At 45.3% G+C, this 71,772-nt stretch overlaps 1 protein-coding gene and 1 long non-coding RNA gene across 3 annotated transcripts; one reads left to right on the top strand and one right to left on the bottom strand.

Annotated features, from left to right (window-relative positions):
• Window positions 1-16,557: 16,557 nt before the first annotated feature.
• Window positions 16,558-22,967, bottom strand: MYCN (MYCN proto-oncogene, bHLH transcription factor). Of its 2 annotated transcripts, none has more exons than XM_077311031.1 (3): window positions 22,772-22,967; window positions 20,219-21,125; window positions 16,558-18,113 (listed from the first exon to the last, which is right to left on the bottom strand). In XM_077311031.1, exons 2-3 carry the CDS (start codon window positions 21,024-21,026, stop codon window positions 17,512-17,514), a joined length of 1,410 nt encoding a protein of 469 aa, XP_077167146.1. In that variant the 5' UTR covers window positions 21,027-21,125; window positions 22,772-22,967; the 3' UTR covers window positions 16,558-17,511. The 2 variants fall into 2 exon arrangements, with proteins under 2 accessions (XP_077167146.1, XP_077167155.1); XM_077311040.1 differs by lacking the exon at window positions 22,772-22,967 and adding an exon at window positions 21,337-22,132.
• Window positions 22,968-24,291: 1,324 nt separating this feature from the next.
• On the top strand, window positions 24,292-57,104 carry LOC143824125 (uncharacterized). The gene is made up of 3 exons (XR_013226702.1): window positions 24,292-24,429; window positions 29,621-29,878; window positions 57,012-57,104. It is a non-coding gene; the product is annotated as an uncharacterized LOC143824125 (long non-coding RNA).
• The last annotated feature ends 14,668 nt before the right edge of the window (window positions 57,105-71,772 follow it).

The following is a 71,772-nucleotide window of genomic DNA, read 5'->3' as shown; positions in this document are numbered from 1 at the left end:
CTCAGCCTCACCCACCTCACAGGGAGTCTGTTGTGGGGAGAGGAAAGGGAAGGCGACTGTAAACCGCTTTGAGACTCCTTTGGATAGAGAAAAGCGGCATATAAGAAGCAACTCTTCTTCTTCTTCTTCTTCTTCTTCTTCTTCTTCTTCTTGTACCTCACAGGGTGTCTGTTGTGGGGAGAAGAAAGGGAAGGCAACTGTAAGCCGCTTTGAGACTCCTTTGGGTAGAGAAAAGCAGTATATAAGAAGCAACTCTTCATCTTCAGTAATATCAGGGCTCTTTCAGCCTCACCTCCCTCACAGGGAGTCTGTTGTGCAGAGAGGAAAGGGAAGGCAAATGTAAGCCGTTTTGAGACTCCTTTGGATAGAGAAAAGCAGCATATAAGAAGCAATTCTTCTTCTTCTTCTTCTTCTTCTTCTTCTTCTTCTTCTTCTTCTTCTTGTACCTCACAGGGTGTCTGTTGTGGGGAGAGGAAAGGGAAGGCGATTGTAAGCCGCTTTGAGACTCCGTCGGGTAGAGAAAAGTGGCATATAAGAACCAACTCTTCTTCTTTCCTCCCATTGGCCACCACTCTTTCCTTCTGGGGCAACATTCCGGGGTGCCACAGAAAGAGCAGGACAAATGTAGGGGTGTGCTTATGCACCTCCAGACATGGGTGTGGCATGACTGGCACTCAACTACACAGGGGAGGGTCTGGAAATGTTTCCAGGTTGTGGCCCCCGGATTGGAGAAGGTGGGAGGAGAGACAACCCCTTTCTGGCATTGGGCTGAGAGGGCTCACAGAGGGGTGTGCTTGGGGCTGGAGAGGAACAGGAAGTTGGGATGTGGAAAGTCACCCTCTGAATGACTACTGTCAGGGTCCTCCTCTCCAGAGAGTGTTAGCAATTGCTGGTGTCCCTGGACAGTGCTGGTAACAACTCTTTCGCCTCTGGGAAGAGCTCCAAGAACAGATCAGGGGCAGGAGGCTTCAAGAGCTCTGGTGGTGCCTTGCCACTAAGGCCACACTCCAGTGGGCTGGCGGGATGGGTTTGGTGCCTATGAGTAGAGGCCTGTAGTTTGCAGGAGGTAGAGAACTTCTCTCTCCCCACCACAATGAGTACCGTTCATACCCACTTTCACACTCATGGCACACAGAAGTGTTCACATTCAGGAGGGGTCAGAGGGTATAAATCCGGAAGACCTTTTCTGGCATTCCATAACTTGGACCCGGTGACCCTCCCCTCCGCAGTGCTGGCCACCTCGGGCTACCATGATTGACAGTGCACCAGAGCATGCAACCTTACAACCCCCTTTGGGTTGCCACTGCAGCACCACCGCTGCTGTGGCGACGGTTGCAACCTTGGCGATCCAAAGGGGGCTGTGCTATCAGGTACACTGAGAACCACTGGGCTAACAGATGCTGATCCCATCCTCTCCCATGCCACTTCCTGATTGTTTATACCTTGCTTTTCTCCCAGATAGGGACCTAAAGTGGCCTACAGTATTCTCGTTGTCTTCTCATAACATCTGTGTGAGGTAGGTCTGTGTGAGGTAGGCTAGTGAGGTAGGCTAGTCTGTGTGAGGTAGGCTAGTAACTAGCCCAAGGTCACCCAGCAAGCTTCTATGGCATAAGTGGGGATTTGAACTGGGGTCTCCCAGATCCTAGGCTGTCACTTTAACCAATATACCAGGCTAACTCTGTTTACATAGTGGTGGCAAGTTCTGGCCTATCTCCCAGCCTCACACCTTTTCATTTGACCTACCTTGATGGGCTGTAGTAAGGTTTCAGGATGATAAACATTGTTGCCAAGATCTAAGTGGAGCTAGGAATTCTGTCCGACTGATCTCCAGACAACCAAGATCAGTTCCCCTTAGTGCCACCAATCTCCAGGTGGTGGCTGGACATCTCCTGGACTTACAGCTGGTCTTCAGCTAATGGAGATCAGTTCCTGATAGGGTTGTCTATGGTGGCTGGAGACTTTGAGGAATTTCACCTCATTGCCAGGTGACGGAGATAAATTCCCCTGATGAAAATTACTGCCTTGGAACTGGGACTCTGTGGCATCATATCCACTGAGATCTTGTGCCTCCCCGAACCGTGCTCTCCCCACGCCCCACTCCCCAAATCTCCAGAAATTTCCAAACCCAGAGTCGGCACTCCTAAGTCCTCTGAGAGAAATGCCAGTTTCAGAGAATGGACCACATTTGTTTATTTGTTTAGTTGGTTGGTTGATTAGGTAGTGATTTGTATACTGCCCCTCTCAGTGGTGCTAACTTGGAGCAATTTACACATAAAATTCAATGAACTAACAGAATAAACAATCAAATTAAAATACATCTCTGCCGAGTTTTCTCCCTCCACAAACTCACCCTGCCCCTGCTACTGATATTGCCTCATGGTATTGGAATATAGAAGTTTACTGCTTCTGATCATGGAGGTTCTCGTAGCCACTGATGGACCTAAGGTAAAGGTATCCCCTGTGCAAGCACCGGGTCATGTCTGACCCTTGGGGTGACGCCCTCCAGCGTTTTCATGGCAGACTCAATACGGGGTGGTTTGCCAGTGCCTTCCCCAGTCATTACCGTTTCCCCCCCAGCAAGCTGGGTACTCATTTTACCGACCTCGGAAGGATGGAAGGCTGAGTCAACCTTGAGCCGGCTGCTGGGATTGAACTCCCAGCCTCATTGGCAGAGCTTTCAGACTGCATGTCTGCTGCCTTACCACTCTGCGCCACAAGAGGCTCAGTCACTGATGGACCTATCTTCCATTAATTTATTAAATCTTCTTTTAAAGCCATTCATGCTCATGGACTACACTACATCCTGCAGTGACTAGGTTTAACTGAGCTTATTTTCAATGGCTGTGGTGCAACCCTGATATGATCCCTGCAGCTTCCATGACCCCTAATTTCCAGTTAACAGAATTATGACATTCAGATTCTCTAACCTGAAAAGGCTAAATAAATCAAAATGGTGGATGTTGGTTTTAATTGATGTAACATTTTCAAAATGAAATCAGAGCAAATGAAAATTATTTGTCTTTTTTATTTTAAATTAATTTCATTTTAAGAAAATATCAGTATGATTAGTTAGAAGAAGAGTCGGTTCTCATATGCCGCTTTTCTCTACTGGAAGGAGTCTCAAAGCGGCTTACTTTAGGCCTTCCCTTTCCTCTTCCCACAACAGACACCCTGTGAGGTGGGTGAGGCTGAGAGAGCCCTGATATTCCGGTTCTGTCAGAACAGCTTTATCAGCGCCATGGCGAGCCCAAGGTCACCCTGCTGGCTGTATGTGGGGGAGTGCAGAATCGAACTCAGCTCGCCAGATTAGAACTCCGCACATCCTAACCACTACACCAAACTAGCTTATTGTGCTAAACAAACCAACAGAACAAAACAAAACAACCATGAATGATCCGAATGCCAGAGGATGAAGCACTGTAGTTTTGATTGCTATTGGTGGGGAACGTAAAGTTGACAACAGTATTTTAAATGAAAAATAGTTCATGAAACACAAGCCATTCCTAACTGTATAACAGTGAGTTATTGCTATTTTTGAAATGTTTTGGGCTACAAAGATCCACAACACAACTGAACCACAGTGAGAACTGAGTGATGCTAGATTGCTTCGGTGAACTTTCTCGACATGAGTCACTGCTTTAAATAGGATTCTGAGCTTTAAATAGCCGTGGGACTGACATTTCTCATGCATCCAACACTCTTTAAAAAAAAATCAATGCATGTAACATAGCAGGAATTATTCTAAGTATCACACATATTGGGCGGGTGGACATCACAGGCTGCTGAGACTGTTAACAGCTTGTTTATTTATATCCTTTAAAAATCCCCGCAGACAAAATGCCCAGAAATCACGCACATAGCAGGGCTGCATAACTCAAGATCCAGGTTAGACATTCACCCAAGGAAAACTCTGCCCACTAAAGCTTGTTCTGCTTGGGCTTTGTTTAAATACTTTTGGAGACCCATTTTCTTATAAGATGGAAAGAAGCCTCGGTGTTTCCTCAGTGCCTCAGACTTGTATTCGACATTATAACTGGTATTTCTTTCAGTACAAAATAAACGTCTCTACATGCCTAGCACTGAAAAGCAAAAATAGATTCATCCTGTGCTGAGGGTCAACATGGAAAACCCAACTCTTATGATGATTTATTTAATTTATACCAAGATTTTTACCTCCTAAAGGAATCTCCCATCTTGGTACCAGCTGAACCATATTCTATTTTTCTCTTCAATGGGGACTTTTCCATTGTAATCTCACAATGCTTGGCAGAGTTTGAGTATGCAGAGAAGACGCAGCACCAGGTAGCTTAAAGAATAAAATGGTTTTTATTAGGAAGATAAACAACTGTGGGGAGAGAGAGAGAGAGAGAGAGAAAGAGAGAGAGAGAGAGAGAGAGAGAGAGAGAGAGAGAGACTTAACTATCTAGGTAGCTGTTGTCTGTAGTAATTCTTTTGTTGCTCAAGTGCTGTTCTGGAGGCAAACAGGGAGGAAGTGTCCTCCAAAATGCAGGAAGTCTCCTATTGAGCTAATCAGGACACCAGAGGAGATAATTTGAAAATCATCAGGAAGGTCCTATCCTGCCTATCTTTGGTTGAGGCTGGGGTCAGGAACAACTGGGGCCCCTCCTCTGGGTAACGCTTTAACATCATGCGAACCCTATCCTGTGGTGATTGACTGAGGATGGGGGGGGGGGGTAGATGGGGATTATGCTGCCTTCTTAGGTCTGCTTTTAAGGTGGAGTTGATCAGTTTTATTTGGGATTTTATTTGCTTTTATGTAACCTGTCACCAGTCTATGGAAAGTGGTGGGATAAAAATCTAATAAATAAACTAACAAATAAATAAACTATACAAAAGACATATCTCCTCCAATTTCCTCTGTAGGAAATGGGTTTAATGATCCATAATGATCCGTAATGGGTTTAAACTTCAAGTACAACGATATAGGCTAGATATCAGGAAAAAAAATTTCACAGAGTAGTTCAGCAATGGAATAGGCTGCCTAAGGAGGTGGTGAGCTCCCCCTCACTGGCAGTCTTCAAGCAAAAGTTGGATACACACTTTTCTTGGATGCTTTAGGATGGTTAGAGCGGATGCTGCATAGGGCAGGGGGTTGGACTAGATGGCCTGTATGGTCCCTTCCAACTCCTTGATTCTATGATTTGATTCTATGATTCTATACTCTTTATATTATGCTCAGCTATGCATCCTGGAGCTCTTGCATATTCCAATAACAACCACCACCCTGCTGATAGTGACTGACCCCAGGTCACCCAGGAGGCTCCCATGCCAGAATGGGGAAGTGAAGTTGGATTTTCCAGATCTTAGTTCGACATGCTAATCCAGGCTTTCTCAAGCAGGGTTTTCTGAAACCCTGGGGTTTCTTGATGGCCCTGAAAGGGCTTTCCAAATGGGTAGGAGTTCATTATTATTTAATATATATATTTTTTAAATTTGTTAAACATTGATCAGGTGATATGACTATATATGGTCATGTTGATGCCCCCATGGCTTATGATGAGCCTGGAGGGGGTGGCAAGGAGAGGGCCACTTGGGTGGGCATGTACACAGCTCTGCTTCCCAACCATATTCTGCACGATCATACCACTTCTGGAGTTTCTCAAAGCCTGAAGGATTTTTCAAGGATTTCTCATTGGTAAAAAAGCTGAGAACTTCCCCATGCTGAATTTCAGTACATTTGCTCTATGGTTTGCCTTTTAAGCCATGCCTTGAGATTCATATGCTGACTTCAGATAATATAGGTGAAACGTTTGTTAACAAATGATGGAACATAATGAAAGATTAAAAGTAGACTGTTGCTTTTCTAGAAACATTAATATGACAGCGGTCTGAATTTTTCTATTATGGATCAAAACAAATCCATTGAAAAGTTTGAAGAAAGCCAGAAAGCAAATGTGGTTTAACATACGGCACATTATTTGGAGTTAGGGTGAAGGAACAAGGAGACCTGAGAAGCATGTCAGTGGCTGCAAAGGTAATCTTTTCATAGCTCACTGCTCATAGCTACTTGATCTCTGCATGCACTGCCCACCAAACATTTGGCTGAAAACCCACTCCAAAGCATCAAATAAATGAGCCATACTTTGCATAACATTAACTTTAAAGTAGCTGTCCCTCTTGTTTTTGTAATGCAACCCCAGAATGGTCTGTCTTTTACAGTGCAGCTTTCACACTTCAAAATTACCACCGCTGTAGTCCACTTTCCTATAATCCTTTGGCTCCTATTATACCATAAACACCTCATTGTGAAAGATTCAAATGAGTAGCCGTGTTGGTCCGAAGTAGCACAATAAAATCAGAATCCAGTAGCACCTTTGTTGGTCTTAAAGGTGCTACTGGACTCTGATTTTATTGTACCTCATTGGCCCATTATGCACGGAGTGGAAGGTCCGCATTCGGGGTGGAATGGCTTTGGCTAAAATCACCAATTATGCACGCTGCAGGCGGCAACCGGGCGCAGAGTCAACGTATGCCGCCAAAAAAGCTGCGTTAGCGAGATGCGGAAGAAAGTGGAGCTTCCCGGGACCAGGGCGCAACCAGAAGCGGCTCCAGAGTAGCCGCGTGCATAATCGGTTACTCTGGGTTTTGCTGCCGTTGCGTTCTGTCCCGTGCATAAGCAGTTTGCTTCGCTTCTTCCTCCTCTGCGTTCTCCATGCCGCAGTTTCAGCGGCCGTGCATAATAGGCCATTGTGAAGTCTCTGCACAAGATGTAATAGGATGAAATCTCTGGACAATGGGGAGAATTCCTATCAGATGTCATGAGGCAACAGGTAATAGCAGTTCACTGCCACAAGATATTGTGACAACCTATAACTTAAGAATTGTTCACAGGTCACAGCAAATACAGTCTGATTTTTCTTTCCCTGTGCATCGAGTAATCCTCACATTACATTTAATACATGTCCGGGCAAATGTGTGCTTTATCCAAGTACTAGTCCCCAGATTCATTTGCAAAGTGAGACCGTGTTGCTTCTTTCTTACAAACTGGTGCATATGCACTTTGTAAGCACATTTACTGTAACACGTGAGCAAGGCCTTTGTTGTTTTTTTAATTCATGGATCACACTGCAAATGGGAACTTCCACATGCAGAGGTATTGTGCATCTGAATCTCAAAGAGAAGGGATAAAAAGCAGAAAACCTTCGGACCCTGTCTTGAGTGCCTAGATGTGTCTGCCAGAAACAAACTAGATGGACCTTAATATCGTTCTGTGAGGATGTTATTATGTTTTTATGGCATAATAGATAACAAAGATTTGGGCTGGAATGAACTGGTTAGATCAGACCAACCTTTCTCAACTCCCAGTTTCCCAAATGGGTGGGTGTAAATTATTTTAAATATATATTTTAAAATTTGTCAATACATTTATCGACAACCCCCCCCCCCAAATGACCACTGATGGGCCTGGAGGAGGCGGGAAAGGGGAAAGGCCTTCGGTCTATGCTTCTGCACGCTCTCGCAACTCCTGGTGTTTCTCAAAGCCTGAAGAATGTTTTGAGGTTTCTTAATGTTAAAAAGGTTGAAAAGGGCCGGATCAGACATTCAGGGATCTGGCATCTGCTTTTGCCCTGTCCAAGTTAGATATTTAAGCTGCCCCCTAGCCATGAAGCCACATAGACTTTTGCAAAATTTCTTTTTCTTTTGCTGCTACTTAAGAATAACAGCAGGGAATGGGGATTGCCTGAAGGGGCTTTCCCACCATAAAGGGAGACATAGCAACCCTAATTAGGATCCAAAGCACCTTCCATTGTTATGTTTTCCACCATTTTATCCTTGCAACAGCCCCATGAGGGAGATTAGGCTGAGAGTGTGTGACAGGCCCAAGGTAACTCAGCAAATTTCCAGGCCAGAGTTAGGATTGTCAAAACCAGGATAGGAAATTCCTGGAAATTTGGGGGTGGAGTCTGGGGAAGGCAGGGTTGGGGTGAGCTGGAACGTCAGTGGGGTATAATGCCAAAGTCCATGCTCCAAAGCAACCATTTTCTCCACAGGAACTGGAGATCTACTTTGGAAATCAACTGTAATTCTGGGAGGCCTCCAGACCCCACTTAGAGGTAGGGTTCCCTGGTTTGGGAAATACCTGGAGACTTCGGGGGTGGAGCCAAAAGTGGGTGGGATCTGGGGGGGGGACCTCAGTAGAAGATAATGCTATAAAGTCCACCCTCCAAAGTAGTCATTTTCTCCAGGAGAACTGATCCCTGTAGCCTGGAGATGAGCTATAATTCCAGGGGATCGCCAACCTTAGCGCAACTCCAAGCAGAATGAGGATTTAAGTCTATGTCTCCTAGATTATCTAACCAGTAAACCACAATGATTTTTTTTTTTACTTTTGGGACTTACTTCATAGTAGACTTCTTAGGATGGCAACCTAACTCCCACAGCTGTCTGAAATCTAGCATTTTACCACCTACTAGTTTTCAAGACTTGTAAACTCTTTCAAACTGAACCAGGAAGTATATATTTAGCATACTTTAACCCAGGGGTAGTCAAACTGCGGCCCTCCAGATGTCCATGGACTACAATTCCCAGGAGCCCCTGCCAGCATTCGCTGGCAGGGGCTCCTGGGAATTGTAGTCCATGGACATCTGGAGGGCCGCAGTTTGACTACCCGTGCTTTAACCTGTAGGGATACATCAAGTTGACTTTCTGGGCCTATTTCACTCATGACACAGGGAAGCAGTAACTTAAGCCGAGGGTGATTGTAGTGAAGCAGATTGCTACTATAAGAAAAGCAGAGTAAGGCCTACCAGAATCTTCCACGCATTGCCTGTCTGGGTCCAACCAGTGGACGAAAAGTAGGTTTGCTTTCATCACTGGTGACATCTTTTACGTGGTCCAATGGCTAGAGAGGAGATATATAGGGAAGTCGACAGGTAGAAACAAGGGGGCATTTTTTGCTCTGCTGTCTTACGTATACTGTGGAAATGTGATTTACAATCTATATTAGGGAGGTACTCGGGTCTGACATCAGAAAATAAGATGAAGAAACCCTTAAATGATGAGAAACCCCAAATTATTGCCTGTATTGCCAAATCCTGTGCTGCTGCCTTCAAATTATGTAGTACCTTTAAAAGGCAATGCGCTTTTTAGAATTTTAGGAGGCTATCTCATTGCCTGTTGCCAGCCTCTGGTCACCCTGGTGTATTTCAGCCCCAAGTGCCTCATCTTGCTCAGTTGCCTCAACCACTAATCTTTTTTACCGCCTTGCTCTCTCCCCTGTCCCCCAGGCCTTTTTAAAAGACAATATCTTTTGGCAGCTGGGATTTCCTCGAGCTGTGATCCAAATGTGAAATGTCCGGTTGGGAGACCTTTCTCTTTGTTGTGTCTGCCTGAGCAAGGTGTTTTTCTAAGGCACGTGAGGCCTGATTTGGGTCATGTATGTTTTAAAACAGAATGCAGCCCCCCCCCCCACTCCATCCCCGAATCACACAATTCACACCTGACAGGCACTCTGTGTGTTGTGTATTGGGACTGGCTGATGCTCAAAAGGGTTGTCATTTGGAACAAATCACATTTCTGTTCCATCTTATTCCAGAAACGTGATCCTGTTCAAAAGTAGCAAGATGGCAAAACTCCGCGATAAGGTTCAACGATGCCTGGTATTGTAATACACATGATATTATGCCCCGTCGCACGGCTCTGTTGTCTAAACAGAAACCAGGTTCGTACTTAGGGCGTTTCTGTTGCATCCCACCCGGCTGCATGCTCACATTCACACGTCAGGTCCCCTGAAAAAGGACATGCCAAATTCTTCAAGCATTTCAATCTGATGCCAACCGCAGAAGCAAAAGGCAAAAACTGTTCCTCAGGTCCTCACCCTAAGTTGCAGGCGAGGAAGTCAAAAGGAAAGGGACAATATCTTTATTTGGGACCCGGGGCAATTGTATCACTATAGCAAAGCCAACTGAGAAAGCAAAAATCTTCCCCTTAACTAGAGACTTTTCGTGCGCAGTGTAAAATAGGATATCTCCACGAGAAGATGACTAGGCGGGAGGAGGAGATGGGGGGGGGGTTGCTCTGACAATAAAAACAATCAAATGGTACTAGAAGAGCAGAAGGCTCAGCATGTGATTTGCCTAATCAGTGTAAAATACAAATGATTGATAAGGTCCTAGGGGAGAGGAAAGATCTGCCAACAAATTATCTGGTGACGGTGTGACTAGAGGAAGAACAGAATGATGTAAAATGAAAATGTAGCCTGATTTATAGAAACAGTTAGGCCTGATTGAAGCTTAATCTATCACGTGTGGCTTCAAGAGGCCCCGCAACTGCTAGCTTGTAATGTAGGAGGACCTGTTGGTTTGTACAATTGCTGTGAGGTAGGAATAGGGCCGAGAACCCGCTCAAATAGAACCTTGGAATTCCGGGGAGATGGAAGCCCTCAGAGCTAAGGTTACCAGTTCTGCATTGTGTAATACCTGGAGATGGTTGTTTGGTGTGTGTGTGTGTGGGAGGAGGGACCCCAGAATACAATGCCATATTGTCCACCCTTCAAAGCAGCCATTTTTTCCCAGGGGAACTGATCTCTATTGCCCAGTTGTAATAGTGGGAGATCGCAACCCTCGTCAGATGAGAGACTCAAGACCTGTTTCAGGTTCTAGTCCTGAACTGGAATTAGCTTGCAAAGGGGACAGCATGTTCTAAGTGGGACGTTGATAGACCAGAATGTGTAGAGATTACACACTCAGAAGCCTCCATGAGACCCAGAGACGTTGTCACATGAGTTTTAGCATAGCCTTACAGATATTGACATCTTTCAGGTTCATATTTCATTGATGGGTACACAATTTTGTTTCTGTGTTGGGGGAAAAACAGTTTAGTTATACCTGGGAACCAATTATTAAATATCTGCAGTTAAACGTTAAAAAATATCAATTCAGAAGAAATAAAATCTATATTACATTATAGATCTTTATGTATCTTTGATCTGAGAACTCAAAAAATGGCGGGTGTCCTTGGATTGCTGGGAGACCTAGTTTCAGACGGGAGTTGTAAAAGGTTGCAGTAGTCCAATTAGATTCAAGTCAGATACTAATGTATCTGACAGTGGAAGCTTTAACTCTCAAAAGCTTATGTTCTGAAATTCCCATTGATCTCTAAAGTTCTACTGGTCTCGAATCTATTTAATAATAATATGAGGGTAATTCCAGATGGATATCTGTACTAGTCCATAGTAGCAAAATAAACAGATGTCCTGTGGTGCCTTAAAGAATAACAAAATTATTCCGTCATCAGTTTGGGCGAATTCACTATACCTCTACTACTGTTATCGACATATTTCATGCTGAACTAAATTTTACATGTTGTCTTTCTAACAAGAGTTGGGGGTTGCCTCACATAGATTCTGGGTGAACTGGTGACTCCTTGCATTGGATTATGTTTTGAACCCGATAGATTTATGCTACAATTAATCTGATGAAATGAGTTCTGAAAATGAATGCTGGAAAAAAAAATTGTTAGCCATTGGACAGGACAGTAGAACTGCATTCTGACTGCTAAAGAAGCAGCTCAAGCTGCTATCAAATTTAATCTGGACAGCTGAAAACCGATGTTGGGAGCCTTTGGGGTATACATAGAATGTCTTCCTGAGAGCCAGTGTGGCGGTGTGGTTAAGAGTGGCGGCCTCTATTCAGAGGACTAAGTTTGATTCCCTCTTCTTCCTCCTCCACATGCAACCCGCCAGGTGACCTTGGGCCAGTCACAGTTCTCTCAGGGTTCTCTCAGCCTCACCTACCTCACATGGTGTCTGTTGCGGGGAGAAGAAGGGTCAGCTATTGTAAGCTGCTTCGAGACACCTTTAGGTATTAAAAATGGAGTAAAAAACATTTCTTCTTCTCAGATATAAATAAATAAATGTCTATTTGAAGAGGACAATCTTGGCAGAGAAATAAAAGCCTCATTTTACCTTTGGTACAAGTTGGCCTTGGAGGGCAATTCAGACCATCATGCAAAGCCGCAATGAGGGACAAAACCACAACTATTTAGCTGAAAGAACTCTCTTCTTTGCAGACTTGGTTCTCCAGTAGCAGAAAACATAATACAAATGAATTCTTAGGCTTAGGAGGAGGGATGCCATTCCCTAGGTGGGACCTGGGGATCCCCTTGAATGACAGCATCTCCAGACTAAAGAGATGAGTTCCCTTGGAGAAAATGGCTGCTTTGGATGGTGGACTCCATAGCATCATATTTCACTGAGGGGTCCCTCTCACCCCCAATCCAGCCCACTCCTGGTTCTGTTCCCAAAATATCCAGGTATTTCCCAACCCAGAGCTGGCAACCTGCTTAGCGCTATCATTGTGGTGTTTCCACCATCTATTTACTGAACAGAAAGGCATCCATGAAGGAACTAGAAAAGATTCTTCAGTGTAGAGATTGTTGCTGGTGACCAAGATCAAGTTAATTTATGATACAGTATTCCATATTTAGGCACGAAAATTGGATAATGAAGAAAGCTGACAGGAAGATACTGCATTCATTTGAAATGTGGTAGTGGAGGAGAGTTTTAGAGATACTACAGGCTGCCCAAAAGACAAAAAAGCAGGTTCTAGATTAAATCAAGCCTGAGCGCTACCTAGAAGAGCCTTTCTCAATCTTTTTACCATTGAGAAACTGCTGAAACATTCTTCAGGCTTTGAGAAACCCCAGAAGTGGCGCAATCGTGCAGAATACGGTTGGGAAGCAAAGCTGTGGACACGCCCAATCAAGACCCCTTGTTTTCCTACAACCTCCAGGCCCATCATTGGCCATTTGGGGAGAGGGCAGGTTGACGTGACCATATATGGCCATATCACAGATACATTTTTAACAAATTTTGAAACTATATCAAAAATTAACTCCCACTCAATTGATAAAACCCTTCCATGGCCATCAAGAAACCCCAGAATTTCACAAAACCCTGGTTGAGAAAGCCTACCTAGATGCTGGAATGCCTAACTGAGGCTATTGTACTTTGGTCACATTATGAGAAGACAGGACTCACTGGAAAAAACAATCATGCTAGGAAAAGTTAAAGGCAGCAGGAAAAGGAAAAGGCACAACAGGAGATTGACTCAATTAAGGGACTCAATTTGTTTGTAAGAGCTTTTTGTTTTGGAGGACATTATTTCACAAGTCGCCATAAGTCAGAAACAACTTGAGGACATTTCACGCACACACACACCCATCCCAAACAATCATTTGTAATTTGAGTTGTTTCACTAAACCAGGGATCAAGGGGGAAAAGCTATTTTTGAAATGGATTTTAATACCAATCAATCAATATTTATTTACGGTCATTCCGACCAAAATTAAAATACAAGCAATTAAAAACTAAGTAAAACAAGAAATACAAAAAAACGTTCACTTGTCATCATTATGCTAATAGAAGCGATGCCATTAAACGCTGAAAGGGTTTGCAATGCTTAGATTCTGGGACATGGCAAGCCTTTGGAGGAAGGCCCTCTAAAATTGTGGAGGGACAAACAAATCAGTCACAATTTTCCATGCCCACCTAACACACGCACACACCCTCCATCAAACACAAAGCTTTCTGGTTTGAAGATTGGTCTCCTGTCTTATTTTTGCTTGGTTGGTTGCAAAGTCTTCAGTTTTCAATTTGGCATGCCATCATTTTATCCTAGGCTTTCTCAGCTTTTTTACTGTTGAGAAACCCCCGAAACACTCTTCAGGCTTCGAGAAACCTCAGAAGTGGTGCAACCATGCAGAATACGGTTGGAGAACATAGCTGTGTACATGCCCATTTGGGACCCCTCCCCTTTCCACCCCTTCCAGGCCGTCATTGGCTGTTTTGGGAGTGAATGAGTGGGCCAGCATGACCATATATGGTTGTTATCACTGATAAATGTGTAACACATGTATAAAAAATATATTAAAAATGATTTCACTCCCACCCATTCAGGGCAGTCAAGAAACCCTGCTTGAGAAAGCTTGTTCTATTGCTTCAGAACACATTTACTTACCTGAATCCATTAAGGATTACTCCGGTTAATGGGCAGGTTGTAAGGTTTTTCTGGTTGTAAGTTAAGATACAGCAATATGAAAGAACAGGTGCTTGCTTGGTGAGAGGATGTTTCTCATCATGGTGTTTAGAGGCTTTTCAATCCGAAGCAACAACCGGCTTTGCTGTTTCAGCCCAGAGCTTGCCTAAAAATCCCCCCCCCCAAATCATCCCGGTATAACCAAAGATCATCACAGAATACGCCAAATCAAACTCAACAAAGCAATGCACACGCAGATAGATGTCTTGCCGATCAATATAGCCACACTTGTTACAGACAAGTTAAGGAGACTTGCTACAATCAGACCGCACCAACGCTGCACTTAAGCACCACCTTCAATAACCATCTATTTCAGAGGATTTCTGCTACAAGATGCGATGTCTTCAGTTCAGGAACTTGGCCCTAATTTTCTCAGATTTGAGCTGTCCCTTTGGTGATAGAGGTCACAGATCCCATGAAACTACTTGAGAAATCAAGCTTTATACGATGGGCGGTCCAAGAGGCAATCAGTTACATCCTCAGTAACAATAAAATCAGAGTCCAGTAGCACCTTTAAGACCAACAAAGATTTATTCAAGGCGTGAGCTTTCGAGTGCAAGCACCCTTCGTCACCCTTGCACTCGAAAGCTCACGCCTTGAATACATCTTTGTTGGTTTTAAAGGTGCTACTGGACTCTGATTTTATTGTGCTGCTTCAGACCAACATGGCTACTCATTTGAATCTATCCTCAGTAACATTTTGTCCCTTGCGGTTCATAGGTGATGGACCGGCAAATCCATTGTATTCTCAGGGTTAACATACCTACAACTCAACAGAACAAAATCAGAGACCAGTGGCACTTTTAAGACCAACAAAGATTTATTCAAGGCGTGAGCTTTTGAGTGCAAGCACTCTAGATTTATTCAAGGCGTGAGCTTTCAAGTGAAAGCTCACGACTTGAATAAATCTTTTGTTGATCTTAAAGGTGCCACTGGACTCTGATGTTGTTTTGTTGTGCTGCTTCAGACCAACACGGCTACCCACTTGAATATACCTCCAACTCCTTAGCTTGTTCTGGGGCTTGACTCTATTATCCCTCAGAACATAGATCTAATGCAGTGAGGTTAAGGGTAGTTTCGATTCTGGAAAGGAGACCACAATTTCTTTCCTCAGTACCTCAGTAACACCAGGATTTCTGACGTTTTTGTACCCAAAGTACTAGCGCAAATAGCCAAAAGAACTGTACTTGAGCAAAGAGACAGATTGGTGTAGTGTTTTAAGAAACAGAGGCTTCTAATCTGGAAAGTCAGGTTTGATTCCCCTCTCCACATGCAGCCAGCTTGGTGGCCTGCAGCTCATCACGGAACTGATAAAAGAGCTAAAAGACCAAACTGTAGCATCAGGGCTCTCTCAGCCTCACCTACCTCACAGGGTCTCTGTTGTGGGGAAAGGGAAGGCGATGGTAAGCCGTTTGAGACTCCTGGTAGAGAAAGCTGCATATAAATACCAGCTTTTCTTCTTCTGTAGGCCTACAATTCCTAGCAGAATTACGCTCTTACAAGGGTGTAACTGAGATGGCATTGCTACCTGTGCACATGCGAGAGCTTTGGACTGGGGTTTTCTCAGAAATTTTGCAAGTAATGCATGGAAAACCCTTCTACATTGGAAATATATATATATTTTAAAGCAGTGTTTGATGTAACATGGGTCGGCTGTTCAAAGAAAGTCCAAAACGCAGCTGACCGTGTCAGAACTTTGGCATACCTAACTCACTTTTCCCATCACAACTCAGGGCAGCAGTTTAACCTTAAGGGTTAATGTGTCTATTCTGCGCTTGTATTCCTAGAACTTTCACTGCAATCAATGGGCCCTTTATTATGTGTAAGGATAAATGAATGTAAATTCCGCACCCTTGCTGCAGTTTATAGAACGGCTGGTTCTATAAATCTAATAATAATGAATCAAAAAAATTAACATTCACTCTGTGGTCCTGAACAGTGGCCTCGGAAAGGTGTAATTATGCTCAGGATTCCCCTGGCAGTCCTTTTTTTGAACTGACAGTGTGGAACAATGGCTAGAACGCCGGACACAGGAAACTCAAGTCCCAACTCGGGCACGAAACTCAGGATGGTATTTGTGACATTTTTAGTTTAATATGCACTGGACTGTTGTGACATTCTGAAGTCATGCTTGAGCAAAGTATGTGACATTCTGAAGTAGGGTTGGATACTTATGTTCAGAGCCTGTTCCCAAACTAAACTGCGTAAGGTGCACAGCACAGCACAACCTGAGTTATCAGGCTGAGCACTACCAGAAGCCAAGACTGTACACATAGAACTTTGTGCTATTATTGTACTACAGAAGTCATTCATATCCTGGATTCCCCATATCTGGATTTCCACAAGCCAGTTGTGAATGACTGCTGGAGTTCAAGGACAGCGCCATCTGCAACCATGTACAGAACGTGCCAAGATATCATGGGATGTGATCTCTGCTACCAGCCAGGCCACAGAAAATAATGTCAAGAAACGTCTATGAAGAAACCCCCAGCAAGTTGCACATCATTTAATTGCTATTTATTTAATAAACATGAGGTATTTCAAAGTGCTATAAAGATGCAGCACTAAATGTACATCACTGGAAGAAATTAAACACAGAACTTTTGCAATTACCCAGTTCTATGCAACAAACATTAACAAATACATTAACTGGAAGAAACAGGGGAGGGGAGGGGGGGGGAAAAGGCATATATAGTAAATTTCTTTACAAAAGTTTTCTTAGTTCAAAAAAGTGATAAAGTAATATCTACTCAAAACTTTCCACAACCATTTTCATACGAAAATATAAGTATCAAATTTAGTTATGTATCAGCATCATACTAAAGTATACAGGCAGTGTAAGAATTAGTACAGTACATAACAGAGATTAACAATATATTTGTATACAAAACCATGCTCCTCAAACATTGAGGTATTACAGTACTTAGGTGTGAACTTCCAGTCTAATATTGGTAGCAAAAGTAACCTCTCGTAGCCCAAGACAATGTACAAAAGGCAATTGTTTATATGGTATTTACAGAGGTGGGCTTTCCCCCTCCCCACAAGGGCAGAAAATCGATTTTGCTCCATAACACCTGGTAAAATGTAAGCACCATTAAAAAAAAAAAAGGAATTCATGTTTCCAAACTCAACTGGATGTCATAAGCAGCTCCCAAACGCTCACAATATTTAAGAACAGCTAGTAGTTCTAAAAAGAAGAACAAGCGTATTCATTCCATCATGGTTTGGCAAGTCTATTCCATCTCCATACGAGACTATCCGTTTGCTCCCCATCCAAATTGTAAAGAGTTTCATCACTGACTTCAAAGACTGGAATTTGAAAAGAAAAACCAACATTCTTAACGTCAAAAACACAACTTTCTTTAAGGAATCAAAAATGTGCAAAGTGGCAGTGGCTGTCCCGATCAGACAATTAAAAAACAAAAACCTTTAAAAAAAAAAAGAAGAAGAAGAATTAGCAAGTCCGTTGCATGTGTTCTAGTTTTTTTATCAACTGCTGTTGCCGGACGTGAAGTTTTTCCTTTTCTAGCAGTAACTTGTGCTCGTCAGCCTGTAAGGAATGAACGTACTCGGTGGCTTTTTTCAAGATGACAACTTTTGCCGCTTTCTCGTTTTTCACCAGTTCTGGCACATGGTCCCTTAACGTGAGGAAACTTGACCTCAGGTCATTACGTCGCTGGCGTTCCAGGATGTTGTGGTTACGTCGACGCTCGCTGTCTTCCGAGTCTGAATTTCGAGGACTCGAGCTCTTCGGCTTTGGCTGGGGTGTGGGTTTTACTGTACGGGGTGCTTCGCTTTTAAGCTTTTTCTGTGGCGGTGCATCTTCGTTTTCCATGTAGGGAGAAGGCGCAGCATAGTTGTGTTGCTGATGAATGGGAGCGCAACGCTTAAGAATCACGTCGTTTGGCTGAGTTCGCAGAGAGGCCAAGGGGCTCATGGTTTTGGAGCGCACCGTGATAGTCAGGGTAGTAACAGGTTTGTTGGAAGAGGAACGCCTCTTTTCCACTGTCACCACGTCTATTTCTTCTTCCTCCTCTTCTTCTTCCTCCTCGTCATCTTTTGAAAGGGGGGAGGGGGGGAGAGAGAGAGAAAAAACAACCAGCCATTATTCTCTGAGGAAAACATACCAGAAGGCTCTCAAGCATTTAGCATTAATTAGCATATATGTATGCTAAATAAAGGCGATTCCCAGGGCAAATACCAATGTATAAATATTTAAATGTTCAAAACATGCAGCGCCAGCAGGAAAACACCATTTAAAAAGGGGAAAGGCCAAGGCTATATAGCCCAGCCCCAGCAGACAACTTTTAATAAGGGTTTGTCATATAAAATAGTGCAAAAAAGGGGACATTCGGCTATGAAAAAAAAAAAAAAATCAAGTCACAGCCCACATTCTCGACAGGAGGGAACAGTAAAAAGAATCACCTAATTTGCATTGGGAACCACCTTTTACTCAATTTAAATTCAAAGACCTAAAAAAAAAAAAAAACAAGACCCACACATGGGCAAGGCAATGCACATGCAAAACACACATACACCCATTATGGAACTTTTTTCATTTTTCTTTTTTTTTTTTAAGGCCCACAGAAGTGAACAATTGTTGGATTTGTTCTAATGGAGAATGCAAGGCTTTTCCAGTTGGTAGGTCCCTTTAAGCCCCGAGTTTTGGTTTCCTGCCAAGGAGACAGCTGTTGTGAGGGAGTTCTCCCGCCCTCGAAGCTGTCAACTGGCGGACCTGAACAGAGCTCAGAAGTGAGGCTGATCGTCAAGTTTATGATGACCGTGGGGGTATGGATCCATTCATTTACAGGAGAGAAAACCATTTTTTTCCTGTCATTTGGCTTCTGTAGACCTTTTACAGCCCTCAAAAGACTGGCATGCTGCACTATGCTCTCCTGAAACTGGTGTTCTGCATGATTATTTGATTCCTGTGTCCAGTGCCTTTGAATAAGGAGCAAAACCAGTCTGCTCACCCCCACTAAATAATAAATAATTCCAATAAAAGGCCTGTTTACATCCCCCCCTTTTTTTTTTCTTGGACATATGCAGCCCCTTTTTAGGCCAAACCATAGAATAAACTCTATTGTGACATTTAGGATTAGGGGAAACCAGAGTTCTCTTCCAGGTAACCCTTCACCACTACTTTAATTCCCCTAAAACTCAGGAAGCCCCCCACAGTGTGTATATATGTGTGTGGGAGGGGGGGGGGGCTCTGCCAAATAAACTTTCTGAGAGGGTAGTGGGCGTAACAAAGGCAAGCACACTGCCACCTACTGGTCATCCTTTGTAACAAGCCCCACAGGGATGCCAGCTTTAATAAAGCTCAGTTACTGTTTGAATAGCCAAGGAACACGGTAGTTGGTAGTTCCTTCTTTGTTAAAGCTTTTAAAAGGGCAAGATCCACAGCTCCCCCCCCCCTCCCAAAGACAACATAGTGTGCCATGTTTGCTATCATGAAGAACTCCTGGGTCAAGTATTGCTGGGATATATCCCAGCTCAGCCTCTCAGAAGGCAAATGATAGAAAAACACAACTGTAAGAGATTTCGAGTGATTTCTCCAATCCCTCCACCCCCATCTGCACTTCTGCCCCTTATAACCTGGCTCATCCTATGTCAGAGGGCTCCACAAAGGCCGTGGGCATCGACTTCCCCTCAGGCTTCTGCTTTAAACAAAGGGTGCAATCCTAGACAGAATTGAAATTTCTTGTTCTACATCCAGAAAGATCAGTGGGCTTAGTTGGGGGTAATTCTGTTTAGGATCGGAGAGTCACGAAAATAAGACCCAGGATAAATTTCACCAATCATTGTATCACATTGAGGCATGGGGCGCAGGGGGAGAGACAGTAAATGACCTACTTTAATTCAATGACAGGGAGACGAGGGTTAAAAGCCTGACAGAGAGGATACCCCTTGTTTGCTAGCTGTGCCCACTGACCAAAATATAAGCACCTCCTCTTATGCCCCTCATCATCATGGGGGTGCTGCGTATTCTATGAGAACAGCTCAAGGCAGAACAACCCATCAGCACATGCACCAGGCTCACAAATGGCACGGCTTCCAGCTGATGTCTGCGTAAACCCATGCCATTGTAACTTGGGGGTGTGGCAAAGAGTGCCCCCTCCCCCGTACATGACCGCAACCCACAGAAAGAGGCTATTTACCAGAATCGCTCAGAGTGTCGTCCCCCGAACTGCTGTTAGCCCGGCTGTCACTGGCCATGCTGGGGTGGCGCCCACTTCGGGCAGGGGGGCCCGCCGCCCCTTGCACGGCCCCACCGTTGCTGCTGGTCACGTTCACCCGGATGCTGGCCACTCCCCCTGCAGCTGAGGCCGGAGCAGCAGCCCCCGGCTCCCTCTTGTTCACGGGGAAAGGGAAAACCACGGCCGGGTCGACATACTCTGAGACGGCGTTGCTCAGCTCTCCCCGGCCGCTGCTGTCATTCGCTGCGCTGGCACAGGGGGTGGCCGAGGCGGTGGCGGCCGAACCAGCCGTAGCGGGAGCTGCAGCCGCCCCTCCCTTGCTCTGCAGCTTCTCGTGGACTGCCCTTTCCAGTTTCTCCCGGGCCGAGAAGCCACTCCACATACAGTCCTGGATAATGATGGCGTTGAGGTTGCTGCTCTCCCCCAAGCCGGTGTCGAAGGAGTCCCCTCCGTCCGCGCTGCCCCACAGGTCAGCTTCCGGGGGCAGCAGCAGCAGTTCGGAAGCCCAGTCCAGAGAGTCGCTGGCCCGGAACCCCCCTAGAGCCACCGCTCCCCATGCTAGGGGGATCCCTCCCGGAGGGTTCTCCTGCAGACCCGCTGGACTCGGAGACAGGGGAGGCGTCGGCAGGAGCTCAAACTTTTTCCAAATGTCCTCCCCCGGGGGAGCAGAATCCGGACCGCACAAGTAAAAATCGTCTTCGTCCGGATAGAAGCAAGGCTGCAAGGAGTCGAATTCGAGGTCTGGGTTTTTACTGACCATCCCGGGCATCTCTGCCGATGTCGTCCTCCTCCGTTCAGGCTTCCTGGATTTCAGAGGCAAATTCTGTTTGGCTTTCTACAGGGACGCGCGCCCCTTTTCCAGCAGGATCTGAAAAGCAGAGGCGGCATAAAATAAACAAATCAGATTAGCAGCTCCGATCTGTGCCCACCTCCTTTGTTTGTTTTCTTTCCTTCTTTCTTTTTAAAGCAAAACCTCCTGAAATTTGCGCCCCGGGGGCGAAGTGGCCCGGCTCCTCCAAGAGCAACTCAGGGGAAAAAAAACCCGCACCCCGATTCAAACAAGCGTCTGGGTTCTCCACCTTCTGCGGCAAGCAAATCAGAAGCGTCCTGGGTGTGTTGGTGGCGCCTGTGAATGGACAATCGGCAAGGCCGGCCAGCCCACGCCTTCCACCGCCCTAGAAAGAATGTCCACACAGATGTCTCAAGCTGCAGTGGCTTCTAATGGAGAATGCAAAAGGGGTGTGTGTCTGTGTGTGGGGGGGGGAGATTAAAAGCCCTCCGGGTAGGGCAGGAAAGTAAGAGGAAGTTTCTCCCCTCTTTTGTCATCTGCTGCGGAGGGAAAAGGAGGACGGGCGGATGTGGAGGCAGGCAGGCAGGCGGGGAGCGAGGGGGGCGAGGCTCTCCCTTGCAAGGCGCCCCTGCCATTCATTCCCCGTTCCCGCTTCCAGCAGCCCACACGCCGCACCGAGAAGCGAGCAAGCGGCTCCGAGCCGGCAGCGTTAGGCAAGGCGGCAAAATGCAACACCCACAAACACGCACATACACGCAGCCTCCACGGCCCGGACTGCACGTGAGGAAGGGGCGCCCGCCCTGGAAGCGCAGATGCCGGGGAGAGGGCGAGGCGGGCTGGGTGGTCGCCTGCTAATGCTGCAGCTGCTGCTGCTGCGTCCTCGCCCTGCCATTTTGGGCCTCCTCGTCCTCCCCCCGAGGGTCGCCTCGGGATCCCGCTGCGGGGACGCCCAGAAGCGGGCTCGGGATTGCGCCGGCGGCCGTCCTCCCGCCTCCCCCCGGCCGGAAGGTGGCCCGAGGGGAAGGCAGAGAGAGGAGGAGGAGGAGGGCGGCTGCCCGGCCCAACTCACGCCGCCGCGGCCCCGATCCGCCAGCCCCCCCCCCGGTGGTGGCGCTGTTGGTGGCCATCCTTCCCCCCCCTCCTCCGCCTGCCTTCCCTCGAGTAAACCCGGAGCTCCGCCGCGGCGGCCACCTCGGCCGGCGCACGCAGGTCGGCCGGCGCCGGGCGAAGGGGGACCGGCGCTTCTCGTGACAAGCGGCGGCAGGCGAGGCGGCCGGCGACGGCTCCCCCGCGCCCGCCCAGCTGCTCTCGCTCTCTCCCGCGCCCCCCCTCCGCCATTGTACGCCGCTGATTCTCGCTCGCCTCCGTTTTCCCCCCCGAAGCATCTGCAAGGGCACCGAACAAAAGCGCGCAAGCGACCCCCGCGGGGACTTCGGCGGCGGCGGGGCTGCGGTGGCGGCCGGCTCTTTCTCTCTCTCTCCCTCCCTCCCTGCTCGTTGCTTTATTGCATGCTTGGCTTCCGATGAATGAAAAGCCCCAGCCGACCTTGCCAGCCGCAGCAGCCGCGGTCGCTGCAATGCCCACGCCGGCCCGGGCGCCGTGCACTCGCGGGCACCGAGGCAACCCCTGCCTCCCGCCCGCCCGCCGCCCCCTTTCCCCCTCGCGGTCGCGGGGTGCTTCTCTGCCCCCTCCCACCCCCGGCCTCGACGCTTGTGCCTGCTTACCTCCCGGCGGCGGCGGCGGCGGGCGGGAGAGGGGAGCCCCGAAGCAGCTGGTGGAGGAGCCCTTGCAAGAGCGCCCGCAAGCCCGGTCGGCCCCCCCGCCGCGCGCCCGGCTGAGCCGTCCGCATGCACTCGCCGCTTGCAGACAGATGACTGTCACGGAGCGGGCTTTGAAGCCCTTCTATATTATTAACTACCCGGAAAAAAAAAAAAAAGTCCTGACACACCCGGGGAGGGGAAGGGGCGAGGGGGGGGGAAGCGAGCGGAGGATTTAACCCCGCCCCCTGATTTCCATAAAGCAGGGGAGGGGCCAGACATTTGGCGCCAAAATCCCCCTCCTCTTTCTCTCTGCTCCCCCCCCTCCCCACCCCACTGCTCCTCTTTATTCTTTGCAAGGGGAGGCCAATGCGAGCGGCCGCGCGGCGCCCCCGCTGGGTTTTGGCTTCGCCGCCACCGGCTGATCTGGGAGTGGGTCGCGCACTTTGCACGAGAGGACGCGGCGGCGGCGGCCGGGGGGGCTCGGCCTTGGCGGGATGCAAGGCGTTTGGATCCTCATCTTTTCTCCTTCCCCCCTCCCATTCCATGCCTTTTTACTCTCGAGTAAAAAGCGGCGCTCAACCTGCCGAGGCGCGCTCTCCCGTTCCTGCGAGCCGGCTGCGTTTGAAGGGTGGCGTTGGCGCGGGCAAAACGCGCCCCTTTCCCGGGGATCGCCCTTCTTCTGGGTGCGGGGGGGGGGAAGAGAGAGAAAGTAAACGATTTCCACGCTTTGCAAAGGGAAGAGCCGGGATGTCCTTCCTAAAGATCGTGCTTGGTGGCGGGGAGGAAAGAATCCCCGGAGGGGTTTGCCCAGCGCTAATGCGCAAATCATGCACGAGCCTAGGATTGCGCGCATTTGGGGGGGGGGTAAAGCGCTTGAAGGACAAGATCCCCCCCCCCAAAAAAGGGGCTTGCAGATCGCAAGGGAAAATAAATACAGCGCTCTCCAGGCGTGTGCGCCTTTCTTCCTCAACCCCTCCGCCCCCTTTCCTCTGCCGACGCTGTATAAATAATGCACGACGGTGGCGGGACTTGAAAGCTCTGCAATCGGCGACCCCTTGCGGCCGCGAGAGGAAAACCAGGATCCTCAGAGCGAAAACGGGAGAAATAATCCGGGGGGGGGGGCATCCCGTCAAGCCATTGCGCTCCCGCCCGCCCAAAGCCCGCAGCAGCCTCCCGCGTTAGAGCCTGAGACTATTTCTCTCCCAATCCCACACGATAAATTCCGGTAGTCCGGATCCGACTTCTTCAGTTGCTCCACACATAGCTGCTTTAAGACGCCCCTAGATTCCTGGTGATTCGAATTCGTGATGCAGCTGGAGCTTGCTTGATGCCTCCCTCCAATTTGGGAGGCTAGGGTTGCCAGGTCTAGGTTGGGAAATACCTGGAGATTTTAAGTATGGAGCCGGAGGAGGGTGGGGTTTGGGGATGGGAGGGGCTTCAGTGGGGAAGAGTGGAGTAGAGTCCTTCCAAAGCGGCCATTTTATCCAGGGGACCTGATAACTCTGGTTTGGGAAGCATTTATAATCCTAGGAGATCTCCAGTGATCCCCTGTCAATCAAGCAATGAGGGGAGGGGGCAGTTTACATCATTCTCCGGTTTTATCATCTCAGCAACCTTGTGAGGTAGGTTTGGCCGAGGGGGGATGATTCGCTGACCTTTCATGGCGGACTGGGGATTCGAACCCGGGTCTCCCAGATGCTACCCTGAGCCATGACAGCAAGGGATAGGCTAGGGCAGGGTGCTCTTTGCAACCGCTCGCTCTTTAGCTGAACAAATCCCCCTTGGGATCTGGGGTGTGAGACAAAACAGGAGCTCCAGGCTGTGTGTGGCCGTTAGGTGTGAAGACCAACACATGGTTGAGAGCATTGGGTGTGTAGGCTGCTGGTGACAATGACTTCTGCCCATTTGCCTGGTGTCCTGGTTGAGTTTCCTTGTGTGTCCCCCGCCTCTCTGCCACCCCATAGGAGTCTCTGCCTCTTCATGCGCTGGTTTCTTCTTTGCTCTGGACTGAGACGTAAAATCAGGCCGGTGGTTAATAACCTTTAGAAATACATGGCGTTTGTTTCCCTTGCTGTAGCTTTGAACATGTTTTGCTCCTCCCACACACCAAGTTTTCCTCATGAATCAGAAGCACCCGTGTCAAGTACTGTTTTGAAATTTGAGTCCCTCAGACTTGAATTCTAACCTACCTGCAGAAACCAAAAACAGTCCTAAAGCCCATCTTGGCCCTGATCACAAAGGAGTTTGAATAGTCATGTGCTGGTCCCAGGAAAGTGAATTAGGAGGGTTTTGTACAATTGGGGATTTGATATTATTTACCGGCAAAAAGACTGTCATTTGTGATGTGGTGAAGGCCTGGTTCAGGGAGAACTCTTATTTACAGAAACTTCCTCACCAGTTTTTATTTATTTATTTGTTTATTTATTTATTTATTTATTTAGATTTATAGATTTAGATTTATATATTATATATTTATATAATGCAGTGGTTTTCAATATGGGGTTGAAAAACCCTTTCATAGAGGTCATGGCAGGGCAAGCTGCTTGGCGGGGGGCGCCATCCACACAACAGCCTTGCGGGGTAGATCGAGATAGAGCGTTCGTCTGTCTGGAGCAGTGGAAAAGAGCGAGATCGGCATGGTGGGACAAGAGGCAGAACTGAACTGAGAAACTCCAGGGAAAAATAATAATTTATATGCAATCATGAACAATGGATCTTCAGCCATTGGTCAGTTTGGGTTTAATTTCTGTGAAAGAACGATTGCAGAATTTTATGGTTGGGGGTCACCACAAGATGAGAAACTATTAAAGGGTTGTGGCATTGAGAAGGTTGAGAACCACTGTTTTAATGGGTTGCGTTTTTGTGCTTGTGAAAAGTAGGAGCTGAGAATACAGCTCACACATACACACACACACACACACACACACACACCCACCATAGTATGCCACTACAGAGCTCCCATGGATCTCCAGGTTCCAGTTATTCTGGAATAATTTCTGATCTCCTGAGTACAAAATTCAGTTTCAGTAAGGGTTGCCAACCTCCAGGTAATAGCTGGAGATTTACAACTGATGTCCAGGTGAGTGATAACAGTTCACCTGGAAGAATGGCTGCTTTGGAAGGTACACTCTGGCAGCCTTTCTCAATTTTTTTTTACCTTTGAGAATATGGTTGGGAAGCATAGCTGTGTACATGCCCAGCCAGGGCCCCTCCCCTTCCTGCCCCTTCCAGGCCCAACCACCACGAAGGGGGGGAGGTCAATATAGAAAATTAACTTCCACCCATTTAAGAATTAATTAACCCCTATCCATTCCAGGGCTGAGAAACCCTGCTCCATAGTATTATGCCCCATTTAAGTATTTCTCTCCCCAAACACCACTCTCTTCAGGGTCTCCCACCCCTCCCCCAAATCTTCAGATATTTCCAAACTCAGACCTGGCAACCCTAGTTTCTGTAGAGAAAATAGCTGCTTCAGAGGATAGAACAGGGATTCGAACCTGAGTCTCCCAGGGTAGACTATGACATCCCAGCTCCACCCCAAAACTTTTAGGGATTTCTAACATGGAGTTGATAATCCTATTTATCCCCCGTTTTCTTTGATTGTGTGCCGACTGACCCTTTGAGAGCCCTGTTGGGACAGACAAAGATAGTTTCCAAGGTTCCCTCTTTTCCTGTGTCCTTGCTGATCCTGATCCTGGTATTATTTTGGCTGTGGCTAAAATACTGGCAGAAGTGGCTTCTATGGAAACAGGATTGTGTTTGTAAGATTGGTTATCAGATTGTTAAATAAAGCATTCACGTTATGTGCCTCACTGGAAGATGTTTCCTTGTTAATCCTCAATTCTTGGAATAGAATTGGTTAATAGAAAGGTGTTTGTTGGGAAATTGTGGTTTAACATCACTTTCAGGGGCTTGGTCAGAATATATTCCCAACATCAACTACTTCAGAATAAATTGAGCTCCGAACTTTTTCCAAGAATGATGGATGGGAAATCATGCTACCACTGGGCACTAGTCTTGATTATAATTCTACAAAAGTTCTTAGTCCTGGAAGAAAATTAAGAGCCCATCTACACTACATGTATTTATGTTATAACGCATATCATTTGTGCTATTTTGATGATCCAAAAGCCTCCTCTCCCAGTTACCTGGGGATGATTTTTACTCACCATAGGTAGCTACCTTATACGCCTATTACTCGCAGCTAGAAACCCCTATGTTCAGGTATTTCTTTTTTCTCTGAGATAATGAGGGAATCATTTCTTGGTTGCTTTTTGTAGTAACAAAACCAGGAACAATATCGCAAAAGAGACTTCTTTCAAATTTGAGGTGCATTATATGTATGTGGCTAAATTGTTGGGATCAAAAGATCTGCAGGAGAGGCACCTGGGACTATACTACAGGCTTCTACCCATCAGAAACAAAATATTTGCAGAAAAAATATAATTTTATTTACTAATCCAATCTACTGGACTCCAAATAATCTGGAAAAAAAACACATAGATGCACACACAAGCTTTCTTAAAAAGTAGAAATTGGTGGGGGGAATGTACCTGGGAGGACTGGGAAGAGGGAAGAAAAATATACAACCAGGAAGCTTGGGGAGGAGGGGGTGGCAAAGAAAGAGTGCAGAAAGTGTGCATGTATGCTGTTTCACAGGTTCACCAATGTGCAAGTATAATCGGGTAGGTGGTTGGGAATTATGGTCCTGCTTTCACTTATGCCATGCATGTAAACCTCGTTATTAATAATAAAAAAATATTACTGCAGTAATAATACATTCCAGAGAAGTAGCCCTGTTTTGCTGCAATTTTACACACGTAATCTGTTGCGTTTTAGCAGTAGTATGGTAGACCAGAGGCAAAGCTTGTTCAACCCAGGAATATAATGGGTGTTAGCACATACACCTGCACTGAGATCTTCCTGGATACTGCCCCCTCCCCTCGCTCCCTGCTCAATCTTGAGATCCAGTGTGGTGAAGTGGCTAAAGAGTAGCAGACTCTAATCTCAAGAGCTGGATTTGATTCCTGGCTTCCTCCATTTGCAGCCAGCTGGGTTGCCAATCTCCAGGTGAGGGCCTGGAGACCATCAGAAATAACTGATTAGGAAGGAGGGAAGGAAGGAAAGGGAGCGTGGGTAGGAAAAGGAAGGGAGAAGGAGGGAGAAACCAAGAGGATGAAAGAAGAAGGGAGAGGAAGGAGAAAGCAAGAATGAAAAAGAAAAGGAGGGGAAGGAGGGAGAAGGGAAGAAAAGAGGGAAAGGAAGAAAGGAAAAATAGAAAGGAGGGAGGGAGGATGAAAAAATTGAGAAAAGAATGAAAGAAAGAGAAGGGAGGAGGAAAGGAAGGCTTCAGTTCTGGAGAAAACAGCTGCTTTGGAGGGGCATTGGCCCTCCAACCCCCATCCGCATATAACAGTGTACAAATCAATGTCCCCACCTTCCTATCCAACCCCACATCTTCCAAAGGCCACACCTTGCCCCCCCCCCAACATCCTCCAAAGGCCAGGCTGGGAAGGCCATGGGGGGAGGGGCTGCCTCCTTCCTGCCCCCCTCCACATCTCCCAAAGACCAGGCTGGGTGGGGAAGTACATGAGGGAGTGGACTGCCTTTTTTCCACCCCCACCCACTCCATCTCCTAAAGGGCATCTGGGGCAGGGAAGGCCATGAGGGACTGGGCTGGCTCCTTCCCACCAGATTCAGATTTAGCTTATTAGTCGGCGATTGGCCATTTCCAGCAAATTGACTGTACAGTACAAAAGTCAGTTAAAATTAAGACATTAAACTGATAAAATCACAGGGAGTAATAAAAATAATAAAAAGTTCCTTCCCACCACCACAACCCCACAATCTCCCAAAGGCTTGGCCAGGCAGGGAAGTCCATGTGGGGCCTGCCTCCTTCCTGCCCCCTCCCCCCCATCCCCCAAAGGCCAGGTTGGGTGCGGAATGCCATGGAGGGAGTGGGTTGCATCTTTTCCACCCCTCCTCACATCTCCCAAAGGCCAAGCTGCTCAGCAAAGGCTGTGGGGGATGGGCTGCCTCCTTCCCACTCGCCCCATCTCCCAAAGGGCAGGCTGGGCGGGGAAGGCTGTGGGATGGGCTGCCTCTTTCCTAACATCTCACAAGGGACAGGCTGGGCAGGGATGGCCACTGCATCCTTCCAGCCCCTCTGAGGAGAGTTACGGTAGGGGAAAGCAAAGAGTGCTCTAATGGCCAGTTGCAAGGCAATGGGGAGGTGTTGTGAGGCCAGGTCCTGTTAGTGAGGACTTCTCGGAGGAAAAGCCTTGCCAGGAACACCCAACTTCATCCAAGCCTCAGTTGGATGAGAGCTTAGCCCAGCAAGATGTTCAACAGGCAGAGAGCTCTGACCAGCAGGAGGAAATGGAGCTGCAGACCAACAAGAGCTTAAGTTCCAAATTTGTTGCAGGAGCTCCTCATTCCTCTGCCCAGCCTCCAGGTGCAGCTCCCTTTTTGTCAGCCCGCTTGGTTCACCTTAGCCAAGAAAACAATGGCAGCTATGTGCTGGGAGAGAGCTCCAGTCTAAAATGCACCACAGCATGTTAGCAAGACAGTTACTGACTGCAAAAGATTGTGAGTCATTGCAGAGAGAGGACTGAGAGGCTGCTGAGAGCCTACATTAACTCGAGGGTGGGAGGCCTGGATTGTGGATACAACCTGTGACATAGTCATTCTGCTGATGCCATTGGACTGCCTGAACAAACCCTTGACTCACTGGACATTCATTGCATTGTCATTCTGTTTTTGAAATATTGATTATCTCTGCCTTCCTGTCAGCTCGCCTGTGCTTCCTTCCAGCAGAGAGCTGAAACCTGAAGCCAACACAGGATGCAGAAGAAGCAGGTGGCTTCCCTCCCTTGCCTGGGGGAGATGGAGGGTGGAAACAGGCTGAGGATGGGGCAACTTATCAGCAGCAGAGCCTTGCAGAGTGGCTGGCACCTCTTCCACCCAGCAAGCAGCAGGAAGAGGAAGAGGACAGATAAGCCTCCCGACTGGCCCTCGTTGGGAGAGTGCTCTCTCCCGGTTGGTTTCACATCCCCAGAGAGGCGCAACCAGGTATGGAGTTAGTTGTCTGCATGCAATTTGAACTTGATTGGCCCTCTCTGGGAGAGTGTTGGCTCTTGGTGAGAGAGTACTCTCTTCCTCTTTTTTGCCTGGGGGGGTGGGTACGGGATGTATACTTTTGTATGAATTGGCCCTGAACAAATGTCCAACACACCTATGATTACTTGTGCAATATTACACCCTTTATTGTGAATGCATTGGAATCAATCTACATTAGAGAGGCAGCCCCAGTTTGTAGACTTTACATAAGAATGTACAGCCACTCCTGTTCCTACAAAAATGGAAGAGCAGGTCGTAGATTCCTCTAGCATTCTTCTCCTTAGTTTGTAGAAGATTGCCAAGAAAAACCCTACATGCAGAATAAAATTCTGTTTTCTTCTCCAGTTATGGTTACCCATTCAGGGAAGTCTCTCAGCTCACAAAAGATTTTTCAAATCAGATAGATATAAAATCCTAGAGTTGGAAGGGGCCCTATAGGCCATCTAGTCCAACCCCCTGCTCTATGGAGTATCAGCCCAAAACATCCATGATAAGTATCGATCTAGCCACTGCTTGAAGATCACCAGTGAGGAGGAGCTCACCACCTCCCTAGGGAACCAATTCCAAAGCTGAAATACTATGAGCGTTTTTTCCCTAATATCTAGCCAGTAGTTTTCTACATGTAGTTTAAACCCATTACTGCAGGACTTATCTTCTGCTGCCAGCAGGAACTGCTCCTTGTCCTCTTCCAAGTGACAACATTTCATATACTTAAAGAGAGCAATCATGTCCCCTCTCAACCTCGTCTTCACCAGGCTGAACATTCCCAAATCCCTCAGCCTTTTCTTGTCACTCTCCTCTGCACCCCCTCAATTTTGCCACATCCTTTATAAAATGAGGCCTCCAGTACTCCAGGTGCTTTCTGACCAATGCATGCAGCACGTTGTTGTTGGATTCAAATGAGTAGCCGTGTTGGTCTGAAGTAGCACAATAAAATCAGAGTTCAGTAGCACCTTTAAGACCAACAAAGATTTATTCAAGGCGTGAGCTTTCGAGTCCAAGTCTGAGGAAGAGTGCTTGCACTCGAAAGCTCACACCTTGAATAAATCTTTGTTGGTCTTAAAGGTGCTACTGGACTCTGGTTTTGTTGTTGTTGTTGTTGTTGTCAGCTATTCAGTTATGTCCAACTCTTGGCGATCCCATGGCACAGCACATATACATATACAAATACTATATGTGTTGATATATTTATACATACAACCAAAACATGAAATGCTAATTTACATTTTGCTGTTGAATTTCCTCAAATACAAAATAACCTATAGAAACACAAGGGATTAATGATTAAAAGTTTCTCATCCCCAGGGGAGGCAAGGAGAACTTGAAAATACAACTTCCTTAAATGACATGTGAAAGTTTCAAGAGTTACTAATAAATTCCAATGGAACAATTGTTTGTTTTCAGGTGTCTACAATTTCTTCTAACACCTGGCTTGCTTGTTGTTGGAAGGAATGACCATAGCACACCAAGCGTTTACCTCCACATCACACATACCATGATTTAAACAGGCACAATATCAGGCAAGAGTTGGCTTTTGAACTCTGGTGCTGGAGAAGACTCTTGCGAGTCCCTTGGACTGCAAGGCGAACAAACCAGTCAGTCCTAGAGGAGATCAGCCCTGACTGCTCCATAGAAGGCCAGATCCTGAAGATGAAACTCAAATACTTTGGCCACCTCATGAGAAGGAAGGACTCCCTGGAGAGAGAAGAGCCTAATGCTGGGAGCGATTGAGGGCAAAAGAAGAAGGGGACGACAGAGAATGAGGTGGCTGGATTGAGTCACGGAAGCAGTAGGTGTAAACTTAAATGGACTCCGGGGAATGGTAGAGGACAGGAAGGCCTGGAGGATCATTGTCCATGAGGTCGCGATGGGTCAGACACGACTTCGCACCTAACAACAACAAAAGATATCGGGCATCATGTACGAAGCCCTTCATGGCCTTAGACCTTCATATCTGTGAGACTGTCTCTGCCACTATGCTCTGCCAGACAGCTGTGCTCATCTGAACGCAGCTTTCTGCAGATACCAAACTGCAAATAGGCAAAATCAACAACTGCCCATATATGTGCTTTCTCCATTGTGACCCCCACCTTCTAGAATGGCTTGCTTGAGCAGGTCAGGAAATTTCTCACTGTCCTGGCTTTCTGCAAGCTAGGCAAAACTGAATTATTCAAGAGGGGTTTTCTGCGCAGGCAATAGAGTATGATTCAGAATGTTACTTGGACAAATCATTAGGGACTTTGTACAGCAGGCTTTTTCAACCAGGGTTTTGTAAAATCTTGACGTATGTTGATGGCCCTGGAAGGGTTAATCAAAAGGGTGGGAGTTAATTAATTGTTAATATATTTTAAAAATGTGTTGAACATTTAGTAGGTGACATGACCATTTATGATCAAGTTGACCCATCACTTCCTTCCAAAATGGCCAATGATGGGCCTGGGGGGGATGGGCAGGGGAGGGCCCCCAGGTGGATGTGTACACAGTTATGCTTCCCTACTATGTCCTGTGAAGGCTGATTCTGTGAAGGTTCCCGGGGTTACAGTGGACAAGCAATAGGGATGTGAGTGTCCTGCATAGTGCAGGGGGTTGGACTAGATGACCCATGAGGTCCCTTCCAACTCTGTGATTCTATGATTCTATATTCTGCACGATCACACCACTTCTGGGGTTTCTCGAAACCTGAAGAATATTTCAGGGGGTTCTCAGTGGTTAAAAAGTTGAGAAAAGCTGGTGTATAGTTTGCTGTAAGTTGGTTCCTACTATGTAATTTTAAATCATTTAATATGCTGTGTTAATACTTAACACTTCGCTCAATTCTTTTTTCGTTTTAAAATATTTCTGGCTGGCTCTACAACCTCAGTCCTATTTCATTGTTTACTGCAGGATTTGCCATCCTTCTGCAGGGCCAGGCTTATTGTTGAGGCCGGCGCCTCCCCTTTTTAGATCGGCCACCCCCCTTTACATCAGCAGTGACCCCTGGTTTCCTGGGTAGTTCTGCCGCCATCAGGTGGGGTGGGTTGGGGATTGTTTTTAGGTGCTCTTATATATTAGGGGTTTTATGGGGGTTTTACATGTTGTCACCCGCCACGAGCCTTAGGGGAGCGGCGGGCTAGAAATTCAATACTACTACTACTACTACTACTACTACTACTACTACTACTACTACTACTACTAATAATAATAATAATAATAAATGCCACATCCTGTTGATTGTATTTGCTCACTCTGTGTAATCTGCCTCAAGTCCCAATGGGAAAGGGAGTCTAGTAATAATGGCAATAAATAAATACCCCACAGGCTCACAAACATATTGTCACCTGGCTGTTCTTTTCTTTGTTTCTTCTCCTCCATGGATACTGCTGAAGGGAATGCCTTTTAATCCTGTCTCACAAAACTCATGTCCAAATAGTCTGTGAGAGGGGTGGCCAATCTGTGGCTCTCCAGATGTCCCTGGACTACAATTCCCATAAGCCCCTCCTGGCCTATGAGGTGCCAATGGAATAGTTTCGTTTTGTTACAGTAGACTAACTTAGCCGTTTCCCCACTCTGCTATGGTGGCTACACTCCTCTTAAATTAAAACACAAAGCAAAACAGCAGTACCTTAATCTTTAACAACGTTTATTACCATTTGTGATACATGCCTTCTAACCATAGCATGGCACTGTGTACTAGTTGGCGCCTTTCCAGTTTCTCCTCTACGTTGAATAGGATCCGGGAAAGAGACTATCCGTTACTGGCGTCCTAGTGCTGTGACTAAACAAGGAAGGGGTGTGCACCTGCTCATGTCAAGAGAATTATTAGCACAGAAAACGTCATCCAAAATATGAGATTCTAGGGTTCACAACAGCCTCCTTTTTCCATTATCTTAGTGTCCTCAAGGAGATGTCTGTAATAATTCAGTGTTTATACCTAAACTCTTATCTCTTGTTGTATTTCCCTTAGAAGAAAGCATTGTCATTCTCCTTTATAGAAGCAGTCTTGAGTACAACAAAGTAGGTGCGTTTTGAGAGGGGAAAACGTTTGTTGTAGTCCTTTCATCCCCCGTTTTACCTTGCTTCTTCTTTCCTCAGAATTAAACGTGGATTTTCTCTTTCCCTGTGTTAGTTCAGTTTCTCTGAATATATGCCTTTCTTTCGAGTGTTCAAGTGGCCAAGCTGTAGAGTGAAATACATTTATATATTGACAGCCAGCCTACCAGTTGATAGGAAATATATGGATATACACTTAAGTCTTTTCATTTAATTTATTTAAATTAAAATGTTGCTTCATTTTGCTTTTGTCCTTTGCTTTCCTGGAACTTGTGTGTGTGTGTGGATTTCCTATACCTATAAGGATTCCATTTTTAATTTCTCTTCAAAACTAGCTTGAATTTTCCCAGTTGAATGTAAGTAACATTCATACGTGTAACGAATACACTTAACTGCAGTGTATCTAAAAGAGAGGATAGGGTTAGGGGCGTGTCAAGATGGAAATGTGAAAGAAATCAGAAGGCAGCACCAGTGCATAGATGGGACTATGCACATTCAGTACTATATTTTTAAGCTTCTGTAATCGGGGAGAAAGAACCACATGAGATCTTGGTCCAGGGTAGACAAGATTTGGAGATAAGGAAATGGAGATAAGGAAATGCTGGGGATCAGATAACAACCTTATGGTGAGGGTACCATTCAACTTGCATGGTTTTCTGTAGCAGTTTGTGTTACTAAAAGGCTAACCTAGGCAGACATGACAAGTGACTACTACGCATGGACGTAGAGTCATTAAAGCATGAGAATTTTTAAAAATTTAATTTTAATATTTTTAAATATTTTAGTAGTCCCTAGCCTGCTTCTGAAAAGACAGTCCCCATTCCCTGACCTGATTTTAAAGGACTACAGTGTTACTCTATGAACTATTGTGCCAGGGGGGGGGATATTGGAGCTGCAAACATAGAATCATAACCAGACACATAAACCTGTCTCCATTCACTCCAACTCAAATGTCTCCAAATGGTATCAATAGAAAATGACATCCTCATCTAGAGTGGGTTTGAAGCGTGAATCTTTCAGCTTTCATTCAAAATCTGCTTCATGTTTAAGGGGAAGGCTTTCATTTCTTGCATCTGATACTCATTTTCAAACGCAAGCTAAAAGGACAATGAACCCTGAAAGGATTCAGAGCCACGGACATTTATGAAGGCAGCCTGCGTCGTTCAGTGGGCAATGCGCTTGCCACAGGCTCTGACTTCTATGAAAATGCATTTGGCAAGGTGATGCTTCTCAGTGGAAGGTAGCGGTGAAATTCCGAAAGTCAGTGGTGCCAGACTGGTGAGGCCCGGGCTAAGATTACCACCTTGCTATGGAGCTCACTGACTGACTTTGGGTCTCTCACGGCACCATCTGCCTCCAAGGGAGCGGAGGAAAAGTGTGAGAAAAAAAACTGATAAATATGCGGGAGGTGGTGGGTTCTCCATCTTTGGAAATTTTAAAACAGAGGCTGGACAGCCATCTGACGGAGAGGCTGATTCTGTGAAGGCTTAAGGGGTGGCAGGTTTCAGTAGATGAGCGATTGGGATGTGAGTGTCCTGCATAGTGCAGGGGGTTGGACTAGATGACCCAGGAGGTCCCTTCCAACTCTATGATTCTATGATTAACAGAATCTAACTCCAAGGGAGCGGAGGAAGAGTGAGAGAAAAAGAACTGATAAATATGTAACTCCATCTGAATAAATGCAGAATACCTTTCGTTAACCCCTGAGTACTGCTGACAAAGCATTGAAGAAGATGTGATTTGGGCAGCCTCCATCTAGCAGCTCAGTATTCTGGGGAAAAAAATAAAATTCTGCCACTCTGGACTGTTGCAAGGAGTTAAGATTGCAGACTCACACTTAACCCTCCTGCGAGTGAGCCTGGATGGGGGGAAAATATCAGTAGGATGGAAGTCAATCTGTTTAGAGCCAGGGTGTCAGGTCTGCCAACTCTGGCTCAATATTCACCAATTAGCGTAAACAGATGTTGATCCCTTGAAACCAAAAGCAAGCCTTTTTTTTCTCTCTCTCTCTTAGACTGACTGAAGCTTTTTGGCTCAGCCTTGAGTCCGCTCTGCGACTTGAAAGTTCCTCTTCTGTTTGTTCTTGTTTTACATACAGCAGATAGAGCTGGGCGCTGTTAAGCTCTGGAACATTCTTCAAAGCTCGGCCATAAAAACTGTTAACAGCAAAGGAAACAGCCTCACACTTATTGCCGCAATGAAAGTACCTTCAAGACGCTTTAAAGCCCTTTATGGACTATTGATGGTTTTATTATTGCCAGGGCAGCTTTAGTAAATCAGTGTAAAACATTTGTTTATTTCTGTGTCACATAAATAATTGGGCTATCTCTGGCTGTTACCACAAATGCCGGGAGATGCAAAAGGGAGAGGTGATTGTTGTGTCTGTTTCTTTTTTCCGCACACAAAAGTGCGCCCACCCGACAGCCCTCAGTCACCTTTAAAAAAACGCCATTGTTTTACACAACAACAAAGATACTCCCCGTCTTCTCTTTTGAAACTGCCATTGCCAGTTCATTGGAAGTGGGAGAGATACAGAAGGAAACACAGTCCAGCTGCCACTTGTAAAACTGGTTTTGAGACCAAAGTAATGTTTAACAAAATAAGCCAGAGGAGACTTGGGAGTGTAATACCTAAACGAGGCAAATAAGATCTGAATATGGGGGTGGGGATGGGTACACTCCACCAAGTCTGCAATACAGAGGCCTCAGCCAGATTGAAACCTGATTTATGTCTATTTATAAGACATTTCAGAAATCGAACTATTTTATGAGACAGTAAGTATTGGGGAGTGGGTCCCTGTTGCTGGTTTCTACAAGCAAATCATCCACACATATTGAATTGTTATTGTGCACTAGTGGCCCGCTTGCTGGCCTGTGGGCCAGATCCATTCTCTGAGGCAACTTCGTTGACACCATCAGTTGTTGACCAAAGAAAGGTCAACAACTTTGCTCATCAGGAAAAGAGGCAAATGTTTTCAGGGAGGAAAATATTTAGGGTACATCTGTATATGTAAAGTCACCCAGTTGCCAGCTGTGGTTTCAGATGTTCCTGGAAATTTGAGGACGGTGCCTGAGGAGGGTGGAGTTTGGGGAAAGTAAGGAATTCAGGGGAGTTTTATTTATTTATTCATTCATTCATTCATTCATTCATTCATTCATTCATCCATCCATTCATCCATCCATCCATCCATCCATCCATCCATCCATCCATCCATCCATCCATCCATCCATCCATCCATCCATCCATCCATCCATCCATCCATCCATCCATCCATCCATCCATCCATCCATCCATCCATCCATCCATCTATCCATCTATCTATCTATCTATCTATCTATCTATCTATCTATCTATCTATCTATCTATCTATCTATCTATCTATCTATCTATCTATCTATCTATCTATCTATCTATCTATCTATCTATCTATCTATCTATCTATCTATCTATCTATCTATCTATCTATCTATCATACTTCTATACCACCCTCCCCGGAGGCTCAGGGCGGTTTACATCATAACAGAGAACAATACATAAACCAGTCTGTAAACATGTATAACTGATAACTAATAATTGTAACCAAATAACAGCACAGTATAACAATAAACAACATAGTAATACAACAGGTCCAGGGCTTATTGATGGGATTCTGAGGGGTGGGGTGGGGGGGGTGATCTCTAGAAGAAGAGTTGGTTTTCTACCCCGCTTTTCACTGCCCAAGGGAGTCTCAAAGGGGCTTACAATTGCCTTCCCTTTCTCTTGTGAGGTAGGTGAGGCTGAGAGAGCTCCGAGAGAACTGTTTGGTCACAACAGCACTAAGTTATTCCATAGATTCTGCCCTTTGAAGCTGACATTTTCTGCAGAGGAACTGATTGTTGGGGTCTCTAGACCCTATCTGGCAAACCTTTACTGAGAAATGCTGCTGACTTTAAAAGGGATTCTGTTAACTTTTGTACTAAATAGAAAACTCCCTTTGAAAACCTATATAAGCGCCATTTTGGAGCAGTAGTGTTGACAAGATTCAGTCTCCCTGGTCTTTCCCATGAAGTCAGCATCTTCCCTCCTGGTTGGTTCTGTAATCAGGTCCCATATTACTGGCCCCTCCATTATGCAGTTTTCTTGCATGCATGAGAGTCATCCATAAACTGGCTTTCCAACACAGCTGAGTGATAGAAGGAATTCTGTGAGGTGGTCAGTTTGGGCTTCTGGTTTATCATCTGGGAAGCTACCCCTATGGATACAGAAGTTGGCTACCAAAACTACTTTACTGTAACTAGCTCTAAAAGAAACAAATTACAAATTGCAGCCAGAAGGGCAGCAAGTGGTGTGGTCATCCACACAGCCTGACTATATAGCCCTGTTCACGAGTTCTCAAGTTACCCTGAATATACCGTCTGTGCATAGTGTATACTTAGTTGTTGTTTATATGTGCGTTGAGTAATTTTCCTGTTACATTCAATGCATGTAACAGCTGAATATGGGATTGAAACCGCACATTTATCCACTTATTACCAGTGCAAAGAAATAGAATAAAACAACAAAAAGGAAAAGATATGTTCCACAAGAGCCAAGAATTTAAATCATAGTTTGGCATGAAAAATCAACACAGAAATGCATTAACAGGGCAAGGTTAGGCTGCATTAACTGAACAGGGCAAGGTTAGGCTGAAAACAGGGCATTGTTAGGTTGGACCAGGATGCATTTTATCACCCTGTCTCTTCAATCAATATGTATGCAACGCACATCATAAGGAAAATTGGATTAGATTTAGATGAAGGCAGAGTGCAAATTGGTGGAGGAAACATGAATATTCTGAGATACACTGATGATACCACATTATTGGCAGAAAATAGTAAGGACTTGAAATGACTAATGCTGAAGGTTAAAGCAGAGGATGCCAAAACAGGATTACAGCAGAAAATCAAGAAGACAAAAGTACTATTGGGGAATTGTTGTTAGGTGCGAAGTCGTGTCGGACCCATCGCGACCCCATGGACAATGATCCTCCAGGCCTTTCTGTCCTCTACCATTCCCCAGAGTCCATTTAAGTTTGCACCTACTGCTTCAGTGACGCCTTCCAGCTACCTCATTCTCTGTCGTCCCCTTCTTCTTTTGCCCTCAATCGCTCCCAGCTCCAGGGAGTCCTTCCTTCTCATTTTGCCTTTTGGAACTGTCCATAGAGTTTTCAAGGCAAAGATACTGGAGTGGTTTGCCATTTCCTTCTCCAGTGGATCATCTCTCTGCTATGATCTGTCCGTCTTGAGTGGCCCTGCACGGCATAGCTCATGGCTTCACTGAGCTACACAAGCCCCCTTGCCATGACAAGGCAGCGATCCTTGAAGGGGGATTGTGGAATCAGACAACCTTAAATTTGAGATGCAGAAATTGAAATCATTCAAGATTTTACATTCACTGATTCCATCATCAATCAAAAGAGAGACTCCAGCCAAGAAATTAGGAGACTGAAACTGAGGATGGCAGTCATAAAGGAGTTAGAAAAGATCATGAAATGCTAGTATGTGTTGCTTGGCAACACAGATCAAATTAATTAATGCCATAGTGTTCCCCATTACTATGTGTGGGTGTGAAAGATGGACAGTGATGAAAGCTGAAGGAAGAAAGTTGATTCCTTTGGAATGTGGTGTTGGAAGAAAGTTTTATGGATACCATGGACCACCAAAAAGGCAAATAAGTGGGTTCTAGATATAATCAAGCCAGAACTCTGCCTAGAAATTAAATGGCTAAACTGAGGCTATGGAAAAGACGATAATACTATGAAAAATTGATGGTAGCAGAAAAAGAGGGAGACCCAATGTGAAATGGATTGTGTTGTGATTGTGGTTCTGCCAAGAACTGAGCTTGAGGTCCAAGGCAGGATTGAAGCAGGCAATGCAACTGACCCATGCACAGCTAGATCCCGCCTGCAGGATACAGCCCGTTTAAACCAAAACTGACCAATAGCGCACACTGGTGGGAAGATCCATTTTTTGCTACTATATATAAGTTGGGGTTGTTTTGGGAGTTTATCAGTTCAATTTTGCCTCTTGTAACACCATGCTGAGATCACAATAAAGAGCTGATTGAACTCCCAGTGGTCCTGGCTTTCCTAGAACCCATGGATTTAACAGATTGAGTCAATAAAAGAAGACACAGCCCTCAGGTTGCAAGACCTAAGAATGGTTGTTAATGATAGCTGTTCAGCCTGGAGAAAAGGAGGTTGAGAGGGGACATGATAGCCCTCTTTAAGTATTTGAAAGGTTGTCAGAGGAGGGCAGGATGCTATTTCTGTTGGCTGCATTGGAAAGGACACACAGTAATGGGTTTAAACTACAAGTACAACGATATAGGCTAGATATCAGGAAAAAAATTTCACAGTCGTTCAGCAGTGGAATAGGCTGCCTAAGTAGGTGGTGAGCTCCCCCTCTCTGGCAGTCTTCAAGCAAAGGTTGGATACACACTTTTCTTGGATGCTTTAGGATGCTTAGGGCTGATCCTGCGTTGAGCAGGGGGTTGGACTAGATGGCCTGTATGGCCCCTTCCAACTCTATGATTCTGTGATTCTATGATAGGACATTTTGGAGAATGTGAATTCGCAGGGTCACCATAAGTCACAAGCAACCTGACCATACTTACACACACTACTTTTGATTGGTGAGCCACATTGCATTTGTTTTGTTAAACAATGGCAGCCTTTTCTGGATGACTGAACCAGCATTTTCAAAAGCCATATGGGGTATAGCCTATAAGGAGGAGGGAAACTGGACAGGATTGAATGAAAAACCTGCCTGGATGCAACCATAAGTTTTAACAGTAAAATAAAAAATATTGTATGTGTCAGGAAATACATCCCTTTGGTAAAAGTTCTTTCGGCACAACAAGCTGCAGCACAGAATTACCTCTTCTGCACAAAAATTTAAGAGCATGTATCTAATATTACAATCCAGTTATATCAGAATCACTATAAGTTATAAAATATTATTGGGGATATAAGGAGAAATCAATCGTGGAAAAAATTGGGATTCAGCTGTTGTAATGAGAAAGGTACTAAAATATTAACTCCTCTTAAACTGCTCCCTCTAACTTTTCTTTAGTATCAATAAACTTCCGATTGCAACTTATTTAGGCTCTATTTGAGGTTAAAGCATTTTCCCCCCCTGGCTAGTTAGAAACCTTAACCACATTGTTAAAATTTATTTGAAAGTACTAACTGAAGAATGAGATATGAACATGAGCTTGTATTATGAGATAGCAAGATGGCGAAATAAGAAATCTTCTCCGGTATATTTAGAAGAAGAAGAGTTGATTTTCATGCCCCGCTTTTCTCTACCCGAAGGAGTCTTAAAGTGGCTTACAATCACCTTCCCTTCTTTTCCCCATAACAGACACCCTGTGAGGTAGGTGGGTGGGGCTGAGAGAGCTTTGAGAGATCTGTGCCGACTAGCTGTATGTAGAGGAGTGGGGAATGAGCCCCAGTACTCCAGATTAGAGGCACCATTCTTAGCCACTACACCACGCTGCAGTATATATCAAAGAATCCAAAGCTAGAATGAAAGTTAGGATTTGTCTCCATTCTGAAAAGATCTTCCCCTGTTGAATTTCTACCTATTACGCTGCTAAAGAATCAGACTGTGTGACATAAAATCCATGGTAGAGCAAACGAGCATTTGGAGAATTCTGACTTACTGGCATGAAACTCAAATGGTGCTTTTAGAAATAAACCACAGAGAACTCTGAATAAGATGTTTACTGTATATTGATGTACCTTCCTTAACTGATTTGGTGCCAGAAGCTGTAATGCTGTAATCACATCTGCCAAAGAGAATGGGGTTTGGATGGAGATAAAGGAAGTGATAAAAACGTCTAAACTTACTCAAACCAATGGGTAACGTTCTTTGAAAGCTAGCCACTTCCAGGAACTCTGCAATGTACCGCAAATAATTTAGCGCTCTGTGATAGTACCAGAGATAGCTCAAGGATAGCTCATGTTATTAGATAACAATGTCAAAGGAGTTGTTGTTTAATAAAAAAGAAAGAAAACCCTACGCAAACACCCGCCAGTTTTTATATATACTCAGCTAATATTTTGATAAGGGTCAAAAACCTTCATTTGCAAGCTGAACAGTACATTGTGACTATTGCCTTCTTTTACATCAATAAGGCCAAAGTGATGTGTTTAAATTAATGGGACAGGAGCAGTGATCTTTATCTTATGGCTTGGAGTTGAAATAATTCTCATCAGCATTACAACCACATTTGTGATCTTAATATCTTGAGATGCCAAGTGTTGTCAAGGGTCGTTTTTCTGTTGAATTTCCAAACAAGACAGTAAATTGAACACACACACACACACACATCATCCATCCATCCATCCATCCATCCATCCATCCATCTGAAAGACAGGTAGCCTACACTGCAGTCCTAAATTTAACTGCCCTTCAAGGCCTACAGATGGATTTAGGAAGGTGTAACTTTGTTTAGGATTGTAATCCTAAACGAGAAGATTTGAAAATGTCACAAGAATTCTGTTGGCTGCAATTAAAATAGAACGGTATGTAGGATGGCCATTTTTTTCCTTATGCGTTTTAATCGCAGCATGATATTCTAAAAGTCAAGATAATTAAACAGGTAGCCCTGGCAGGTTGTTGCAACAAAAATAAATAAGGACCTCTTATTAGTCTTCAACTGCTCTAGGCTCCTGTTTATGAAGTCAAGATGTGTTCGGAAAAAAGGTCAAGCAGTGCGTTACCTGCAATTGAAGGGGCTTTGAATTTTTCAGATACAGAGACGGGTTAGCTAGAAAATGATGAAACGGGTTTACTGTTCTTCCACAGTACACAGGTACTGTGCTCTGTGTGGTAATGTTAAAATATTGGAAGGTCCTTGGGGGATTCTGTCAAGGAGGTTTAAGTATGAACCTCAGCTCCAGAGCGCTCTCTCTCTCTGAACCTTATCAATAGAGAATACATGACGGAAAGGCACCAAGAATCCAGGGCCTATTCTGCACACAATAGATAATGTGATTTCAATGCACTTTCAAAGTAGATTTTCCTGTTCTGCACGGGTAAATCCAGCTGTCAAAGCACATTGAAAGTGCATTATCCTTTGTGTGCGGAATGGGCCCAGGAGAATCAACGGAGGCACCCCCCCTCCCTCAGTGTCCCATGGATGAACACAAATCAATGGGACCAAGGTTTTTTCTTTCCCAAATCAGCAAGGCCATGTCTCGATTCTGTCAGGGATGTATCCAAATAGAAATGGGTGTAGATCAATGGTTCTAAAAACTTTTCCAGCTGCCCCCTCCATGGTTCCTAGGCCTTCCTTCACACATATATGAACACACACGTCTTTCCTGGTGTTAGGTCTACTGCAAATTCAAAACACTCTATATTGCCTACACTTCTTTTGTTGTTGTTGCGCAGTGGCCTTTTTTTTAGTCTGGAATAAATATATCTTTGTAAAAGTCATTGGATCCTCATTGGGGAGAAAGACAGGTTTTGCGGGGGGGGGGGGTGAGTGAGAGAGGCAAGCAGTGGAAAATCCCATGGCCAGCCGCAAACAGGAGAAGACTTTTCCAGCCTCCCCAAAATGGAGATTTTTGGGGGGGAAGGGTTGCCAATACTGGGTTAACAAATTCCAGACCTGGGGTAGCATCTTTGCAGGACACAGTCTGAGAAGGGGGAGGAGCTCAGCAGGAATATGATCCCATCCAGCTAAGCAGGGTTGGCCCTGGTCAGCACCAGGGAAGTCCAGGGTTGCTACTATCCAGAGGCAAATCAAGTGTAGAGGCACTGGGATACCAAGGTGGCAAGCACAATATCCAAAATAGACTTCTGTAGAGTCTCGAATCTTCTGTTATTTCTTTATTCTTTATAGGACAAAGCATTTTGCCCACTGGCTTTGTCAAGGGACATTAAATTATTAGTGTTTCAGACAAACTTCATATAAGTAAATACATGTCTCTTAGACAGAGTATAAGGTCGTTATAACCGCAGCTACTCCTCAATAAGAATCATAGAACGAGTGCTGGAAGGGGCCAGACAGGCCATCTACTCCTACCTCCTGCTCAATGCAGTTTCAGCGTAAAGCATCCATGGCAAGTGGGTTGTCCAGTCGCTGCTTGAAGATTGCCAGTGAGGGGGAACTCACCACCCCACCGTCTCCAGACTGAACATTCCTAAGTCCTCCAGCCTTTCTTCACAGGGCTTGGTCTTCAGGCCCCGGATCATCATCTTTGTCACCCTCTTCTGCACCCACGCCATTCTGTCCACATCCTTTCCAAAGTGAGGCCTCCAAACTGCACACAGTACTTTAGGTGTGTTCAGACCAACACGGTGCACAGCACGACAATGACAATCTGTGATCTGGATGTTATGCTTCTGTTCATACAACCCAGGACTGCAAAAGTCTTTTATGAAGAAGAAGAGTAGTTTTCATATCCCACTTTTCACTGTCCAAAGGAGTCTCAGAGTGGCTGCCAATTGCCTTCCCTTCCTCTCCCCACAACACAGCCTGTGAGGGAGGAGAGGCTGAGAGAGCTTGGTCAGAACAGAACTATCTGGGCTGTGACGAGCCCAAGGTCACCCAGCTGGCTGCATGTGGAGGAGCAGGAAATCAAACCTGGTTTGCCAGATTAGAAGCTACCACTCTTAATCACCACACCATTCTGCATCACACAGACTGCTGATATTTAGCTTACCGTCCCCTCAACTGGGAAAAGGACCAGAGAGATTGATGGGAATAACATGTCAGCCCCTTCTTTTCCTCACCTGTCCTCACCTCCTCCCACACCATACCATCATCTGTCCACCTGAACATCAATTGTGGTGTCTCTTTCCCCTCTTGGTGAGCCAGCTTGGTGTAGTGGTTAGGAGTGTGGACTTCTAATCTGGTGAGCTGGACTTGATTCCATGCTCACCCACCTAGCTGGGTGACCTTGGGCTTGCCACAGCCCTGATAAAGCTGTTCTGACTGAGCAGTAATATCAGGGCTCTCTCAGCCTCACCCACCTCACAAGGCGTCTGTTCTGGGGAGAGTAAAGGGAAGGCGACTGTAAGCCGCTTTGAGAATCTTTCAGGTAGAGAAAAGCGGCATATAAGAACCAGCTCTTCTTCTTCTTCTTCTCTTTCCAAACCACGATTCTCCAGGCTCATAATAAAAAAAAAAAAACCCTACTCCCTGCTAATAGTGGAATACAGGGAGATGTAATCACCTTGTGCATTTGAAAGCGAAGTCTTTGAATGGACCAGCTTAAACGTGTTACAATTTTTTTATTTAAAAAAAAAAGAACAAATTGCTTCAAGCATCTACTCCCGCTGACTCCATCTGCTGAGTACTGGAATGCCATAACAGATCTACTATCTCAACATCTCTGTTTTTCTTTAGGGTGGTGAGTCTGATTAAGGGATACACCTCCATAAATTAGCAAAGGCCAGGCTAGCATGCAACTTGTTTCTGAATAAATACACAGATTTGGAATACCGGTGAAATGATTCGCGCTTGCCCCGCAGGTATAGTGGCCACATAGAAGGGCCGTGCTAATAAACATGAGATGAGGAACATAGTGACATTCTCCAAAGGGAGCATGGGTAGTGTGGAGACTAAAAGGCCAAGTTATGTGTCAAGAAGCATCAGGTTCAATTCATGCCTCAACGAATCCAGCTGGCATTTTAGGGGATTGATCTTCCTAGAAAGCTCAATTTAAAGAATAAGTGGAATTTCCCTCACGACCCTCTCCTTTCTCGAAACCTGGATTCTCTGAGGGGTCGTGACCGATGTGCATATTGTAGGCGTGCACACAGTTCACATAATTTACACAAACCATATACTTCCTGTGTGGCGTCCCTTGAGTCAGAGGCTTCTACATAATGTCTCATTGTGAAGAAAGAATTTCTGACAATTCTTGGGAGGCATGACCAGCTCCCTTTCACCAGATGACGGCTTGAGCCATTTGGGGAGCAATTCCTCATGAGCCAGTTCTTCATTTCCTCTTGAAATAATTAGATGAGCATAGAAGACGAAATCTATGTGAAATGTGCTTTATCTATAGAGCATTTCCTGAAAGTGCACAGGTCACATGGTAGCCACTTCCATATTTCTCTCTGACTCATACTTGCTGCTCTTCACTTTTATAGTTTTTAAAGCTTTTCTCAGTGCTTGTTGGTTTTTAGTTTTCTTGATTAGGAAGGCTGGATCAGCCCTCTGTGTACATTCAAATGAGTAGCCGTGTTGGTCTGAAGTAGCACAATAACATCGGAGTCCAATAGCACCTTTAAGACCAACAAAGATTTATTCGGGGTGTGAGTTTTCAAGTGCAAGCACTTTTCGTCAGACTAGGAACTCCTTACACCAGAGGTCTCCAACCCCCGGTCCGCGGCCCAGTACCAGGCCGTTAAGGCCATGGTACCGGGCCGCCAGCGGCCGCGCCTGCCTTCCCCTCCCCCCGCAGCGAGAGGGGGGGAAGAGGCAGGCACGGCCGCTGGCATGCCAGCGATGCAAACGCGCACGCGCGGAGTTGCCGCGCACGCATGTTTGCGCCCCTGCCGGCGAAAACACACATGTGCAGCTGTTCTGCGCATGCGCGTTAGCGCCACCTAGTGGTGAAAACGCGCATGCACAGCAACTGCGAGTGCGCATTTACGTGCAGCTGCTGTGGCTGGGCCGCCGGCTCTCTCCCACCCTTGGAGGCGGTCCCTGACTACAAGAAGGTTGGGGACCGCTGCCTTACATGACAGGGAATTTATAGCAAAAATCAATTCTGTTACATCAGTAGACTGTATCACACAACCAAATACAGCCAACGATAATTCTTTATCAAAACAGCCAATCAATCCCCCGGAATTCAGTTGTAGTTTACAAAAACACAAGGAGAAACCAAACTGCCTGTGTCATGCATTGCACCATGCAAGATCCCACAAAAAGAGCAAGGTTTTCCTGTGTTCCCATCCCGCTGCATCCCACTGACCCTCCCAACTTCTGATCCTGGTGGGGACTCTCCTGAACAGCATTGCGGGCAAAGTGGAAGTTTGCTGTTGAAGTGGAAAATTTGTAAACGTTATCTCCTTTCTCCACTGATCCAAATGCCGTTCTGCTATGTGGTCAAACTTATGGCTGGGCGGCAAATCATTTCAACAAATACAGCCTCATCCTTCTCCCTTCTTCTGTCCTTATGGCTTCTTAGCTCATAGTCTTCTGTGTGCACAATCACATCGTTCCTGTATGGTTCTCTCCAAAACTCTAACCCCTAGCCAGTGCGGTGTAGTGGTTAAACAGTTGTATACTCTAGTCCAGGGGTAGTCAACCTGTGGTCCTCCAGCGTTTGCTGGCAAGGGCTCATGGGAATTGTAGTCCATGAACATCTGGAGGACCACAGGTTGACTACCCCTGCTCTAGTCCACAGCACTGGGGTTGATTCCTCCCTCCTCCACATGGAGCCAGCTGGGTGACCTTGGGCCAGTTACAGTTATAATAATAAATAGAGGCAAAGTCCGTTGCACCCAGGGAAACAACGGACACTAGGATACACAAAAGCTCATGTAAAGCTTGGTGTAGTAGTTAAGAGCAGTGTCTTCCTGGCCAAGTGCTCCTCCTGATTGAGGCTAACCTACCAAAGCTGGCCATTCCTGGTTGAGGGCCATCTCCTACTGGGGGAATATTTTCAAGGGGGTCAATCAGGTAGTGAATAAATTGTGTGCGTGCAATTTGATCTGATTGGCCCTCGTTGGCGGAGTGCAATTTGAACTGATTGACCCCCATTGGCAAACTGATCTCTCATTAGCTGCACACACCTAGGGAGGGCCAATCAGTTAGGCATTGAGTTGTCAGCAAGCAATTTGAACTGATTGGCCCTCATGGGCAGAGTACTGTTTGACCTGATTGGCCCTCATTGGCAGAGTGTTCTCTCTCTATATTGGTGGCACGCCCCTGGGGAGGGCCAATCAGGTAGTGGGTGAGCAGTCAGTTTGGGTTTTATAATGTTTACTGATAATCTTAGGGTGGGTAATAACAGAGCTGGTCTTGCTGATCAGTTCTCTTAGAGCTTTCCCAGCCCTGCCTACCTGTGAGGCTGTTCTTGCAGGGCAGTTCTACAGCTCTCTCACCTCCATCACAGGGTGTCTGTTGTTCGGAGAGGAATGGAAAGGTGTTTTTTAACTACGTTAGGATTCCTTTAGGTAGTAAAAAGCGGGGTATAAAAAACAACTTTTCTTCACCACGTTCATGCCTTCTTTATTCAACTGTCTTACCCCTACTTCCTTTGTCCCTTAAATTTCCTATCTCATGAGCTTCCTTCTGGTTACTTCTCCATTTCTATCCAAAACAGATACTTTTATGACATTTTTGTGTCATACTTGCACACTTAAAGTCTTCTCCCCTCAGGACAAGCATAACCATGATACACAGGAAGCAAAAGAGTTACAAGACAGGAAGAGCCAGCCCTGTGAAATGTAGTCCTCATGGCACTGGTTCCTGCCCCCCTCCCCCCTCCCCCCAACAACTTTTTTCAATGAAGAGGAGGAATTTCCTACCTGATGATAACATCGTCTTTTTTTTTTTTAAAGAACTGAAGCATAGAAGTTTATCTTGGCAGAACATCACACCCCAGAGAGAAGATTATAGGCATCCTGTTCAGATTTTTGTGCTGCTCATAAGCCCGCTTAAGGCTGCAGCCCTTCAGATGTCGACTTGGTTGGCACGCAGGTGGAAGTTAACGTTCGGAAGACGGAAGCGTCTTGTCACCACAGGTGCCTCTATCCAGAGGAATCCTATTGTGCTTTCCAAAAATAGATCACCAAACAAAATGCAAAGAATAAACGAGCATTTAAGAAACCTGGAAGGGGTTTTCCAAAGGTACACTGTGGACTGAGAAGGAAGCAGCAGCATTGTAGATTGGCTAACTCAAAGCCTGTACAGATCTCAAGTCCTAAGTGAGCATCCTCGCAAAATGCCCTGAATTTTGTATTGCAGCTGTAATTGCAACCCCCCCCCCAAAAAAAAGGTGTGGGATTTGGTATCTGATCATCTGTCAATCAACAAATCCACAGCCATCAGAAGCCTAAAGAGAGTTATGCCTAGAAGATGAAACTATTCTACATCATCAGTTCAATTAGTTCTCGTTATAGCTTTGCCATTCACAGCAAGTCATTAGTGGGACATGGGTGCAGAATTCCTCATTTTTTGCTCTGAAAGAGCTGATTTGGGCAACGCCCCCTTTCTCATTATCTCCAACAGAGGAGTGAGGAACATCCTACAGTGCTTCCTTTAATAACTCCTTCAGAAGTAAATGCTTATGGTATTTTTAGGTAGCGCCGTTTCCTGGAGTATAGATGGTAAGATTTGCCATCTTTTCAGAGCTAGAGACCTGTTTGCCACTCAGAGTGACGCTGTTTGCCTTTAGTGCAAAATTTGTTTAATCAGAGAATGGATTGTCCTGGTGACACCTAGTTTGCAATTTCTTATTTTCTTCTATAGCATTCTTTTTGTTTAGCTCTGTGGTCCCCAATCTTTTTATCACCGGGGATCGGTCAACGCTTGACAATTTTACTGAGGCCCGGAGGAGGGGTTAGCCTTTTGCCAAGGGACATCGCCGCCTGAGCCCCTACTCTGCTTGCTTTCCTGCTGCGCTCCTGACTTCCCGCCACCCACTAGGGGGCACTGCCAGCAGTTGAGCAGTGCCACACCGAGGGGGAGCCCCAGCCATGATGGCCGCTGGAGAGCACCAAAGGTGAGCCGGCGCAGAGTGGCAGGGCAGCCTCCGAAGCAGCAGCCTGGGAGGAGGACAAGGAGGAGCCGCGCCCGGTACCAACTGATCCACGGACCAGTCCCAGTCCCCAGACCAGGGGTTGTGGACAGCTGGTTTAGCTGGTTAATAGATTGCTGACATAGTAATCATTTGCCTCATCTGAACCCGTTTGTTCTCCTTTGCAATTTTGGCAATTTTTTGGGGTAATGGCCATTGACTTAAGCAGTCAATATGAACCTCTTTCTCAGCATTCTCTACCCCCAATGATAGTTGTAAGGCCAGAATGCCATTTCAAATCTCTCATATGAACAATTAATACATTTTAAAGCAGTTTTGTACCTTCCATGTGTGGTGTAGTGCTTAGGGCATCATGCTAGAATTCTGGGTTCAAATCCTGAGCCGCTGTGAAGCTTGGAGCAATCATTCTGCGTCTAGCTCTGGTCACATTACAACACACACATATAACAATCCAAGTACAGAGTACACTTGATTTTTTAAAAATATGAGCATGACTTAAATCTCATGTTACACTAAGGTTGTCAGGTCCCTCCTGGCCACCGGAGGGTAGGGGGTAGGATTGGCCGGTAGGGTGCCAGATCTAGGTTGAGAAATACCTGAATGTTTGAGGATGGAGTCTGAGAAGGACACAGACCACAAAGTGGTGTGCAGTGTCAGAGACTTCACCTTCCTAAGCATCTGTTTCTCCAGGAGAACTAAACCCTGTAGTCCAGTGGTCCCTAATCCCCGGGCTGGGGACCAATACTGGTCCGTGTATCAGTCAGTACTGCGCCGCGGCTGTTCCTCGTCCCCCTCCCTGGTTGCTGCCTTAGAGGCTGCCCTGCCACTCTGCCGCCGGCTCACCTTTGGTGCTCTCCAGCAGCCACCATGGCTGGGACTCCTCCTCGGCGTGGCAACTGCTGCTGGCAGCGCCCCCACAGCGGACAGCGGGAAGTCAGGGGTGCTGGCAGGAAAGCAAGTGGAGCAGGGGCTCAGGCGGCAGCGACGTCCCTAGGCAAAAGACTTCCCTCCCCCCTCCGGGCCTCAGTAAAATGGTCAAACGTAAACCGGTCCCCGGTGATAAAAAGGTTGGGGACCACTGCTGTAGTCTATCGTTGTAATTCTGGAGGATCCCTCTGTCCCGCCTGGAGGCTGGCATTCCTTGTTGTTGTTGTTATGTGCGAAGTCGTGTCCGACCCATCGCGACCCCATGGACAATGATCCTCTAGGCCTTCCTGTCCTCTACCATTCCCCGGAGTCCATTTAAGTTTGCACCTACTGCTTCAGTGACTCCATCCAGCCACCTCATTCTCTGTCGTCCCCTTCTTCTTTTGCCCTCGATCGCTCCCAGCATTAGTCTCTTCTCCAGGGAGTCCTTCCTTCTCATGAGGTGGCCAAAGTATTTGAGTTTCATCTTCAGGATCTGGCCTTCTAAAGAGCAGTCAGGGTTGATCTCCTCTAGGACTGACCGGTTTGTTCGCCTTGCAGTCCAAGGGACTCGCAAGAGTCTTCTCCAGCACCAGAGTTCAAAAGCCTCAATTCTTTGACGCTCGGCCTTCCTTATGGTCCAACTTTCGCAGCCATACATTGCAACTGGGAAGACCATAGCCTTGACTAAACGCACTTTTGTTGGCAGGGTGATGTCTCTGCTTTTTAGGATGCTGTCTAGATTTGCCATAGCTTTCCTCCCCAGGAGCAAGCGTCTTTTAATTTCTTTGCTGCAGTCCCCATCTGCAGTGATCTTGGAGCCCAGGAAAATAAAATCTGTCACTATCTCCATTTCTTCCCCATCTATTTGCCAGGAATTGAGAGGGCCGGATGCCATGATCTTTGTTTTCTTGATGTTGAGTTTCAAGCCAACTTTTGCACTCTCCTCCTTCACCCGCATCAACAGGCTCTTTAGTTCCTCTTCACTTTCTGCCATTAGAGTGGTATCATCTGCGTATCTGAGGTTGTTGATATTTCTCCCTGCAATCTTGATCCCAATTTGTGACTCCTCTAATCCCGCATTTCTCATGATGTGCTCTGCATACAAGTTAAATAGGCAAGGCGACAGTATACAGCCTTGCCGAACTCCTTTCTCAATTTTGAACCAGTCAGTGATTCCATGTTCAGTTCTCACTGTTGCTTCTTGACCTGCATATAAATTTCTCAAGAGACAAATAAGATGCTCTAGTATTCCCATCTCTTTAAGAACTTGCCACAATTTGTTGTGCTCCACACAATCAAAGGCTTTAGCATAGTCAATGAAGCAGAAGTAGACGTTCTTCTGGTACTCCCTAGCTTTCTCCATGATCCAGCGTATGTTGGCAATTTGATCTCTAGTTCCTCTGCCTCTTCGAAATCCTGCCTGTACTTCTGGAAGTTCTCGGTCCACATATTGCTGGAGCCTAACTTGTAGGATTTTGAGCATAACTTTGCTAGCATGAGAAATTAGTGCAATGGTGCGGTAGTTTGAACATTCTTTGGCATTGCCCTTCTTTGGGATTGGAATGTAAACTGACCTTTTCCAATCCTGTGGCCATTGTTGAGTTTTCCAAATTTGCTGGCATATTGAGTGTAGCACTTTTACTGCATCATCCTTTAAGATTTTGAATAGTTCAACTGGAATGCTGTCACCACCACTAGCTTTATTATTGCTCAGACTTCCTAAGGCCCATTTGACTTCACATTCCAGGATGTCTGGCTCCAGGTCAGTAACTACCCCACTGTGGTCATCAGGGATGTTAAGCTCGCTCTTGTATAGTTGTTCTGTATAATTTTGCCACCTTTGTTTAATCTCTTCTGCTTCTGTGAGGTCCCTACCATTTTGGTCCCTTATCATACCCAGCTTTGCATGAAACGTTCTCTTCATATCTCCAATTTTCTTGAAAAGATCTCTGGTCCTCCCCATTCTATTGTTTTCTTCTATTTGTTTGCACTGTTCGTTTAAGAAGGCATTCTTATCTCTTCTAGCTTTTCTCTGGAATTCTGCATTCAGTTGGGTGTATCTTTCTCTTTCTCCCTTGCCTTTCACTTCCCTTCTCTCCTTAGCTATTTGTAAAGCTTCCTCAGACAGCCATTTTGATTTCTTGCATTTCTTTTTCTTTGGGATGGTTTTAGTTGCTACCTCTTGTACAATGTTGCGAACCTCCGTCCATAGTTCTTCAGGCACTCTGTCTATCAGATCTAATTCCTTAAATCTATTTGTCACCTCTACTGTGTATTCGTTGGGGATATGATTTAGTTCATACCTGAGTGGCCTAGTGCTTTTCCCTACTTTCTTCAATTTAAGCCTAAATTTTGCAACAAGAAGCTCATGATCTGAACCACAATCAGCTCCTGGTCTTGTTTTTATTGACTGGATAGAACTTTTCCATCTTTGGCTGCAGAGCACATAGTCAATCTGATTTCTGTGTTGACCGTCTGGTGATGTCCATGTGTAGAGTCGTCTCTTGGGTTGTTGGAAAAGAGTGTTTGCTATGACCATTGTATTCTCTTGACAAAATTCTACCAGCCTGTGCCCTGCTTCATTTTGTACTCCAAGGCCAAACTTGCCTGTTATCCCAGTTATCTTTTGGTTTCCTACTTTAGCATTCCAATCCCCCATGATGATAAGCACATCATTTTTTGGCGTTGCTTCTAGAAGGTGTTGTAGGGCTTCATAGAACTGATCAACTTCATCCTCTTCAGCAGCAGTGGTTGGGGCATAGACCTGGATCACTGTGATGTTGAATGGTTTGCCTTGGATTCGAACTGAGATCATTCTGTCATTTTGGGGATTGTATCCCAAGACTGCTTTTCCTACTCTCTTATTGATTATGAAGGCTACTCCATTTCTTCTGCGAGATTCTTGTCCACAGTAGTATACCTGATGGTCATCTGAATTAAATTCACCCATTCCTGTCCATTTTAGTTCACTGATTCCTAAAATGTCGATGTTCAGTCTTGTCATTTCTTGTTTGACCACGTCCAGCTTACCTTGATTCATGGATCTGACGTTCCAGGTTCCTATGGAATAAAAATCTTTACAGCACCGGACTGTCTTTTCGCCACCAGTTACTTCCACAACTGAGCGTCCTTTCGGCTTTGGCCCAGCCGCTTCATTCATTCTGGCGCTACTTGTACTAGCCGTCTGCTCATCCCCAGTAGCATATTGGACACCTTCCGACCTGAGGGGCTCATCTTCCGGCGTCATATCGTTATGCCTATTGGAACTGTCCATAGAGTTTTCATGGCAAAGATACTGGAGTGGTTTGCCATTTCCGTCTCCAGTGGATCACCTTTTGTCAGAGCTCTCAGCTATGACCTGTCCGTCTTGGGTGGCCCTGCACGGCATAGCTCATAGCTTCACTGAACTACGCAAGCCCCCTTGCCACAACAAGGCAGCGATCCTTGAAGGGGGCTGGCATTCCTATGTCATACTCAAAACATGTACAGTGGACAGTGTGATAGAAACCTCACATTCATCCAGGTGCATCTCTCTGATTTCAAATTCATGAAATGAACACGAGTTGACTCTTATTTACACTCTGTTTACTCTACCAAATCACTAGAGCTTCTTTCTCTCAGCCTGAAGCATTTCACAGAGCTGTGGTGAGGATTTAAAATGACTATGTGCACCACACTGAGCTCCTTCGAGAGAAGGCGGCGGGAAAATTATCAGGCAGCATGCATATCCTTTGTCCATCTCACAGCGTTCCCCATTTCAAATCTATACTTTTCCTTTTAAATTGGTGGGGGGAAATCACAAATCAAGTTCCGGCCTTGATTTCAACCAAATAAGCATCAAGCAGGCTGTTATGTTATAAGAACAGCCGATGAGTAAAAACATCACCTTTGATGGCAAACTGAACTATTATTGTTTGCTACTAGGCAATTCAAAAGAGGCAGATTTCTGAGGGATCACTTAGAGGAGAGAGAAGCATGACTGATATTACATTTACAAATAAGGAGAAGCATGTGGTCAAATGTGACAGGACTAACAATGCTTAGGGTTGCTTGGGAAAATAAAACACCCAGTTTTGTTTACCAGAGGTAGCATCATTCTTTCTAACACTATTTAAAAAAAAATCTATACAATAGCTTTGTAAAACAGGCGGCATTCCTCCTGCAGCCTCTACATGTTCTTTTCAGACTACAATATCCTCTGGCATGGATGATATGCTCGTAAGTAGCCACATAATTGGAAATGAGGAAAGGTCATGCGTAGAGCAGAGGGACTAGGTACTCCAAGCTGGAAAATGTATTAACATACTTTAATCAGTCAGACCAAATTCCTCTGTGACATATTTCCTCAACAAATTAATTAAGTGGATTCTGGGTTCTGTCACTGGGAAGAAGAAAGGGTGGGAACAAACATCTTTTGTGCTTAGGAAAGCAATCACGTATATTTGGGAGAAGTTTTTGTCCCCATATATGGTTATTGGGGGGGGGGGTCCACCCCCCAACAGCATAGTTGGTCCCAATATAGAAGCATTTAACAAGGAAGGAATAAAGGGGGGAAATATGAAGGCTAGGCTGGTTGAGGGAGCTAATGAATGTGAAATCAAGTTCTGGATGTGTGTGTGTATGTGTGTGTGTGTGTGGAATGGAGCTGTGCACAGCCCTCATTGATTTGCCCAGCCCTTCTTACAATGCAATCAATGAAAGATGAGTCTATCTTGTTTCCCTGATCATGGGCATCCTTAACAGTAAGAGCGCGAAGAATGACACTGCAAGAGACGGGTCAAATAGATGAGTTCACTGGTGATCATTCTGATGCAGGGGTAGTCAAACTGCGGCCCTCCAGATGTCCATGGACCACAATTCCCAGAAGCCCCTGCCAGCATTTTGACTACCCCTGTTCTGATGGATTGGCCATGGACTTTATTTCCATGTAAACCAGACTATGCTGAACTCAGAATGCAATAGGGTGGTGCCAGGGTTGCCATACCATGGCTGGGAGCTCATGGCAAGGGCACAAGGAATGCCAACATTGCATGCACGGTGACATGACTTTTGGAAGAAAAAGCCCAGAAATGACTTCACGTTGCTCTCACAGTCACCAGAAAGTACATGGTAAAACTATAGAGTTTCAAGCAGTTCATGGAGATTTGTGTCAGCTTATGAATGGATACATAACCAGATAGACTGTCTCCGCTCAAACAGAATGTTTACTGAGCTTCAAAGTCACGAGGGGGAGGGGATTCACAAGCCTTGCAACACTCGTGTCAGTTTCAAGTTAGTCATGTCAGTTTCAAGAGTATTCCAGTACTAGGCCAACACTCCACCCTTGCTTGGATTTCTTGTGACTATGCTTTGAGATCAGTCCTTTTAAGCTTGCAGTGCCCCAGTGGCACTGGGTTCTGCTGGGCATTCAGTACACTGAACTGGTTGTGCTGGGATTTCAGCCCTCTTTTGCTTGGATCATGATTTTGCTTGGATAATGATTCTGCATTTCACATGAGTCCTGTTAAATTGATATTGTCACAATGGCCCTGGGTTCTGAAGGGCTCACAAAAATGCCCCCCCCCCAATACCTTCAGTTTCTACTACAGAATGCTCCCCACCTTCAATTTTTCTTGCAGAGATTCTCTGGGACTTTGATTCTGCTTTGCTGGGCTTTTATCATCCTTGCTTTTTTTGCTGTCCCCTCTCCATCGTAAACAATGAAGGATGGGGGCACCTTCTTACTTTCTTCCTTATCAAATTTATAGACCGCTCCTATTGAGCCTGCCATCTCGGGGTGGTTTACAGCATTTAATAAATACATTGAGGTTAAAAACATTAAAAATTAAAAATCATCCAACAGCTGGTGACATCCCTATAGTGTTCTTCTCATTAGGCAGCAGGCGGAAAAAGCCATCTGGATTGCAGCAGGGGAGGCCCTTGATGTTAGTATACTTGCTTGTTTGAACTGACCTCAACCATAAGCCTGGCAGAAGAGCTCTGTCTTGCAGGCCCTACAGTACTGTGCTACTGCCATTAGGGCTCTGGACGGCCATAACACGGACCCTGTAATTCCAATCCTCACCGAACTTAGAAGGCAGGTCGAGAAGAATCAGTCAGAGATCTCCCACACGTTTGGATCTCTAGCATACCAGGGGGCCATTTTGCTGCATCACAAACCACACAAACAAACTGTTCTGCTTGGCTCTTAAAAAGGTCATGATGCAATGTGCAACGTCGGTGGTGGTGGTTTAAAAATTCTCCCACCACCGCTCAGAGCAGCTGAGGGCAATAAAAGGTGCCAGCGGAAGGTCTTCTGTGATTTTAGGCTACCAGTGAAAAGAGGGGACAAGATATTAGATCTCTGAGCTCTCTGATCCCAGAGACTGATGCATTACTTCTCTCATGTTTCAGGCAGCAGCTGTCTTTGTCGTTATCTTCCCCAGGCCAAGATCAAGACCAAGACACAACAAGGCCTGTGCAAGGAAAATAAAGTGAAAAGTAAAGCACCTTGCTAAAACCAGTTGTTCTGAGGGGACACGAGAAAAGGGCACAACAAGTTAGAGCACACCAACAGACTAGGAAAAGGGCTAGGAGAGTGTCACGGACCACCACACGTATCATAAACTTGGTGGTAGTGTTGCACGTTATAATCCTTAGGTTTCAACAAATGAAAGGCATGAAAGCAGGAACAGTAGACAGGACCGTGGGGAACATAATGTACTAGTTAAAAAGCATGTCTGCATACGATAAAGAACAAAAAATGGAACACATTTTGTGTACATGGCGGCTGTGGCTGGAGGGTTGTGAAATGACTATCACATAGGGATGCCGATCACCGGATGAAAAGGGGGTTGTAAATAGTACTAAAGATTGTTTCTGTATGAAAAATTACTTTTGGAGTACTGTTTGTGGTAAATTTAACTTTGAATCTCGTAATTTAGAATGATTGAAATTGATAATGTTGAATTTTGTTAGAGTTTTAGAAAGATTTGTATATAAAAAGAGTTTTATAGGTTTTGAAAAAATCAGTTTGTATATATGGCCTTTTGGAAAATGGAGATAATTTAATCAAAATTCTATTTTTTCCTTCAAAATATTTTACCTTCCCTTTCCCCTCCACCTCCATCTCCACCTACTGGCCACAGGGTGATCAAAGCCACTGACACAGGATCATAGAATCATAGAATAAGAGAGTTGTAAGGGACCTCATGGGTCATCTAGTCCAACCTCCTGCACAGTTCTCTCAGAGCCTCTCTGCTTTTCAGATCAGTGATGTTCAGTAGATGTTGACATCTTCTCAATGCGATAAAACCAATGATCTTTGGTGGTTTGCTGAGTCGTCCTGAAGTGCTGGACCACAGGCACTGAGATACTGTGATTTCTGATGCAACTCAAATGTTCAAGAATTCTTGTTCTTAGAGATCTAGACACGAAACATATATATATAATAACAGATGTTGCACATGTAACATATTGATTTATTAAGAAAGTGTTATCATTATTGCAACTCTTAAAGTTAAACATTTTTTTTAGCATGTTGACAGGCCTTGCAATGCTGGCAAGGAAAAATCCTTTTTCATTTAAAGTATTCACTGCTGTTTCTGGGTGGGAGAATCAACTATGAACAAGCATGTCCTTGAGGTTTTCCTCTAGTTTATAGGCAAATGAAAGGATTGAATTTCATCTCGGAATGTTCAAAAGAAGCTACCAGTATTTGTTAATGATATTCTTACTGTTACTGTAGTGTTTATTGTCTGTTAACAAAACCACCATTTTATCTGTAGTATTGGTTTTGTTTTTGTAAATTAAAAAGAGTGGACTTAGGAGTTTGTTTAGCCTTATAAAGAGCGTGTTTCAAAGTTTTGGCTGAATAATCTCTCTCAGCGAATTGCTGGACAGTTATTTGAGACTCTCTGATGAAATCAAATCCACGGCTACAATTCCTTTTCACTCTTTGTAACTGAAAGATTCTTTTTTGGATAGTAGGGGTAAAAACTGTCACCTGTCAAAAGTGAGTTAACATCTGCGTCTGAATGCTGTTTCCTTGGTGTAAGCTGCAACGGAACTTTTATTCCAATCCCAGGTTGATTCAGTCCCTGCCATCCTCACTGAATGCGATTTCCATTTGGATTTTGTCCAATTTAAAATTTTCCTCTTCAACAATCAGGAGTGATCTGGAGTGACCCTACCTTTATCCTGCGATATCTTAGAGTGCTTTTAACCCTCAATATTTTAAGAATCGGATTGATAAACAATGAGCTCTGTGGTAGAGAAGCCCTGATTGGCCAGGGCTGACTCCATGGTAGAGAAGCCCTGATTGGCCAAGGCTGCCTAGGTGACAAGCTTGCTTTAAAGGGGAAGCCCCTAATTTCTCAGCAGAAGTGTGGAGATTTGTTTCTTGGATATTTTTTGGGTTTTTTTTCTCCCTTCTCTGCTGTCTGCAATCTTCCTCCCCCCCCACTTCAAGAAAAGGAAGAAAGAGGCTCAGTTGTGCTTGGCTTCTCCAATCCTCTCTCCCCCCTTCAAGAAAACAAAGAAAGAGGCTGTGCTTGCCTCCCCCCTCCCCTTCTAAGGCTCCCTAAGCACGTGCAGATCAATTTTCTGTTTCAATGGGGAGGGGAAGAAAGAGGAAGACCCGAGTTCAAATTGATCTGAATTCAACAGGATTGACAATGGAATAAACAAAGTAAGTGCAGATTCAGCCCTAGTTTTTTTAACGATCACATTTAGAAAAGAACTGCTGTTCTTTATCATACTTCGATTTAAATTTAACTGTTTTATGGACTGTATTAATATATTTTGTGAATTGAAGCAATGTTTCTTGTGAGCCATTCCATATACTTCTAAGTGTGGACCTGCCCTCTGGAGGAGGGATGTTTCTCTCTTGTTCTTAGAATTTGACTGTAGCTTGGAAAAGGGGGAAGGAAGAAAACTCCACCAGGGAGCCCATGCCCTCCTGTCCCAGCCCCAAGTGCTCTCTGCAGAGGTCAGGTTTACTGTGCCTTGGTTGTGAAAGTCCCCTCAGAAATCCAGGTTTACCTGTTCTGTTGCCTGGGCAAAGTGAATTCCTAGTGGATAGAGAACAAAAGAGGACCGCTGACAAATCTCCTGGCTGCCAGGAGGGGCAGGTCTCCCTGCCCAAGGCTTCTCTGGGAGGGAGTCCCCACTCATGCGGAGAGGTCTTCATGGACTTTTCTGCCTTTTCATTTCTAAAATATTGTTCTTGAGTGTCTGTAATGCATCCCACTGTTTTTTGTGGCACTCTTGTATATTTAATGCCTGATCTGGCCTGTTCTAGGCCATTCCGGCTTTTACCCTGTCCCAAAAAAGCCTGGCTTAAAGTAACAGTTTCCAGACTAAAATAGTGTTTTAAGTATCAACCCCTTAATTCAAAGCTTTGGTGGACAGAAATGAAGGATCATTTGTTTTAACAGGGACACTGTGTTAACACTAGGAGGAACTTCATTGCTAACCGGATAGGCAGTTGAAAATGATCAGCAACCTTTTAAAAATATCTCTTTCCTTTGGATTTGGATGATTTCAAAGTATAGCCATGCCCTAGCCTGGGTTGAATCTGCATTTACTTTGTGTATTCCGTTGTGGATCCTCCTGAATCCAGATCGATTTGAACTCGGGTCTTCCTCTATCCCCCCCCTCCCCATTGAAACAGAAAAGTGTTCTGCACATGGTTAGGGAGGCTCAGAAAGTGGGGGGGGGGGAGCCAAGCATAGCAGGAGCCTCTTTCGTTTCAAAATATTTCATAGAATCATAGGAGCACAGAGTAGGAAGGGATTTCCAGGGTCATCTAGTCCAACCCCTTGCAGGAAATTTACAACTACCTGCCCATCCACAGTGACCCCAATTCCACGCCCAGATGTCAAAACAAAAATTGAATCTCTGGCCAGTTTGGCCTGGATGAAATTCACATCCTAACCCCAAAGTGGCGATCAGCATTTACCTGGGCATGCAAGAAAGGGCCACAAGAGCCAAGCACCAACACAATCCCTTCTGCTCACCCACTCACAATCTGCCCTTTCAATCCCTTCTGCCCACCCACTTACAACCTAACAATTTGTACCAGTGTATCTGTTTCCAAAGCCACCTTAGCATCTCTGCTGTACCCATGTGTTTCCATGAGTGCGGACAGATCTGCTCCAATTCAACCAATTAGTCCCTGGAATAGGAGTACCTGTGATGAGCCTGCGGATCGGCCAGATGCGGAAGAGTAGTAGTATAATTATTAACAGCAGATAAATTGCTGCACACCAAAGTTTGGCTTTGGGATCATTCTTTAACTCTAATCCTATCAGGAGTTTAAGAACAATACGAGTCAATACAGCTTAGAGAGAAAAAGTGATAAAGGAAATCCACTCAACCATCCCTTGAGCCTTCATTCCCCACTGCAGCGGCCTTCATCTTTACGTGAGCCTGTTCTTCGCCTGCAGCTGTACACTGTGGGGAACAGAAGCTGCTTGGTTTTCATAGTTGCCTCACATAGAGTTGGCAGAGAGGCCTACAGAAAACGCTTCCCCCCTGTAACAGTGACATAATGGAATATTATTCCCCAGAGAATGTTATTTACCCATCTCTTTTCCGTGAAATGCTTCAAATTTCCAACATCCAGCCTCTGTTAAAGGAGCAAGATTATTATTTTTGTCTCCAGGTTGTTGACAACTCTGTCTACACAGGCGTATCCTATGCTGTGCTGCTGGTACAGAACTCTTGGCCTGCCAGCCCCTAGCTGAAAGCCAGCAAATGGACCTCATGAATGTTGTAACATATGTGAGGCACAGAGGCTGGAGAAAATACAGTTCTGTGAGTTGGATAGGCTGAAAGAAAGTGACTACCTCAAGGTCATGCTATGAGCTTCCATGACTCTCATTGCACATTTTACCACGGTGTGGTGGTTTAGTGCGGCAGCTTCTAATCTGGAGAACTGGGCTTGATTTCCCATTTCTCCTCCACATTCAGCCAGCTGAGTGACCTTGAGTGACAGTTCTCTCAGAGCTCTCTCAGCCTCACTTACCTCACAGAGTGTCTGTTGTGGGGAGAGGAAGGGAAAGCCATTGGGAGCTGCTTTGAGGCTCCTTCAGGTAGTGAAAAGCGGGGTACAAAATACCAGGGAATAGTCTGCATGGGGCTTTTTACCCACTGTTCAAACAAATCCCTCCTGTCTACACTGAAATCAATTTCCACTTTGATTTTGGGCGCTTTACATTTTCCCTCTGCAACATGCATGATTGATCCTGAGTGACCCTACCTTTCCCTTGCGATATGCAGAAGTGGATATAACCCTCGCCATTTGAAAAATCAGCATCAGTAAATGTGCAGATCTCTGCAGGTTGCGAATTAACATCCTTCCTCATGTCTCCCATGCTGCAGCAAAGCAGTCTTCCTTGACTGGCCAGGGCGTCAGTTGAAAGACTTCTTGGTTCCCGGTTGCAAGGCTTGTCTTAAAGTGACTGCACTCCAGAAGCCCTAACTTCTCTCAGCAGAGATTTTCCTCTTGGATTTATTCCCACTCCTCTGCTGTCTCCAATCCTCCCCCACTCCCCCAATCAAGAAAAGAAAGAGACTCCTGCTGCACTTGGCTCCCCTCCCCACTCTGAGCTTTCACAGTTGAGTGCAGAACAAGACCTAAGTTCAAATCAATCTCAATTCAGAAGGATCCACAACAGAAAAAAAAAGGAAGTGCAGAATCAGCCGAGCTGTGCTTCACAACAAGCTGGCTAAAACCTGGCTCTGTAGCTCTGGGGCCGATTCAGCCACTGAGGATGGTGTATGTGGGAAGAATGAACCTCTCCCCAATTGTCCCAATCAGGATCCAATCTGCCAGCGTTCCACAGAGGCTTGAAGCCGCAGTCTAGCAGTAAGCCCCAATGGCAAACTTGAGAAAGTAGTAGCATTTATAACCTCCAACACAAATGAAACAACTGCAGCATGAGGTTCAGGATGGAGATGTTCAGTAATGTGTGTTAACTACAAGTCTAATTAAAGCAGTCACTCTTACGCTGCATATCTGCTTAAGCCTGATAACAAAGATGCAATCTGTAGGCCTTGAATCTTAGCGTTAAAGTCTGCCGTATCGGCAGGAGGTCCAGCTGACTTCTGTGAAGCACAAGCAGTACTGCCGTTTACTGCAAAGTGGCATTCTGTAGGCTATGATAAGTCCTTGTTTCACTCACCTAAGCACAAATATTTCAAAACAAGGTGCACTAAATGGAGCGGGCAGTAAACTCTGAATTTAAATGAGAAGCATTGCAGTGTTTTTAATTAACAAAGATTTGAGCTTCCAAAACAGAATGTCTGGTAATCAAATCATGCCTCACAAAAAAAGAGCTGAACTTCCTGTTATCCTGTTGGAATACATTCAAGTGGGTAGCCGTGTTGGTCTGAAGCAGCACAACAGAACAAAATCGTACTCCAGTGACACCTTTAAGACCAACAAAGATTTAATCAAGGCGTGAGCTTTTGAGTGCAAGCACTCTTCCTCAGACTATGAACTGACCATCAGGACAGTGGGAATATGGTGGTCAGTTCCTAGTCTGAGGAAGAGTGCTTGCACTCAAAAGCTCACACCTTGATTAAATCTTTGTTGGTCTTAAAAGTGTCACTGGACTCTGATTTTGTTTTGTTCTGTTGGAGTAGGTAAGTCTGACTCCTACGTCTACAAGACAAAGGCATGCAGAAGTAAGACCATCCCAATGTAGGAAGATCATTTAATTGGATGCTTGAGGGCCTTTGCATGTGTTACTCCCCCCCTCCCAAATCTGTAGTGAAATACTTACACTGCCATTCACATGGGATTCTTAAACCCATCTGCTCAGAGGCCCCGGATACATAAAAGCCCCCTTTCTTTCCATGCACAGTCAACCGAGCCCGGTACTACAGTTTTTAAGCTCAACACAGGTTTTATTCAAGTTTTGGCTCCCTCCCTGCTTCTCTGCATCATACGTAGTGGGAAACTGAAAGGAGAATTAAAAGATTTGCTCGGGTCTGTCTTAAAGCAGGTTAGTAGACAATGAAAATAGCAAATTAAGCTTGGTGTAAAATATTGTGGTGAAATGACATTAGCCACAGCATTCTGCTCTCGAAATAAAGGATTCCATAAGTTGATAAAGGTACAATCAATCCAATGTTCAACATCCTCTGCTTTTTTTGATGATTGGTGGGAGATTATGGCTGAACAAAGAGCAGAACATAGGAAAACATGGGCTGGATCCAATGAGTTCCTTCTTCAAAATAAGTACTCTTTCGCCGGTGGAAGGAGACCTTGCTTAGAGGAAGGGCATCACTGAATCTAGACAGGATTGCCAGTCCCAGGTTGGAAAATTCCTGGACATCAGGGTCAAGTCTGCACTTTGCTCTCTATCCTCTCCCAGCCAAAATGACTCCCCCCCCCCTGCACTGGATTCTATTTCCATTTTGATTTCAGGTGTTTTAAATTTTCCCTCTGCAACATCCATGATTGATCCGGGGTGACCCCACCTTTCCTCCGCGATATCCAGGAGCAGATATAAGTTACTATATTTGAAGAATTGGCTTTAAAAGCCCACAGTATAAGAGTAGATGTTCTCCCTTTTTGCTGGATTAACTTCCTGCCCTGTACTTTCCAAGGCTGACGTAGTAAAGCAGTCTTTCTGACTGGTCAGGGCATCAGTTCAAGGACTGCCTGGTTCCCGGTTGCAAGACTTCCCTCCCAAGACTTATTTTTGCACTCATTTTGGGCTCTGTTTTAAAATCACTGCACTCCAGAAGCCCACACTTCTCTCAGCAGAAATTTGCCTCTTGGATTTATTTTTCTCTGTAAGGCACCTGCTGCTCCCCCCCCCCCCCAATTCAGGAAAAGAAGGAAAGAGAAAAAAAGCAGCCTTACACTGTACTTGGCTCCTGCCCTGGCTTGCTCTGGCTTGGCAGTCAAAAGACAAGAAATAAAGCACTCTCCTTTAATGCCGGCTGGACTTCACCTGACCCCTCCCTCTCTTGTTCAGGAAAAGAAAAATAAACAAGCAGCTTCACGAGCACCACTCTCTTCCCCGCTCTGAGCTTCCTCAATCAAGTGCAGAATGCTTTCTGTTTCAATTTGAGGGACAGGAAGGAGGAAGACCCAGGTTCAAATTGATCTGGATTCAGCAGGATCGACAACGGAGAAAACAAAGCAAGTGCCGGACCAGGCCAGGAGATGGAGCCTGGGGAGGATAGCAACTTCAGTGGGTATATAATGCCATGGAGTCCACCCTTAAAAGCATGCATGTTCTCCAGGGGAACTGATCTCTGTAGTCTGGAGATGAACTGCAGTTCTGGGAGATCCCCAGGTCCCAGCTAGAGATAGCATCTCTAGATCCAACCCAGAGTCATATCCATCGTGAAATCTCTGCTGAAAACAAAGGAGAAAATTTGAACAGCAGACCCTCAACAAAGAGAATATTTTGTTGAAATCTCTCAGATTCACTGTAGGCTTGCAGCTATGCTTTATCGCTTTGTAAAGAACGTCACTTCAAACATATTTCCAACAATGGTTTACGTGACCATTCTGATAACAAAAGAGCAAACCTACATGTGGTTTTTGCCTCTTCAGATATGGTCTGGATCCAGCAGTTTATCCAGTCTTCCCTTCTTTCCCTTCTCCCAGCTCCCTCCCCAATGATAGAAGAAGAAGAAGAAGAAGAAGAAGAAGAAGAAGAGTTGGTTCTTATACGCTGCTTTTCTCTACCCAAAGTAATCTCAAAGTGGCTTAGAGTCGCCTTCCCTTCCTTTCCCCACCACAGCCACCCTGTAAGGGAGGTGAGGCTGAGAGAGCCCTGATATTACTGCCCGGTCAGAACAGTTTTATCAGTGCTGTGGTGAGCCCAAGGTCACCCAGGTGGCTGCGTGTGGGGGAGCGCAGAGTCGAACCCGGCACGCCAGATTAGATGTCCGCACTCCTAACCACTACACCAAGCTGCTTGATTGCTGGGCTTCTATGACCCATGTGGAACAGGTGGGTCAGCAGGCAGCAATGGAGAAAGAGAACTGAATTGCCTGTCCTGCCTCTTCCATCTACAGATGGCCACAAACTAGAACATTTCAGTTTGGGGCGTTCCTGAACTGAACCCCTGAACTCCACCAATCCAGAAGCCATGGCAGGAATTGTCTGATACAGACCAGCCTGTTATGTTTTCTCTCTGCTTAGAAGCAGGGGGAAGTGAAAGGAGCCGCACAGTTGACAGGCACGCACGACGCACTGTAAAGCTGAAATGTCCACAAGCCATTTGGGGAGGAAACAACTGGCCAAATCTGTGACAAATTTCGGTTCATGAACTAGTTCGTGCCCATCCCTACTTCCATCAGTGGAACTCTGCCAACAGAAAATGGCTGAGAAAGCAGTTTTGCTTCCTTCTCATTCTGGATCACGGCCCACCAATCTATATCACTTCACATAGAAGCTAGATTCAAGTGGGTAGCCATGTTGGTCTGAAGCAACAGAACAAATTTAGAGTCCAGCAGCACCTTTAAGCCGATTTTAATTCGAGGGATGAGCTTTCGTGTGCACGCATGCTTAAGTTCACACAGAAATCAGCTTTCCTGGAGGCAGAAGGGCTTGCTGATCCAAATCAGAATTCTGCATGCCTGAACATTCATTTTTAAAATATCTCTGGGCTCTCTAAACATGGACCTCCCAGTGTGCGTCTCATTCAACCATGTACATGATGGCAGGTACCCCTGGAACTGACCACGTCTTTGGGGGCTGGAAGGAGGCCACCTCCTTGATCCACACAGAAACAGAATCGCCACATTTAGTGGACCATCATTTGACCCGACAAGCCAGTTGTTAGGGCCACGCATTCTTGACCTTTTGCTGTTGTTGTCCCTGATCCTTTCGGATTCAAACCCTTTCCTTTGTCCGGGTGTTTTGACCTAGCAACAAATGCAACAGTGAAATGGGGTATCTGATTTTTTTCCACCGAGCCAATAATCTCTCGTGCGCTTAAGCAAGCATGATAACCGCTAAACAATCAACGTCTGTAATTATAAAATATGCCAACAGTGCGCTGTCCCTGGAAAACAGTATATCTGGTAAGGAGGGGAGCATCAATTAAAACAACAACAAGAAATAATTCAGTTGCATTTAAATGGAAGATAAAAGAGGACCTTTAAATGGTAATTCGCCCGTGACTGCCTTGAACCTTTCCAAAAAATAGTCTGTCGAGAGAACTGTGTACTTTTCTTGTTGTAGCTCATTATAGGAGGACTTCATTTTGACTCCTAATGAATCCCTTCAAATGTTAATTATTTTCTATGCTACAAAGCTTCAGAAACAATCCTTTAGGTGTAGTAATAATTAGCACATTCGTTTTCAAAGAACTTTACGCACATTAATTCTTCCGTTTCCTTGTAAAAATGTTAATCTGTATTATTAAACTAATTCATATTGGGGAGAAGGGAGAGAGATCTTAGGTCTGAGAAGTGATTATCAACCAGTTCTCACAGCTGCCTTCAGCTTGGTTTGCGGACTTCTAATCTGGTGAGCTGGGTTTGATTCTGCACTTCCCCACATGCAGCCAGCTGGGTGACCTTGGGCTCTCCATGGCACTGATAAAACTGTTCTGACCGAGCAGCGATATCAGGGCTCTCTCAACCTCACCCACCTCACAGGGTGTCTGTTGTGGGGAGAGGAATGGGAAGGCGACTGTAAGCCGCTTTGAGACCCCTTCTGGTAGAGAAAAGCGGCATATAAGAACCAACTCTTCTTCTTGGTAGATTCTGCACACAATAGATAATGCACTTTAGATGCACTTTAGAAGTAGATTTACCTGTTCCACATAGAAAAATCCAGCTGCCAAAGCACATTGAAAGTGCATTATCCTAAGTGTGCAGACTCTGCCCTTCAGTAATATCAGGGCTCTCTCAGCCTCACCTCCCTTACAAGGTGTCTGCTGTGGGGAGAGGAAAGGGAAGGTGACTGTAAGCCACTTTGAGCCTCCTTCGGGTAGAGAAAAGTGGTGTATAAGAACCAACTCTTCTTCTTCTTCTTCTTCTTCTTCTTCTTCTTCTTCTTCTTCTTCTTCTTCTTCTTCTTCTTCTTCTTCTTCTTCTAATGCAGTAACTGCTAACATAGACAATATTGTACATACCAATTTCCCATTTGGGGGGGGAGGCACACTGTGCTACAGTCATTGGTTTTGGGCTGCTGTGAGCTCTCTGCCATGTTCTTATCCCAATTCCACCTTTACACAGACACTGCATGTCAGCAGGCTGAATCACAAGCATGTTATCACAAAGAAATAATGTTGTTGTTGTTAGGTGCGAAGCACAATAAAATCAGAGTCCAGTAGCACCCTTAAGACCGACAAAGATTTATTCAAGGCGTGAGCTTTCGAGTGCAAGCACTCTTCCTCAGACTGTGTTCAGTTTTGGGCATCCCGGTTGAAGAGAGATGTAGACAAACTGGAGGTTGTGGTAGCTTGATCTGTTTAGCCTGGAGAGGAGATGACTGAGAGGGGATCTGATAGCCATCTTCAAGTATTTAAAAGGGTTCCATATGGAGGATGGAGCAGAGTTGTTCTCTCTTACCCCAGAGGGACAGACCAGAACCAATGGGATGAAATTAATTCAAAAGAAATTCCATCTAGACATCCGGAAGAAGTTCCTGACAGAGTGGTTTTTCAGTGCAACAGGCTTCCTCGGGAGGTGGTGGGTTCTCTATCTTTGGAAATTTTTAAACAGAGGCTGGATAGCCATCTGACGGAGAGGCTGATTCTGTGAAGATTCGGGTGGTAGGTTAAAGAGGATGAGCAATAGGGTTGTGAGTGTCCTGCATAGTGCAGGGGGTTGAACTAGATAGGGACACCATAGAACCACTACGAGGACAAGAAATTGAAATTATAACAGATGATGAAGAGAGGGCTGAACTGCTTAACTCCTATTTCTCCTCAGTCTTTCCTTGTGAGGAAAATAGTAATCAATGTGGCAAAAACGTAACAGAGCACGGGGGAACGGGAATTTTGGCCTAGGATCACTGGCTTCCTCGGGAGGTGGTGGACTCTCCATCTTTGGAAATTTTTAAACAGAGGCTAGATAGCTATCTGACAGAGAGGCTGATACTGTGAAGGCAAAGGGGTGGTAGGTTACAGTAGATGAGCGATTGGGATGTGAGTGTCCTGCATAGTGCAGGGGGTTGGACTAGGTGACCCATGAGGTCCCTTCCAACTCTATGATTCTATGATTCTATGTTTGTAAGTTCGCTGTGCCCATTGAGAGCCAGTTAATGTTGAAAAGTTGGTCGTCCAAAAACCAAAAGCACATGCATTTGGGGGGGGGGGGGAGTGGGGCTGAGTGGGGTTTTCCATAGAATGCTATGGAAATATTGGCTTCCTGGGGCTGTGCTGCATTATCTGCCTAAAAAAAAAAGGATAAAAACCTTGGGGGAAGCACGCATCTTGTCACTTGAATGCCCTTTTGAATTTTCCCACAATATCATTACCGTCGCCAGTGCAAGGTGTGTGATCTTCTATTCATTGCTCCAGGCAGTTCGCCATTAAAAAAATAATTAAATCCTGTTTCCAGGAAGAAGGAAGGCGGGAGTGAGGGTGGGACATTGAGGAGGTGATTATCACGCTACTTTGGCTCTGCACATTTATTTGGCTGGTGGCCTGCTGGTTGCTCCCCGCCAGCTAGCGCTTTACAGTTGGGTGAATCCACTTTTGATTCCCCAACTTTCGCTATAAAGCACTGGATGTTGCAAGAGTATTGCTGCCAGGAGGCGGAATATCGGCGACGTCATGAATGCCGCCAAGATACACCAGAATAACAGCATTCCAAGATGCAGAAAATGCACACAATTTACCAAAAAGATATTTGTTTCATGAAATGTAATGCTGATAACTTTTTGTTTCTTCACCTATAGCTATTGCCCTAGCTATCTACTTTGGACTTCCTAGTTCTTAGCACTCCTACCTCCAAATTCTACAGGCCATGTGATCAGTAACTTTCAATGGATCCTTCAGATGCCTCAGTTGTCAGTGAGTTAATTACGCTGAAAGGTTGGCGATGACAGGAGCCATCTGATGAGTAAAGGATCAAATTACAATCTGCCCTGTGCGTTGATTATTTTTCTCTCCATATATCTCCCATAGCCACAAAGGATGCTATTTCTCAGAGAGGAGAAAACGGCTTGTTTTGTTTAGCAGTGACACATGGAAGATCACAAAGGTGATGATGGATAAACATATATTTGCCCTTAGCAGATTGCACAGATCATAGATAACAACACACACAAAAAAAATTATAGCTGCAAGCAGAACACGCATATTTTCAAAGTGAACAGTTTTTAAAAAGCTCGCCGGTACAGGCCAGATATATAAATAGCACTGTCCATCACTTCCTGTACTTCATGTAAGGAAGACCCCCTTTTCTGAAAAATCAGAAATTTTCACAGTGGGAAATAGGAGAAAGAAGTGGAAACGAAACAATAGTTTGTATTTACAAGGAAAGGATGTGGGAGGAAGAAGAAAAATTGGTTCTTATATGCTGCTTTTCTCTACCATGAGTCTCCATGGGGCTTACAATCGCCTTCCCTTTCCTCTCCCCACAACAGACGCCCTATGAGGGAGGTGAGGCTGAGAGAGCCCTGATATCACTGCTCGGTCAGAACAGCTTTATCAGTGCCATGGTGAGCCCAAGGTCACCCAGCTGGCTGCATGTAGAGGAGGAGTGGGGAATCAAACCCGAGGTGCCAGATTAGAAGTCCACACTCTTAACCACTACACCAAGCTGGAAAAGAATGTAATATAGCATCCATTAGGATCTAGGAGGGAGTAACTCATCTTAGAACTTCATTGTCAGTTTGATCATCTGAATTGGTAACCAACACATAACCAACATTCATAGTGATTTCTAGAAACAATTTTTTTTTGGGGGGGGGGTTTCAAATAAATTTCTAAGATGTATATTGCAGGTTAGCAGAGGCATTTCAAGCAAAATTAATTTCTCATAATTGAAAATATTTCTCAGAAAATATGTGCACAACAGAATGCTGCCCTCAAGAGAAGCACATGGTACTCTTAAAGCCAGGTGGCACCCATCTTCTAAGCAACCTCTGCCACCCTCTCTCGGATCAGGCAGGACACAGCTCATTTCTATGGGATGATGATATATCGAAGGTGCATGTGGGCCCCGTGCAGACCTCTCTCCAGGGATGACCGGCACTGCCAGTACATGAGGCCAAGGAGAGCAGCAAGGCACAGGTGGCTTGCTCTCACATAGATGTGCTTTCCAAACCAGGGCCCATTCTGCACACATAGGATAATGCACTTTCAATGTGCTTTGACAGTTGGATTTTCCTGTGCAGAACAGTAAAATCTACTTCTAAACTGCACTGAAACTGCATTATCTATTGTGTGCAGAATAGGCCCAGGTGTGGGTTGACTGGTGGGAGAACTTCATCCTGGCCACCTGGAGTAAGTTCTTTTTTCTACTGGGCTGCAATTGTGTTCATCATTTGAGTTTTAATATCCAGACTTCATAACTAATCAATTAATATTTATTTATGGTCGTTCAGACCAAAATTCAAATACGTGTAATTAAAAACTAAAACAATTTTAAAAAGAGAAAAAAAAACAATAGTATTACTATAAAAATTTTAAAAGGTCTGACATCATAAGAACTTTAAGATTTCATAACTAATGTAGTTTAGACTACCACGCTAGTTTGATCATTGCTATGCATTTTTAAGATTCAAGTGGGTAGCCATGTTGGTCTGAAGTATCACATCAAAATCAGAGTCCAATAAGCACCTTTAAGACCAACAAAGATTTATTCAAGGCATGCACTCAAAAGCTCACGCCTTGAATAAATCTTTGTTGGTCTTCAAAGGTGCTATTGGACTCAAATTACGTATTTTTTTTCAATATTTTCGCAACTTCTACATATTCCTTAGAACCTTTAATAGATAGGTAGTAAATCAAGGTGACGGAGTTTGCATGTGCTGTTGCCAGTGGAGTACTGTTGTTGAATAAGTTTTCTTATGCTTTCCTGAAGGCAAGGCAAGGATTGAAAAGGTTACCAGAGCTATAACCAAATCAAAAGCATTTAAGGGGACATAGCATGGTGTGGTAGTTAAAAGCAGCAGTCTTTCATAGAGAACTGGGTTGGATTCTCCAGTCCTCCCCATGAAACTGGCTGGGTGACCTTG

Source organism: Paroedura picta, chromosome 1, assembly GCF_049243985.1.
Source record: "Paroedura picta isolate Pp20150507F chromosome 1, Ppicta_v3.0, whole genome shotgun sequence".
NCBI classification, from domain to species: Eukaryota; Metazoa; Chordata; class Lepidosauria; order Squamata; family Gekkonidae; genus Paroedura; species Paroedura picta.
The sequence above is the reverse complement of the archived record's forward strand: the minus strand, read 5'-3'. Positions and strand labels throughout refer to the sequence as shown.

What these genes read in the sequence shown, in the direction of transcription:
- MYCN (XM_077311031.1), bottom strand. Translation starts at nt 21,026, where the DNA reads ATGCCCGGGATGGTCAGTAAAAACCCAGACCTCGAATTCGACTCCTTG. An exon ending in CGACACTCTGAGCGATTCTG is followed by an intron (nt 18,114 to 20,218) that starts GTAAATAGCCTC and finishes CCCTTTCAAAAG; the next exon opens with ATGACGAGGAGGAAGAAGAA.